General features: G+C 42.4%; 2 protein-coding genes across 14 annotated transcripts in view; one reads left to right on the top strand and one right to left on the bottom strand.

Annotated features, from left to right (window-relative positions):
- DLGAP1 (DLG associated protein 1) overlaps positions 1-3863 on the top strand; it is an 882341-nt gene extending 878478 nt beyond the window's left edge. For 10 of the 12 annotated variants that reach the window (XM_075993630.1, XM_012745939.3, XM_075993623.1 and 7 more), the window contains one exon: positions 1-3863. This exon is cut by the window's left edge and continues 2634 nt beyond it. The gene's annotated coding sequence lies outside the window, so the exon portion shown is untranslated. The other 2 variants (XM_012745940.3, XM_012745943.3) reach the window with 1 other exon arrangement.
- Positions 3864-30016: 26153 nt separating this feature from the next.
- TGIF1 (TGFB induced factor homeobox 1) lies at positions 30017-38551 on the bottom strand. Of its 2 annotated transcripts, none has more exons than XM_075993621.1 (3): positions 38531-38551; positions 31847-32073; positions 30017-31064 (listed from the first exon to the last, which is right to left on the bottom strand). In XM_075993621.1, exons 2-3 carry the CDS (start codon positions 32027-32029, stop codon positions 30489-30491), a joined length of 759 nt encoding a protein of 252 aa, XP_075849736.1. In that variant the 5' UTR covers positions 32030-32073; positions 38531-38551; the 3' UTR covers positions 30017-30488. The 2 variants fall into 2 exon arrangements, with proteins under 2 accessions (XP_075849736.1, XP_012601722.1); XM_012746268.2 differs by lacking the exon at positions 38531-38551 and adding an exon at positions 37493-37854.
- Positions 38552-72089: the final 33538 nt, after the last annotated feature.

The raw sequence follows: 72089 nt of genomic DNA, 5'->3' as shown, positions 1-72089 counted from the left end.
ATGAGCATAACCTTTGTTACATTGTTCTTTTTGATGTAATTTGTAGAAATGTTTTTTAGTTCATAATGGAAAATGTATGTACCCTGAAAAATTACTTATTTTGTTTAACTTTGGTATAAAGGTGTTGGGCATTTTCTTGGGGAGGGAGGGATAACAAAAGAAGTTTGTCTCCCACATCAAAAAACATTCAAAGAAATTAAGTATTTATTATATTTTTTGCAGATGTTTCCATACAATTCACATAACCTTTTTGTAAAGAGAGATGAAGAAATGGATTAAAGATTTTTAATATTTGAAATGGTAAATAGAACTAATTTATTTGTAATATATTTCTGTTATTTATAGATGTTTCCTTAATGTTTGACTGTGCATTACCACTTTAATTTAAGCCTTATCCTTGTGAATTTACCATTTCTTTTTTAAAACATGTCTAGATGCATATTTTAAATAACTGGAATGTAAATCACTAGCATATCCGAGTTCCCAAATGTAATTTTTAAAAATTATTTTGGTTTGGAAAATAAAAACGATTCATTTGAAAGCCTTCAGATGGAGGGGTGGGGAACATTTTTATGGCTTTATGAATTGGAATTTCATAGGCTTATTTACCTAGATTGTGTGTGGACAAAAAAAAAAATTGTAAATAGATGAATGTTTCCCATAATGTAAAAAGAAGAAATTAATAAAATAATTAATGCACTGCTTTCAGGTCTGTGTGTTTTTACTACAGAGTCCTGCTTCTTCCAAAATATACGTAATTGTTTACGAAATAAACGTATTAGGTAGGGGAAGAGCCAAGCGATTCAGAAGTGTGTCATTCTCACTTTCACTGTAACAACGTGTGCTATTCACTGCTCAGCAGGTAGGGAGAGTTTGCTTCCTATTTAAGGGATTTCAATATGAAGACCTAACAAGTCCTTTTATTCTGATACTCACACAAATATGAAGTTTCTGGTCAAGAGCTGGATTTCAGTGAGAATCGGGCATATTTTCTGAAGGAAGTTGTCAGCCTTTCAAATGTGCAAATCTGTGTATATTTCACCCACTTTGATTTCTTTGCCTACATTTCATCCATTTTGTTTCCTCCACAGTTGTCAAGGGGAGGGAAAATCAGAGTACTGCTTGGTGGTTTTCATTCAGTCCTCACAGTAATATACAAACCATGCTCATTGAGGTTTAATGACTTGCCCAGGGTGACACAATTATTAAGGGACAGATTTGAGTCCAGGATCCACGTCTTTATTCTGCTCTGATCTGTTACTTGAAAGTGCCACAACTCAGAAACCGTGTCCCCATTGCTTCCTCCCAATCCTCCCAAGTTCTTGGGCAAACCCGTCCACCTACATACATGCAACAAACTTGGGGACTGGTAAACACACAAGCCACTTTTTCTAATTTTTGCACATAAGTAAGACCTGTGTCCGTCACCAAAATAACACCGTGTACTTTTGAAACTGCTTTGAAAGAAGAATGATTAAGTGACTGAATCCCTGTGAGGTTACAAAGATCTCATTACTTTGGTTCATAAACTGACTATTCGTGTAGTCTAAACTGTGATTATACTTTTTGCCTTTTCACAAATTAATTCTTATATTTCATCCAGCTTCTTTAAATATTTCCACTAATCCCAAAACAAAATGAGGTAGCTTTTTGTATGTAGAAATCTGATTTTCAGTAAAGCAATTTCCCATGTTACAGGGTCTGCCCTCCAAAACAAAAAATAATGTAATTTAGTTTTTTTAATAGAAATCAAGCAAAATTGTTTGCTCTGGACATGACTTTATATCTTTGAGATCCATCCCTTGAGAATATAAATGGATTTTGCTTTAAATAAATGACATATCAAAAAATCAGAGCGTCTGAATGTGTTCATTCTCCAATGCCATTAATACTAAAGGGTGCTGAAAATCTCACTCGGGTTTGCTCAGTAGGCTGTTTGACTTTCAGCTGCTAAGCCAAGATCGAATCAACTGCTTTTGCAAACAGAAACTCTTGGCCCTTTCTGAATACACTCTCTCCGTTCTAACTCATTTACTCCTACAAGTTTATAAAATAGGTCTTAAGTTCCTCTGTAAGTCACTCATCAACTATCATGAAGCAGAGAGAGGACAAATAATGTGCTACTTCCCGTCCTGCACTCTGCTCTGGGCTTCCTGCTGGCCCAGGAAGGAAGCAGCAGAAATTCACAGGAAAGTGAAGGCTGATTCCTGATGCCTGTCTCTTGGTTTAGACAGCCAAGGAAGTATTTGCATAGGTCTTCTTTGTCAACCAGCACAAGCCTGATCTTACAGAAAACGGCTGAAAGCGAGCAAACTGCCCTAAATGCCAAAAGTCAAGCTCTGCCATGTAGCTGAGCGCTCTGCTGCTACTCAGAACACAAATGTTTTTGCTAGTACTGCGATTGCCACTCTTCCCCTTTTTGTCTGTCTGTTTGAAGAAGTAGATGCTAATTTCATCTGGAAATTTGATAGGTGAATCAGTGTTACTAGGGAGCTTCTATTGAGATCTCAAGGAAGAGATTCAATAGAAAAACTCTCTCTTTCACTTTGGAAAAGGGGGAAGTGAAAGCAAATAGAGCCTGAGTGTTTTCTGTTCCATGGGGGAACGTATTCTCCTGGTTGACTCCACAGGAAGACAATAAACAACAATTATAGATCTCTGTAGTCTTAAATCTGATGCCTTTACTGCCTTTGAAGACCAATGCTTTGCAAACTGAAAATATTCCCACATAGCTAGCCCTCTGAGATTTGCACATATAGCCATTAGTTGATGATCAATTCCTTCTCTTTGGGGATTTTGTATCGAATGCCTACCAGCAGTTTCCCTTATGAAAGGTGAGGAGAAACATCTAAGAAGTTAGAAGACACTATAGATGGCCTTATCAAGTATAGTCAAAAGAAACATCTCCCCAGATTAAAATGAAAATATTCTACTAACTAAAAAAGGAGGGTCCATTTTAGAGGGCTTTTTTCTTTTTTTTTTGTCTTGGGGAATAAGCTCTTGCTATGTCATACCTCTGTATGTGACATTTTTAAAAATACCAGATTTCTCACATCATTTCCTTTCTAGAATAAAACCTAATGTACTTGACAACTTTAGCCAATATGATATTTGTTAGTAATTTTCAAGTGCGAGAAGAAGCAAATTGCAAGGGAAGACCTTGAACAAAAGAGAAAAGGGGATAGTTTCAGTAAGTTACCCCGAGATTCCTTTGCTATTTGATTTAATTTAACACATTTTGGGAGCAGCCTCCCCTCCTAACGTGCTCGGGGAAAGAGCCCTGGTGCCTTTGCTGACACTGGCAGCACTTGACCTTTTCTCTCCTATGCAGCCTGGCCCCCTGGCCCCCTGGCCCCCTGGCCGGAGCAGTACCTGGGAGGTCTTGCTGAGCCTGGCACATCCACGCTGAGCTTGGCAAACACGAAAGAGCAACTCAAGGGCCCTGAATTGCTTCTTAACATTAGTCAAGCTAGGTAATGAGTCTGTCTGTCGTGAGTGAAGGGGGAGCCTTTCCCAGGAGCTGGTGCCTGGCGTCGAGTTTTGAGTCGATGCACCAGGGATCCCTTGACTGCCAGGTTGTTTAGAACGAAATTTTACAGAGGGAGTGAAAACTCGATCAATAGTTTGTAACAGTGGGGAGATGTTGGCACAGGAAAATGGGGCTTTCCAAAAACGGAAAGAGAATGCATGTTAAGCAATTTGTAAACAGTGGTGAAGTGGGGAATTATTCAGATAATTCTGGGTAATTCTAGAGGCAAAGATAGAAAGTAAGACATTTTACTAAAGAGGACCTAAGGCGTTTGGGCCTCCGCCTGTTCAGGAGCTGTCGGTGGCCGAATTCCTCATGTTCTCAGGGGCACTTCATTTGAAGATAGGCCCAGGACCAGCTACTCTTTTAGCAAAGGTAACACATTAGAATTGGGTTAAATATTCCACTGAGAAAACTGGGGTTAAATATTTTTTTTATTTTGAGACAGAGTCTCACTCTGTTGCCCAGGCTAGAGTGAGTGCCGTGGCGTCAGCCTAGCTCACAGCAACCTCAAACTCCTGGGCTCAAGCAATCCTCCTGCCTCAGCCTCCCGAGTAGCTGGGACTACAGGCATGTGCCACCAAGACTGGCTAATCTTTTCTATATATATTAGTTGGCCAATTAATTTCTTTTTATTTATAGTAGAGACGGGGGTCTTGCTCTTGCTCAGGCTGGTTTCAAACTCCTGACCTCGAGCAATCTGTCTGCCTCGGCCTCCCAGAGTGCTAGGATTACAGGCGTGAGCCACCGCGCCCGGCCATATTTTTAAAAAATGCTTCCCTAAAGAAAATAGCAAGTCTCCGCAGCCCTGAGAAACTTGACACACCACCTGACAGAAGTCACTCTGACAGAGCTGTGACATCCCCATGATCCTCATTAAAGACACCAGGGCAATTAGGATTTAAATTTGTCCATTAGACGGTAGATACAGAAAGACAGGTCTCCCTACCTTAATCCCTGCTGGCTTCAGCTCAAAGTCGCCATCACCCAGCAGGGTTTCTGCCAGTGGCTCCAAGTTCACTAAGACAAAGGGAAACAGCCGGGCCATTTTGATGACAATATTCTGACTTGGGATGGGGGCAGGAAAGCATTGCCATAAGCTCGTACGACATTTACACATATTCCCAGCATTTCTCTTGGATGTTGGAGAAAAACTCCCAAGATTTTTTTTTTTTAGAGACTTGACTCACTTCTCACCAGCCTCAAAATTGTGCAGAGCAGGGGCAGGGCCATTCTGTGAGTGAGTGAGAGCCCAGATTTGAAGCCAGACTACCTGGTTTGAATCCCAGCTCTACCCCTTATTAGCTGTGTCTTTTTGGGCAAGTTATTTGACCTCTCTGTGCCTCAGTTTCCCTGTCTGTACAGCTAGGATGAAAATATTACCTGCTTCATGGGGTTGTTATAAGATTGAATGAATGAATATGTGTAAAGCCTCATGACAGTGCCAGCCACATGGTCAACACTAAATAAATGTTCAATATTATCATTAATATTATTATTACACATTTTACATTTACTGAAAAAACTACATGTGCCCTGGCTGGAGTGTTTTATGTGCATTCTATAACTCCATCCTCATGGGACCCTATGAGGTAGTCGTTGCAAGTGAGTTACAGAGAGATTAACCAGTATCCCAAGGTCACTGGTCAGTGACAGAGCTAGTACTTAAATCCAGTCCGATGCTAGGTCCTTTGTTCGTATGTGTGTGAGACGTGCAAGACAAAGCAATTTATCTGTTGTGGGTCTTTTCTTCTAGTGAAAAAAAGTACATATATGAAAAATTCGGATGTACATATATGAAAAATCCAAAATGCCAGTAGTCCTACATTTCACTCTTTTCTGCAATATTGAACATCTTTGAACAGTGTATTGTATGTCTATCCTCCCCAAATTGACCTATGAATATTCGATATGTCTATAAATATTTTCCCCACAAAATGGAAGCACACTTTACACATTCCTTTACTGTCTGCCTTTTCCATTTTGTAATATATTGGTCCACACAGCACATTATGACCCACCTATTCTCTTTAATGGCTCCATAGCATTCCGTGTTATGGGTGAGCCATACATTGTCTAGTCCTCCTAGTGATAGACATTTAGGCTGTTTCCATCACTTGCTATGATCAAAAAAATATGAAGTGAAAATCGTTTTACAATGTATCTTCAGTACATGTGGAAGTGTATATCTATAGATTCTATTCCTAGAAAAATGAACATGCCTTTTTGTTTTAAATATTATCGGATGGCTTTCCAAAAAGATTACATTGATTTCCACTTCACCAAACATACATGAGTTTTAGCACCTATCTTTGTTTCATTTTTCTTTCTTTCTTTCTTTCTTTCTTTTTTTTAGAGACAGGGTCTCACTATGCTGCCCAGGCTGGTCTCGAACTAATGGTGTCAAGTGATCCTTCTGCCTCAGCCTCCCTAGCAGCTACAATTCTAGGCACAGGCCATTTTTAGTGCCTCCCTTTCAAACAGTGAAACAAAGCATTTATAAAGTAAATTCAGAGACATGCTAAATATATATATATATATATATATCAGGCATCTTCTAGTTGGCTTTCATCAAGGATGGGAGGGTCTCTAGAAATATGGAGAGGGTTTTAATGCAATCTTTTCTGTTACTCCTAGAATAAAGCTGCTAGAATTAAAGGAAGGAATAAACATAACTTTAGCCCTGTTGTATGAACCCATCGGAAAATTGGATCTATTGGCACACACCTTACATGCAGGCATAAGAACCCCCTACCACACAGGGCAGATGCTCAGCAAGGGGTACCAACTGGGTGTGGGAGTACAATGGAAGCACTCTGGGTTAAGTCTATACCATAGGACACTAATTCGAGTGCTTGGTAGTTCCTCTTTTTCCTAATTAGTTTTTTTTCTTTTTTTTAAATGAAACTCCATTTCTAAAAAAGCTTTAAGATGACTTACAGAATTAAAGCATAAAACACCAAAAAATGTTTAAATAAAAACACAAAAACAAAAAGAAAGATAAAGAAAATTGGAAAATAACTTCAGCTAACTCCCAGGTCACCAAGGTCCCTGAGTTGTGGCAAATGCATATGAAATTTATCTCTAGGCTTCCCGGTAGCCAGGGCAAAGTCAGCATTTTGAAAAGTTAGTCTTATCCAGTTTGGAGACACCAAAAATTGAAAAGCTTCTTCTGTGCTCAGAAAGCTACCAAAATGGTTTTGTATATGTTGCAAACCTAATGTGTGCGCTCACAGCTGCACAACTACCTTGCTACTCACGACATTGACAAACGACCACACAGAGTGAAGTACAGCTCTAGTGTATCTTTAAAATCAACTCTTTTATTTAACTGGTTTAAGTGACTTTTGGTTCTTGGCAAACAAATGGTCCCAGAATAAGGTGGAGTTAGTTCTGATATCCGCGTTACGTTCAACATCCTTTGGAGTTCAATCCAAGAATGTGTCCTTCTCTCTAGGAAGTAAGCAATATTTCGGCGAGTATTTTTTTTTTTCTTCTCTTTTCTTCTAAAGCAGACCTCCCGACAGACGAGAAGTCCTGGTCTTCCTGTTCGGACAGGGGCCACCTCAGAGCCCGTGGCTGTCGAGACCTATAGGCCTGTGAGCAGGAACTCTTCATTTCCCAGACGCATCCCTTTGTCACGCTACAAGGTGCCACCCTTCCGCCTGCAGCCTCAGCCACTGGGTCCTCACTGGCCGGAAGACACTTCTCCGAGTCCCTCCCGCTGCTACCACCTAACCCCCGGGTCTGTCGCTCAGCTGCATTTAGGCAAACAGCCTTGTGCCCTTTGACACACACTAAGGCGACTTTTCTTCAGAGTGGAAAAGCACACAGAGGACTTCACACAGCAGCTGCGACTTTCTAAGGTCTGGTTAATATTTCAGGCCCAGACCTGGAAAGACTATGCTTTGACATTGGATGTAAACAACCATTTCTTTTCTTTTTTTTTTTTTGAGAGAGAAAGTCTCACTCTGTCACCTGGGCTAGAGTGCCGTGGCGTCAGCCTAACTCACAGCAACCTCAAACTCCTGGGCTCAAGCGATCCTCCTGCCTCAGCCTCCTGAGTAGCTGGGACTACAGGCACACGCCACCATGCCTGGCTAATTTTTTCTATATGTTTTTAGTTGGCCAATTATTTTCTTTCTATTTTTAGTAGAGACAGGGTCTGGCTCTTGCTCAGGCTGGTTTCAAACTCCTGACCTTGAGCCATCCTCCCACCTCAGCTTCCTAGAGTGCTAGGATTATAGGCGTGAGCCACTGCGCCCAGCAGACCATTTCTTTATAAAACGTAAAACACTGGTCTGAGCTGTCCTACCCTCTGGGAGCCACAGTCTACTGTCTAAAAGGTGAGAAACAAGGAAGAAGAAGGATGCACACTGCAAATGCACCAGAAGCAAACCAAACAAACACTAAAAAATGGCCAACACTGGCTGGGCGCGGTGACTCACGCCTGTAATCCTAGCACACTGGGAGGCTGAGGCAGACAGATTGTTCAAGGTCAGGAGTTCAAAACCAGCCTGAGCAAGAGCAAGACCCCATCTCTACTATAAATAGAAAGAAATTAATTGGCCAACTAATATATATAGAAAAAATGAGCCGGACAGGGTGGCGCATGCCTGTAGTCCCAACTACTCGGGAGGCTGAGGCAGCAGGATTGCTTGAGCCCAGAAGTTTGAGGTTGCTGTGAGCTAGGCTGATGCCACGGCACTCACTCTAGCCTGGGCAACAAAGTGAGACTCTGTCTCAAAAAAAAAAAAATGGCCAACACATTTTGTCTTTTTATTAATACAAAATGCTCTCATAGATACAGAAAAATTGGAGTGGAGATAGGCAACAATTTATGGACAAGGTGGGGTGTGACTCGCAGGCTCCTGACAGCCCTCAGAACAAGGGTTCTCAAATGTCGGTGTTCCTGAGAACTGCCTGCCTCATGGGGTAGATCTGCTTGCAGAGTCCATTGGCATTTTGAACAAAGTCACCCAGTTGAGGCTAATGGTAGAGTTCAAGGGCCACCCGCCGAGAAACTGCTGTCTAGCAGTGGTTTTCAACCTGGGAAGCTTTAAGAAACCCACACAGCAGACCAATTACATCACATGGCCGGGAGGTAGGGCAGGGAAACACACCCGTGCTTTGGGATGTTTTTGTGCAGCTGAGGTCGAGAACCTCCACTGTGGAGGCATTTGAAGCAAGAGCAATAGGTTGAGCAAAGGCCTACAGGAGGGCGGGAACGGTGACTGAGGTCTTGGTCACCAGTAAATAAGCACGGTTAGAATGATCGGCTCATCATAGAGGTTGTATTTTACATCATAGGGGTGTATTTCCATACACCAGGGTATGGAAAAGTAAGAACTAATGTACTGAGTACAAGAAAAAAAAAATCCTTACCTAAGGCTAAATTACTAGGAAGTATTTGCGAGTGGAACAAAAACAATTTATCAATTTGTATCTAAGGAGCGTTTGTCATAAATGAGTATGCCAGTCCAGTGTGAGCTTTCCCATTGAGGTTAAACATCTCCGTCAGCTGGATTCTCTGGCAGTCATTGGAACAGAGAAGGCAGAATGTTCAACATCGTATATCGCATTCTTATATAGGGACTAGCTGGTATTTTATTTTCCAACATATACTTTGCAATAAAATATGAATCAGTTATTATGTGATGAGATTTTTCTGCATAGGCACCTAGCACAGAGAATCAGTATCTTATTAGGAATCACCTAAAATAAGAGTTTTTTCATCTACCACTTTCCTGCTTTTGTATTACCCCAAAATCCAGAGACTAATTGGCCATGTGTAGTCAATTTTCTACAAATTAGCCAGTACTATTACTTCACTGTTACTTCTCTGGAAGTGGCTTAAAGTCTGAGAGGCCAAATCCTCTACAATAAAATGACAGTGACAGTTGGTGTCACTAAAAGATCGTCAAGCCTTCTGGTCTGTAAATGGACACCTTATTGCAATCAACTGTCGCTACAAAAAATTTCCCCTGCAGCTGGGTTTGAGATTCCTCTCTAGATATGTAATATTTTATTTTATTTTATTTATTTTTTAAGAGACAGGGTCACTGTCTGTCGCCCAGGCTGGAGTGCAGTGGGGTGATCATAGCTCACTGCAGCCTTGAACTCCTGGGCTCAAGTGATCTTCCTGATACCAGCGCTGACTACGACCCCACCTTGGGAGAGAGTTCTTGCCCTCCACACAGGAAGGAATTCAAGCCCGGGGCCAGTGTGAGAGCAAAGAGTTCGGGCAGGAGATAATGAGCAAAAGCAGGGAGGCTTATTGAAAGCAGAGTGCGCTCTTAAGGAAAGGCAAAGGAGTGGACTGGTCTGAGAAGGAACAGAGCCACCCCAGGGTTAGGGTCTGTTCTTTTATACTAAATCTTAATGGTATGCTAAACTAGGGGTGGAATATTCATGAGTTTTCCAGGAATGGGGTGGAGAGTTCCTAGAACTGGGAACATTCCCCTTTCTTGACCTTAGAGAGTAACTTCCAAGAGCTGCCATGGTACAGGTAAACTGTCATGGCACTGGTGGGTATGATTTTTAGCACGTTAAAGAGGGTAGTTCATTTAGGGACACTGTTGCCTCAACTGCATGCATTCCCCAGCTAAAGGAATTCTCCCTTTTACCTTAAATAAAGATGTTATGGCTAAAGCAAAATAACTAAAGGGTCCCTATTGGTTACATTTATCTTGGCTGAGCATAGCTGCATGCTTGTGACTTTCTTATCCTGTTGGCCTTCTCCTCCTGACTCCTGGCCTCACTGCCTGCAGGGCGTCTGACTCCTGCCTCTACCTCCCCTGGGCTTGAGCCACCAGGTCTGGATAATTTATATAAGAATGAAACTTGAACAGTAAGAAAGAAAACCACAGATCCTGAATTTTCCAGGACAATTTAGATGTTATAGTTTTTGTCTGTAGATGTTGATATCAGTAGGTATACAAACCAGAAAGAAAAGTCCTTTGTCAGACCAAGCATTCTCCTCTCTTGCTTGGAAATCTGTGCAGATTTTCCTACAGATTATAATTTCCAAATCGAACTGGCCTCCAGAGTCATCTTCCCTGCTCTAAAATAGCTCTCCAGCCAGTTGGTCATATTTACATATGTACACGTGGACTTATTGTATATACATATCACAGGTTACATGGGCTTTCTGGGACCCTAGAGGTAAAATTATTTTGATCTACCCATTCCATTCTCCCTTTTCCCTCCTGCAACTCCTTATATGTGGAAATCCGAAGTCTCTGCCTCAGGTTACTATTAATTCTGCCTAGGGACTTAAAGTCTGTGGTTGTTTTAGCCTCTGGGTTCCTGCTTCCAGATACAATGTCTATATTCTGTAGCATGCTGAACCACCCCACGCCCAGTCCCCTCCTCCATTCACACACACATACACACATACATACACACACACACACACACATACACACATGAAATCCAAATGTCTGGGTACGTTCAGGTTGTGGGGTACAAAGAGAAGAGTGAATGTCAAAAGCACAAAAAAGCAGGCAGCAAGAAATGGTTCTTAAAGTGTAGCAGCATTCTTTTTTTTTTTTTTTTTTTTTTTTCTTTTTGAGACAGAGTCTTGCTCTGTCACCCTGGCTAGAATGCTGTGGCATCCTCATAGCTCACAGCAACCTCAAAGTCCTGGCCTCAAGCCATCCTCCTGCCTCAGCCTCCCAAGTAGCTGGGACTACAGGCACACACCACCACACCTGGCTAATTTTTCTGTGTTTAGTACAGACAGGGTCTCGCTCTTGCTCAGATTGGTCTCTGAACTCCTGACCTCTAGCGATCCTCTGCCCTCGGCCTCCCAGAGTGCTAGGATTACAGGCATGAGCCGCCTCGCCTGGCCTATAGCAGCATTCTTAACATGTCCTTCAGCCATGGAGAGCCCACAGACCAAATTCGCTGCACCTACTTGCAGCAACTCCCCATCTTGCCCATCTCTCTCTCCTCCCCTCCTTTCTCTTCCTTCACTCTTGCCAAACATTCGTCCACTCTCCTTTTTTTTTTTTTGAGACAGGGTCTCACTATATTGCCTAGGCTGGTCTTGAACTCTTGGGCTCAAGTGATCCTCCCGCCTCAGCCTCCTGAGTAGCTGGGGTTATAGGTGTGAACCACCATGCTCAGTTCTCTTCCACTTTCCATTCTGGAAAAAAAAAAAGTAAAATCCTCTATTTCATGCAGAACAATTTTGCTCTCCTCTGAAAGTCTCATCTTCTCACCCAAGCACGCCTCAGGGGGTCAACTCCACAAAGAGGTTTTCCACGATTAATTCTAGTGCTAATGTTAAGCTTTAAAAAGAAAGAAATTAAGGCCTAGTGTGGTGGCCAGGACTTAATACAATAGAATATTATTCTGCCTTAAAAAGGAAAAAATTCTTCTTTTGTTTTTAAAGAAACCCTGGTATAGGAGAGTGGGAAAAATTCTGACACGTGTTATGATGTGGATAAACCTTGAGAACATCATGTGAAATGAAATAAGCTAGTCACCAAGACAAACGCTGCGTCATTCCACTTATATGAGGGATCTAGAACAGTCAGATTCACAGAGACAGAAGAATAGTGGTTTTGCTTTCCCTGGGGAAAAGAGGGGTCATGGAGAGTTAGTGTTTAATGTGTACAAGGTTTTAGTTCTACAAGATAAAGACTTTGGGAGATGGATGGTGGTGATGGTTATATAACAAGGCAAACATACTTAATTCCACCAAATGGTACACTTAAAAATGGTTACAATGGGAAATTTTTTTTTTCCAATTTGTAGTACTTTATTATGGCAGCTCTAGGAAACTAATACATCAATATAGAAACACATACACACAATGTATTTTTCTGAAAATAACAATTGTTAGCTTTCTTTTCTAAACTATCGTCTTCTCTCAATGTTTGCAGTTATGTTTCAGTTGTTAGTAGTACGGTTGCATAGATTTTTATAGATTTTTGGGATCATTAACTATTGCTTTTAATAACAATAAGGTTGATATCAGTTTCCCTTCTCTCTACTGATTTCTTTATACTATATCAGTCATATATGTGGGCAATTTTTTCTTCCCAGCTTTTGATGTGCTCTTTCATGCACCGTGTTCCCCCAAATAGGTTGTTTGTAAATTTTAATAGATTTGTATGGCTAAGAAATAATGATTTCTGCATAAAAATATTTGACTAATGTATTAGGGACATAGATTATCAGCCTCCAGGCTCCTTAGGGTTGGGGAGCACTCCCCCCTTTGGAAGCCACAGGGCGCTCTGGAGCACAGCTACTGCCTAAGGGTGGGTCCAGGATTCGTCTCTACTCCATGGTTTTCCAGGTGTTGTTTACTCTCTGTGTCCCTTTCTTTTTCTCTGGAGATCATTATGGCTGACTCAAGTGGATACTGCAGGGATTTGATGTAAACAGACAGCATCACTTTATTGTTAAAAGAAACAGGGATCCTGGTGGGGACAAATACACAGAAAACTGGCCCTCTGGATGGATGAGACTCAGCCCTATGAGGCAGGCTTTGACTTTTTACCTCCAACAAGACCTCACAATGGGAAATTGTAATGTGTATTTTATCATAATTTTTTTAATTTAAAAGTTGTCACATAGTAACTAAGTATTTTAAAATAAGAAAACAAGCATTACACTTTAGTGACTATCGGGTCTTTTAAAAATGCTCTGCCAATCATCCACCACATTTGTAGAATGAATATAGTTGGTGAAGCACATCAACATCCACCACTTTCTTTATCCTCACAACCTCTCCATGACATGGATATGGTAAATGTTATTCCCATTTTACAGGTGAGGAAATTGAGGCTCAGACAAGGTCATGGAACTAGGAAATTGCAGAATCAGAAATTGAAGACTGGTATTCTGTCTCTAAACGTGAAGGTCATTCTACTGCACATGGCTGCTCCTTAATGGTAAGGCATCTCTACATCTCTTGGGGCTTGTGGCACCTTGTGACACAAGTAGCTTTAACTTAGTTGGATCATGAGCTTCATCCGCCCAGTGTTGTTGGCTTGCTTTCTTTTTATTTATTTATTTATTTATTTATTTATTTATTTATTTATTAGACAGAGCCTTGCTTTGTTGCCCAGGCTAGAGTGAGTGCCCTGGCGTCAGCCTAGCTTACAGCAACCTCAAACTCCTGGCCTCAAGCAATCCTTCTGCCTCAGCCTCCCGAGTAGCTGGGACTACAGGCATGCACCAGCATGCCCGGCTAATTTTTTCTATATATATTAGTTGGCCAATTAATTTCTTTCTATTAATAGTAGAGACGGGGTCTCGCTCTTGCTCAGGCTGGTTTCGAACTCCTGACCTTGAGCAATCTGCCCGCCTCGGCCTCCCAGAGTGCTAGGATTACAGACGTGAGCCACCGCGCCCAGCCTGGTTTGCTTTCTATAGCCCAGTTTACTTTATTGCACCTCAAGGTCAAAGACAGTTTTTCTAACCCTGGCCAAACATCTTTCAAATGGGTGTTTGTTTTTAATGACAATGCTACATAGATGAAAAATTTGGATAGATAGTTCCGTACTGCTGCCATCAAACTCAGGTGCTTGCTGTGGAAGCATTAGTGTTAGATGTGGAGTGGGAGCCTGTGTCAGTTAGGATGCAGCCAGTCACAGTTAAGAGGAAAAGTAACTAGGCCTGCTGGAAACAAGAAAATAATTTTATTGGTTCCTCTAAGTACCAACTTTACAAACCACATAAGCCTTAGGTCTGGATTATCTAAACATTCACGGTACGGTCAGAACTACTGGACTTCATTCATTTGCTCTACCCTGTCCCAAGCACTGGCTGCTTCTTTGGCCTGCTTTCTGTCCTGGAGGTGTAATGGACACAGCAGTTCCTGGTCTCACATCTATACATCCATTGTCCAAAGGAGGTGAGATCAGGTTCATCCCAGCATTAAAGGCAAAGCTGTAAGTTTCCCTCAAAATGGACAGGTGGAGTCCATGCTGGAGCCAGCCGCCAAGGCCAGAGCCATGGTTGCACCAACTGACTTAGCCAAAGTCCTGTGTTCACCCTTGGGAGCCAGGGCTAGTATCACCTTTCCCAAAACCACACAGTCCTCCAAATGAAAAACATACGCTGTTGAAAAGGAGAAAGAGGAAATGAAATGGCTACTGGGGAGAGGCCACCAAGTGTCTGCTACTGCAGAGTCTCCCATCCCCGGTACCTGGGCACATGGAGCGACTGGGACATGGCATGCTGAGATCTCAGGAGGCCGTGGGGCTTCACGCAAGCCTGGAGCAGCCAGAGCACCCAGGGGAGTTCTCCAGCCTTGGGCCACCGCACGTGCCATACAAGCGTTGCCCCTTTCTCTGCCTGCCATGGTATGAAAGGGTTGTCAGGTACTGTGCTACTGAGCCATTTGATGTTCTTAAGCCATGAAAATAATTTGTCAACCATATTACCAGTAATAGACTCAGGCAATCTTCTCCGGACTGTACTACTTTGTGAACTAACTTTCCTAACTTAAATTTCCATTTGCAGAAAAGGTTGTGGAAAAACTAGTTTGGATACCACCTAATCTATGTTTGGGTCCCATATAGAGTAAAGTACTTACTACCTTCGATATGGAGAATAGATTGTTTTCCACCAACCTTCCCCCTAAGTGGGTTTAGGATTTATCCAGGTAGATTTGATTGTAAATGATACGGACTTCAGCCCCTCAGCCCCCCAGAGCAGGGTTTCCTATTTTGGGTTCTGAGAGTTGAGCACTCTAACCTCAGCCTAGCTTCTGTCATAGAGTTTTGGCTCCCAAAGACTAAGGCAAAATGAAGAATGGGGAAGAAGGACATATTCCTCACAACACCACACGTGCTGGTCCAACTTTTTCTTTTTTTGAAGTAGGGTCTTGCTCTGTTGCCATGGCTAGACTGCAGTGGTGTCATCCTATCTCACCACAACCTCAAACTCCTGGGCTCAAGCAATACTCCTGCCTCAACCTCCTGAGTAGCTGGGACTATAGGTGCACACCACCATGCCTGGCTAATTTTTTCTATTTTTTGTAGAGACGAGGTCTCACTCTTGCTCAGGCTGGTCTCGAACTCCTCACCTTAAGTGATCCTCCCACCTCGGCCTCTCAAAATGCTAGGAAACAGGCGTAAGCCACCATGCCCCTTGGTCTAACTCTTAAAATTACAAAAATAGAGCGACCTATTCCGAGTTTTCCCGGTGTTGGCCTGCAGCTTAGTTGTGGTGAACTCTTCAACTTACACTGAAAACGAAGACATGCGAGGAAAGGGAAAGAAAGAGCCACCTGGAGTTCATTTCCTTTCAGTTTTTTCACCCAGGCCTTTAGCAACATTGCCTGGGGCCTGGCACCTCGTCACTCCCTCTCACTCTGCCTTCATTCTAGAGAAGCTTGGTGTAAAATCAGGATAACCGACCAGTCCGAAGGGAGATCTGTGTTGAGAAACACTGAGGTGGGGTCAGGGCTGCTCTTGAGCCTGTGCCCTCTGCAGCGGCCCAGGGCGCCCCGGGCAGAGGCCTCGCAGTCAGGGCTCTGCTGCAGACGTCTCACAACAGGCAGCAGCGGAGTGGGCTGCGTCCCTCCACCCTCCTCTCATGAACCATTTCCCTGGGGCACGAGATGCCGTTTGATAGTATTTTGCCCACAGTAGAACTTCTTTCAAAATTCAAGTCTCTCAAGATTCAAGTCTCTCAAGTCTCTCAAGCTCTGCCACTGCTTTATCAACTGAGTTGATGGAATATTCTAGATCCTTTGTTGTCATTTCAACAACGTTCACAGCGTCTTTGCCAGTGGTAGATTCCACCTCAAGAAAGCACTTCCTTTGCTCTCCTCATCCATCCAGATTTTATCATGAAATTGCGTCAATCAGTCACATCTTCAGGCTCCACTTCTTTTTCTTTTAATTTTTTTTTAATTTAATTAAAAAAAATTTTTTTGTGGTGGGTGGGGAGGGCTGTGGGATGGGGAGTGGGCTCCACTTCTAATTCTAGTTCTTTTGCAATTTCCACCACATCCGTGGTTTCTCCTTCCAGTGGAGTCTGAGGCCCTCAAAGTCATCCATGAGGGTTGGAATCAACTTCTTTCAAATTCCTGTTAATGTTGATATTTTGATCTCCTCCCATGAATTATGAATTATGAAAGGAGATCAAAATCATGAATGCTCTTAATGGTCTCTAGAAGAGTGAATCTTTTCTAGGTTTTCAATGGGCTTTGCTCAGATCCATCAGAGGAATCGCTCTCTATGGCAGCTATAACCTTATGAAATGTATTTATTAAATTATAATACTTAAATGTCAAATTACTCCTTGATCCATGGAAAGCAGAATGAATATTAGAAGGCATGAAAACAACATTAATCTTCTTATACGTCTCCATCAGAGCTCTTGGGGGACCAGATGCATGATCAATGAGCAATAATATTAATAATTTGAAAGGAATCTTTTTTTCTGAGCAGTAGGTATCAACAGTAGGCTTAAAATATATTCACTAAACCATACTGTAAACAGATGTGCTCTCATCCAGGTTTTGTTTTTCCAATTATAAAGCACAAGCAGAGTAGATTTAGCATAATTCTTAAGAGCCCTAGGATTTTCAGAATGGGAAATGAGCACTGGCTTCAACTTAAAGTCATCAACTGCATTAGTCCATAACAACAGAGTCAGCCAGTCCTTTGAAGATTTAAAGCCAGGCACTGATTGACTTCTCCTCTCTAGCTATGGAAGGCCTAGATGGCATCTTCTTCCAATGGAAAGCTGTTTTGCCTACCTTGAAAATCTACTGTTGTGGGTAGCCACTTTCATCCATAATCTTAGCTAGATATTCTGGATAACTTCACCATCGGCACCTAATATTTCACCTTAGACTTTTATGTTATGGAGATGTCTTCTTTCCTTAAACTTCATGAATCAACATGTATTAGCTTCCAACTTTCCTTCTGTAGCTTTCTCACCTCTCTCAGCCTTCATGGAATTGAAGAGAGTTAGAGCCTTGCTCTGGATTAGGCTTTGGTTTAAAAAATGTTGTGACTGGTTTGATCTTCTATCCTGACTACTAAAACTTTCCCCATATCGGCAATAAGGGTGTTTCACTGTCTCATTCGTATGTTCACTGGGGTAGCACTTTTAATTTCCCTCAAGATCTTTTCCTTTGTATTCACAACTTGGCTAACTGGCACAAGAAACTTAGTTTTTGGCCTATTTCGGCTTTTGACATACCTTCTTCAATAAGCTTAATCATTTCTGGCTTTTTATTTAAAGTAAGATACATGGGACTCTTTCACTTGAACACTTAGAGGCCATTGCAGGGTTAGTCATTGGCCTAATTTCAATATCATTATGTCTCAGGGAATCAGGAGGCCTAAGCAGAGGGAGAGAGACAGGGAAGGGCTGGTTGGTGGAGCAGTCAGAACACACACATTTACCGATTAAGTTGGTTGTCTTATATGGGTGCGGCTCATGGTGCCCCTAAACAATTACAATAGTAACATCTAAGATCACCGTAACACATATAATAGCAATACAGTTTGAAATATTGCAAGAATTACCAAAATGTAACGCGGAGGCAGGAAGTGAGCACATGCTGTTGGAAAAATGGTGCGCTAGGCTTGCTCCAAGCAGGGTTACCACAAACCTTCAGCTTGTTAAAAAAAAAAAAAAAAAATACAGTATCTGTGAAGTGCAGTAAAGCAAGATATGCCTGCATTAGCCAACCACTCACACTGAAAACAATGACGTAGAAGGAAAGGGAAAGACAAGGGAGCCTGCAGTTCGTTTTCCTTGTTTTCCTTAGAAAACCAAAGATAGTGTTAGCAGGATATGGGCATATGAAGAATTGAAGGAAAAAAAGTTTAATGGCTTTTATGCAATGTTTCTTTCCACTGCTCTAGTAAGAATAAAATGTACCTACATGTAGAAGCGATGAAACAGAAATTGTGTAATTTGGGTGATTCTACATCAAGTTAAATGCTCTTATGTTTCCACTGAGACAATTCTCCTAAGTGAACTGCCTAAAGAATGGAACAACAAACACCACATGTACTTGCTATTAAGTTGGAACTGACCAATGAGCAGACATGAGCACAGAGGGAAGTAAAACTTAGTGGAAATCAAACAGGAGGGAGCAGGGAGGAGGGCCCGGGTGAAAACCTACCTAGTGGGAACCATGAACACTATCTGGGTGATGGGCACACTTAGAACCCTGACTCAAGCATAACAAAAGTGATCCACGTAACCAAAAACATTTGTACCCCCGTGATATTTTGAAATAATAATTAAAAAAGAGATAAAGATGAATGGTAAAAATTCATGCTAATAATTTTAAATTGCAGTTTTTCTCTACCTAAAACATATTAAATAGCAAATAGAAAACACCAAGACAAGTTTACAGTAAGGATAAAGGCATTTGAGTAAGTTTCATGGTATTTTCTTCCTGTTTTTGGATGGAGCCCTACATGTGCACTTCCCCTGGGCCCTGCAAATTCCAGAGCCAGCCCAGGGGGAGCCCAGACATCTGGATTGGAAAGCCACCACCACCACCATCACCCCGTCCCCCCCCCCCCCCCCCCCCCCGCCCCCGCCCCGCCCCCAGGAGATTCAGGTGCTCGGCCAGGGCTGGGGCCTCAGGTCTATTTCAAAGGCTCCCTAGTTCTCACTTCTGACCCGCCTGCTTCACCGCCCACCTGGCCCCTCTCCACCTTTGCCTAAGGCAGTCCTGAACTTCAAGTTAACTGGCTTGCATAGCTGCAGCTCCCTCCCAGTAAAACTTACTCTATCCTTCATGAGTCCTTAACCTTAAAGCATATAGTTGCTCAGCTGCTCTGAAGGGACAGCTCAGTCTCAAAAGCACCACAGCCTGACTGCAGAGACTGCATGTTTTTATTCCTTGTAGCCGTAACAGTCTTTCCTCTCTGGTTTCCAAATGCTCCTCTGACTTCTCACCAAATTTACATTGATAACAGTTACAGTCGGGTTCCTAATCAACTCCTGATCATCTACAGTTTTCTGTCCTTGGAGGTGTTTGAGGTCTTCCCACCTTCTGTCTCCGGGTAAGAACATCACACCTGGTCTTGGCAGGGCTAGCCTGGCATGGTGCACCCTTTCTTCCTGCCTCCAACCTTGTCCCCATCGTTCTGTTTGTCCCTGTCCCCCACTCCCCAGCCCCCGCCCTGCAACCCCTTCATGCTCTGCTGTGTCTCTCCACGCTTCGTCAGGGTGCTTCCTCCTCTCATCAATTCCCGTTACTCCGACCTGAAACAAAACTCTTAGGCTCTCCAATTTAATATTTTAACATAGACTGTTCTTTTTCCTGGACTGAAATGTCATCCCTAAAGTTTCAAATCACCCTTTTGATGATTTTGCCCCAACAAACCTGTCATTTCATTATTTTGAGAACCCTCTATTGAAACTTTTTATTTGCCTCCTGTCATATAGTGAACCTTTCACCTAGGCTTATGGGCAGTTTTGTATGGAACTTTTACTGATTTCAAATAACCTACACTGTTACTAGATCTAGATGTATTATTTATGGCCTTAGAAAGTTAGAGCTTTCAGAGGCCTAAGAGATCATCTAATCCTACCCTTTGCTTTACTGGTGAGAAAACTAGCTGAGAAGTTAGTTTCCTCTTAGCCGCCCAACTAGTATTGTGCTGGCCTGGTATTATACTTAGGTCTTCTGAAGCTAAGCTCAGTGTTCTTCCTTCTGCATCAGGTAGAAGCTTCAGTTATAACATATCAAAATCATGGAAGGCAATCTGAGGCCTCTGCAGAATATTCTACTGAAGTGAGCACAGAGGGAGGAGAAAGCCAACCAGAAGCTCTGGACGGTCAGTCCTTTAGTAATTAAGAGCTGGTGTCATTTTCAACACTGTAGGCATGATGCCAGTGGTTAAAAAAAAATCAAACAGCTTAGTTTCAGAGATGATGATGACTTAGTCAGCAGCGTAGAGCCACCACTGTCTCCAGCCTACAGCACTTTTCTGGAGCCCTCACCAACTTCCTCACGTAACCATAGGAGAGAAGAAGTGGGGAAGCAACAAAGATCAGGGAACTTACCTGCTGCTGTTGTTCAAAGCTGAAGAAGGGGACCCTAGAGGAGAAGGGCCAGGCCGGCCCGGCCAGGCCGCGGGGCAGGACCAGCGAACAGGCAGAAGCTGGGTTAGGGACGTTTCCCCACCAGGCAGCAAGTTTGAACCTCACCCAAATAAGTTCACTCTGTCTAAGATCCAACAATGACATGCATTTGTAAGCCAGTCGGCTTGGCTCGAAAACTTCTGAAGCATTTCCACTCTGTTAGTTACCTCATTCAATCCTCTCAACAACCTGGAGATTTAGGTATTTGTTGGTTTTTTTAGTTTTTTTTTTTTAACCAAATGAAAGATGAAGAAACTCAGGTTTAGAGATGCCAAATAACTTGCTCGAGGCTACACAAGTTCAATTTTCTTTCCCCTGTGTGCCAGTGGTTCTAAAATACCTCCAATGCAATGTAAAAAACAAATGGCTAAAAAAAAAAAATCCAAATATGAGGGCATAAGATTCTGGAGGACAAAACTATCAGCCTTTCAAGAGAAATAAAGCCAAAGGGTGGGCACAGACCTGTACTTGACAGTAAAAGTCCATGCTATCCGGCCTACCACCCTTCACTATAATATGTCTAATAAGGGACATTGCCCTGTGTTTCTAGCTCAGAATTCCCAAGCCATTGCCAGAGTCCCAGTTAGCACCACCCAAACCTGTTATCCGAGTGTCACTGTCGTGGGCAGAGTCCGCTGCACCGAGGAGCTGCATTATGATCCCAAAGTTCCTGCAAACTGCACGGCTTCTTCCTGTTACTTCAGTCATCGTGCCAGCAGGCATTAATTTACATACACATTACACATCACTGCAAGTGAGTCTGAGTCTAGATTCTCCTTTTGCAGAGATTTGATAACCCTCTGGAAGTGAATGCAGGGTTGAATGTCGTGACACCCGGCTTGATCATCTATCAAGCGAGGGAGGACAATGTGGAAAGTGCCCTTCAAGGAAACCAGGCTGCTGTGCTTGAACCCAGTGGGCAGGCAGAGAACAGGAAGGCTGAGATTACAGTCTGCTTTACAGCTCTTTTGATGTTTCCGGAGCCAAGGCTCTGAGAGTTGATCAAAGGTACCTCTGCAGGCTCAAATTAACAGGGAGTTGGCGAATCAGGACAGCACCTGCTTGCAAATAGCAACACATTTCACCAAATCAAGTTAATCTTTTTGTCAAGAAGGGAGGTGACAATCCTTTCATAAAACTTACACAGGCAAAGTTTGCTTCTGTTGTATCTTAGGTCTCTGAAGGCAAGTAATGGGCTACTTAATTTTCTTCTGTTGTATCTTAGGTCTCTGAAGGCAAGTAATGGGCTACTTAATTTTCTTATTTATCTATTTTAATGCTGATCTTTACCCCTATGGTGTATACCAGTGAAGACTTCTGGCTCTAAAAAACATACCTTGTCTTGTTTCAAAAGATGTGGCTGTTTCAGGGTTGGAGGAGAGAAGTGTGGGAAGGCATAAATCTTCGCTTTCCTTTTAATGAAGGTGAGATTTAAAACTGCAGGTGTTAATTTGTATAAGAGGATTGCCTCAACTCTATTTGGGGAAATACACTTAAGAGCCGTAATTTTTGTACAGTAGACATTGAAAGTTGCAGCACAGAGTAAACCATTGCTGCTAGGATAAATCTAAAGATTCTAACAGAGTCCAAATAAAAACCAGGAATTTATTTTAAAAAAGATAACAGGCCAAGGTTGCAGGCTCAGAAAGTTGATACCTCGAGGGGGAAATGAAATGCACTGAATAATAGATGAAGTGTTAAGTTAATACTTACACAGAGAAGCTACAAAACAGATTTCTTGGCATGGAGGAGTCCTTCATTATTTCAGACACCAGCTAGTCATAAGACTTAGGAAGCCAAGGGGATGTGTCAGATCCTGCAAGTTTCCCCAAGAAGCAGATGTGGTCAAAAGGAAATGGAGGGGGGGAGGGGGAGGAGTAATTTGATAGACAGCAGAAAAATCAGTACCTCAACTTGAAGAATAAAACTTGCATATGATCATCCGCCAAAACAACCCCCAAATCTTTATTGGACGGCATAATAAAAATGGGAATGGTTCCAAGTTGTTTCATTTCAGGCAGAGTGTGTGGAAAGGGTGTGGGCCCCATTACAGCTGGTAACCACGAGATGAGTTGAACTTGGATAAGTCTCAACTTCCTCAGCTACACAATGGGAATAACACCTCCCATCAGGGTTGCGAGGACTAAGTGAGAAAGGAATATATAAGGTATTCAATAAATAGTAAATAATAATATAATAAATCCTATAAAAGAAGGTGTTTAGTAAATATCTTTTCTCCCCAAATTAATCTAACAATTTCAGTTCAATACTGAATTTATAGAAGACACTGGAGGATAACATTGCAATAGAAAGGACTGGGATTTTCTTTGTTTGAAGTTTCTTACACTTATTTTTTCAGTTAATGAAAACTGTGTATATTTATGGTATGCAACATGATGTTTTGATATATTCACAGATTGTTAAATGATCAAATCAAGCTAGTCAACACATTGGAGGGACTGTTAATTGGAGAATTTAAAATAAGTGATATTCTAGACTGTAGATTTATTGTACAGGTAGGATGGGGAAAAATGTTGACTAATGTAATACACATTGGCTTTCGCAGAATCATTCAAGTAAACGAAATTTCAAATGAAGATCATTAGAAAAAACTTTAAAGCAACAAAACATTAATGATCACATTGGGTGACAAGTCAAAAGGTAACAGTAATATTTTCAAAGAGGCATATGTAAAAATTTAAATGACTATCTTTTAAATTTTTTTGTTGGATTTTGGAAAATCTTTTGTGTTGGATTTCAACCTATTTATAGCTTATGAAAGCCCTATCTTCCTATTAAAATTTATATGGAGAGAATTTGTGCCTTTAGAGTATTAAAATATATATTAACAATAATTAGAGACAAGATAGAAGAGATGAATTTGTCCTGAGATCCTAAGTTTGAATCAACTGGTCAAATGAGGTGTTCAAGTATCTATAAAGACAATAGTTTGGAATATATTAAACAAAACAAAACAAGCTGACAACACTTCCTAAGGTAATCATTAATCTTCTGAAATCCCTGTATGGTTTCATTTTAATAACCTACATGCTATTAGTTAAATGTCTCTCTATAAATATGTTCTTTTTAAATCTGAGAAAATTTCCATCATGGGATTTGATTCCATTTGTAAATCATCCGCACTGTGCTTCGAAGGTTGCACATTCTATTGGTGTCCATAAAACATTTCATTCAAAAACCCTGTTTCCTTGACATTTGGTTAAATCCCTGTACTTTTTATTCATCGATTTATCATGCTTCCCTTATTTGTCGGTTGTGCTATTGTGACCATCAACCATAGTCACTGCTCTTCTTTCAGCCACAGAGCATTTGTTGCATGTTTTCTCTTTTCAAACTCTGAATCATAAAACTCAGTCCAGAAGGCAGTCTGTTTTTAATTAGGGGTCATGATTTTTAGAGGTCAAGACTAGACACATTCTCCCCTTAATGAGCTTAATAGGACTAAAACTCTGATCTCTAAATATTGCTTTTTGTTCTCTGGCCAGTTTCCAGAGAGAAATTTTACTTTTAGGTTTGATACAAATGAATGTTTACCTTCTACAGTATTTTCGAGTCTATTAGTTAGGGGCTTGGCTTTACATGCAGTATGGACTTTTTGTATACTATAGTATAAGCCCAGCGCCAGATATCAAATTTATGCTCAACTCTAACTGAATAAGTTGACCTGAGTGACAAAATAATTCTACAGCAAATTTACAAAAATTGTCCACTGCTCGAACAAAAAGACTACAAAAACAAATTTTTTTAGATCTAGAAAGAGAATGATCAACTCCCAATCAATGTTCTGCTTAAGAAGAGAAAAAAATGGCTGATCTAAAGAATAATTTAGGGTGGTGGTTTCCATATCTGTCTACGTATTAGAATCACTACGAGATCTTTTAAAAATTCCCAACCCCGGGTCATAGTATTTTTTTAAGCTTTCCACGTGATTCCAATGTGCACATAAGTTTTAAGAATCACTAGTTTAGGTTAGGCACCATGGCTCATGCTGGTAATCCTAGCACTCTGGGAGGCTGAGGCAGGAGGATCGATTGCTCGAGGTCAGGAATTTGAGACCAACCTGAGCAAGAGAGCCCTTGTCTCTACCAAAAACAAGAAAAATTAGCCGGGCATGGCGGTGCATGCCTGTAGTCCCAGCTACTCAGGAGGCTGAGGCAGAAGGATCACTGGAGCCCAGGAGTTTGAGGTTGCTGTGAGCTAGGCTGACGCCACGGCACTCACTCTAGCCTGGGCAGCAGAGTGAGACTCTGTCTCAAAAAAAAAAAAAAAAAAAAGAGAGAAATCACTAGTTAAAAAGTAACTGTAGGCCTGGAGCGGTGGCTCACGCCTGTAATCCTAGCACTCTGGGAGGCCGAGGCGGGCGGATTGCTCGAGGTCAGGAGTTCGAAACCAACCTGGGCAAGAGCCAAGACTCCGTCTCTACCAAAAATAGAAAGAAATTAATTGAGCAACTAAAAATATATACAAAAAGTTAGCCGGGCATGGTGGTGCATGCCTGCAGTCCCAGCTACTCGGGAGGCTGAGGCAGTAGAATCGCTTGAGCCCAGGAGTTTGAGGTTGCTGTGAGCTAGGTTGATGCCACGGCACTCACTCTAGCCTGGGCAACAAAGTGAGACTCTGTCTCAAAAAAAAGGAACTGTAGTGAAATATTAGTTCCTAGTAATGATGAATCTTTTTTTCAGACTAACCCCCTCCAGACCATAATCATTAAGTGTGAACAAAAAGCTAATTGAAGGCCTGGAGAAAAACCACAAACAGGCAGAAACTGGAGGATTGTCCACCCTTCAAAGAAGAGGACTTGGAGATGTACAAGTCTGTGCCTTTGTGGCTGAGGGCAGTCCTCATTCTCAGAAGGCTTGGGGTAGTAGGAAGCTACACCCCTTCGTGGCTTGAGATGTCATGGACAGAGGTGGGGTGAGCCGAGCAGAAGTTAAGAAAGTTAGGAGAGGAATTCCAGAAACAAGTTTGCTACGGAAGAAACAAATCTCAAACTCTGAACATAAATTTTGTTCCAGCCCCTGGTTGACTTGTGCAAGGGAAATCCCAGCCAGAGCTGAAAACTGATCAGGGACCTCAGCTACTATCCGTTACAGCAGGGACAGAGTCTGAAGTTTTAGTCAAGCCAAATGAACTGCCTTAGGACAAAAATGAACTCTTCAGAGGAATGTAGCAGAATCCAGAGTCTTTATAAATAGACCACCCAGAATGTCCACTATATAGTGAAAAAATACTAGACAAGCAAAAAATAAATAAATAAAAAGTGACCCCCCCCACTGAAGTGACATGCAATCAACAGAAACCGATTCTGATAATGACATGTTACTACTAGCAGACAAGTATTTTAAGGCAGCTATTATCAATAGCTTATAAGAATATATGCTCATAATTAATAAACCAATGAGGAATCTCAGCAGAGAAATAGGAGTGATAAAAAAGAACCTGACAGAATTCTCCATGTGAAATATACAATAACTGAAATGAAAATGCGCTGGATGTTTTCAATAGCAGATTGAAGATAGTAGAAGAGTCAGTGAATTGAAAATAAATTATACAAATGATTCATTCTGAAGTAGACAGAAGCAGGATTGAAGAAAAAGAGCTTCAGATAATGTAGACAATGTCAGGTGATCTAATGTTAATTTACTGAAGTTAAAAAATAATGGCCCACACACAGCATGGTGGCTCACGCCTATAATCTCAGCATTTTGGGATGCCAAAGCAGGAGGATCCAGTGAGGCTAGAAGCTCAAGACTGGCTGGGCAACATAGTCAAACCCTGTCTAAAAATTAATCAAGTGTGGTGGTGCATACCTGTAGTCCCAGGACTACAGGAGGCTGAGGTGGGAGGATTACTTGACCCAGGAGTTCAAGGCTGCAGTGAGCTATGATCATGCCACTGCATTCTGGCCTGGGCAACAGTGAGACCTTGTCTCAAAAATAAATAAGTAAAATAATGGCCCAAATTTGGTTAAAAAGAAATAAACAAATAAAAATAAAAACATCAACTTACAGACTCAAGAAGCTCAATGAACCAGGATAAATACAAAGAAAATCATACCTAGGTACATTATAGTCAAAACTGCTGAAATTCAAAACTAAAACAGCCAGAGAAAAAGACATTATTATATATACAAGAGAATAATGATACAAATGACAGCTGATGCCTCATCAGAAACAATGGAGGCCAAAAGACTTTTAAGTGCTAAAAGAAATAAGAGCTATCAACCCAGAGTTCCCCATCAGTGAAATCTATCCTTCAAAGGTGAAAGTGAAATAAAGTCATTTTTAATGAGCAAAACTTAGATTTGTCACCAGCAGGCCTGGAGTACAGTTCTTAAAGAAATCCTTCAAGCTGAAGAAAAGTAACACCAGATGTCACTCAGATCTATAGGAAAGAATGAAGAACACTAGAAATGGTAAATATTTGGCAAATATAAAAGACATATGTAGGCCAGGCATGGTGGCATGTGCTTGTGGTCATAGCTACCCAGGAGGCTGAGGCAGGAGGATTTCTTGAGCCCAGGAGTTTGAGACTGCAGTGAGCTATAATTGCCCCTTGCATCACTGCATTCCAGCCTGGGTAACAGAATGAGACCCTGTTTCAAAAAAAAAAAGACATGTATATTATTTTTTCCCTTAATTATTTAAATGATACGTGCCTGTTTTGTTTTAAGCAAAAATTATAGCACTGTACTGTTGGGTTTAACATGTATTTAGCTGTTATATATGTGAAAAATAAAGGAAGAGAGGTGAAGGTACATGGAACTAGACTGTTGTAAGGTCTTGTATTTTATATAAACTTGTATAATATCAACCCTAAATAGAGTGTAATAAATTAAGGATGTATATTGTAATCTCTAGAACCATTAAAAAATAATAATACAGACAAGGTATAGTTTATAAATTAATAGAAAACTTAAAACAGGCCAGGCACAGTGGTTCACGCCTGTAATCCTACCACTCTGGGAGGCCGAGCTGGGAGGATCGCTTGGGGTGAGGAGTTCAAGACCAGCTTGAGCAAGAGCGAGACTCTGTCTCTACTAAAAATAGAAAAATAGCTGGTCATGGTGGCTCACACCTGTAGTCCCAGCTACTCAGGAGGCTGAGGCAGGAGGATTGCTTGAGCCCAAGAGTTTGAGGTTGCTGTGAGCTAGGCTGACACCACAGCACTTTGGCCTGGGCAACAGAGCAAAACTCTGTCTCAAAAATAAATAAATTAATAAAATGAAAAAATAAAACAAAATCCCCCCAAATATCCAACTAACATGAATGAAGGCAGGAAAAGAGGAATAAAGAAGAAAACCAAACGGTAAACTTAATCCAAATGTATCAATAATTACAGCAAATGTAAATTGGCAAACAAAGTGAAAGTCAGAGATTGTTAGACTAGATAAAAAAGCAATACCTAACTACATGCTATGAGATGAACTTTAACACCAAAACAGGTTAGAAGTGAACAAATGAAAAGAAATAAACTGTACCATGTAAATTATAAGCATAGAAATCGTTTCTATTTGGCTTTGATAATGAATAGCTTTTTACACTTACCTTTTCAATTACATTTACCTGTTTTTAAATAATGGCTTACATTTATTATATATCAGCTATTATCAACGAGGATCTATAACAACTCAACAGGGGAAAAATGAAATAAAGCCTAGGCAATTTAGGGTGACTTCTTTTTTAACCTTTGGGTTTCATTGACCCTTGAGTTTTTTTCTTTTAAATGACCCATACGGCTCCTTTTGTCCCTCTTCTAGTGTTAGTGATGAAACACCTTAACAGGGCAAGTTTTCAGGATTTGCTGGTTTCCCTTGCTTGTACCAAAGCAAAAATCTCAGCCTTTGATCTAGCTAGTGGAGCAAGCAATGATTCTCAATCACCTTTATTTCATTTTTTTTTTCTTTTTTTGAGACACAGTCTTGTTCTGTCACCCAGGCTGCAGTGCAGTGGTGCATCACAGCTCACTGAGCCTCCAACTCCCAGGCTCAAGCAATCCTCCTCAGCCTCCCCAGCAGCTGGGACTACAGGTGCGTATCACCACACTCAGCTAATTTTTCTATTTTTTGGAGAGACAGGGGTCTCACTATGTTGCCCAGGCTGGTCTTGAACTCCTGGCCTCAATCAATCCTCCTACTTCAGCCTCCCAAAATGCTAGGATTACAGGTCTGAGATACCACACTCAGCCTTCATTTTCCATTAATATTTATTTTGCTTTTACTTATTTTATTAGTATTTTTTTTTTGGTTTGTGTTTATTTCTGTGACCCTCACAGCTGGGGCCAGACCATTCTCTGCTACTGCTGAGCCCTTCAAAGCTGTGCCAGACGGGCTAGCACACCACATGTCACCTCTTGGTTGTCACTGTCAGGTTTTCTCTTTCATGTACAAAAAAAATTCTTTATGAGTTTACCTCTTTCTACAGTGGGGATTTTCTAAAATAGGGTTTCAAAATTAGAGGAACTTGGATTTGGAAGAAATTTTTCTACATTCCTGAAGCAATACTAAAGCTCTGATGCTCCCTCAAAGTGAGACAGTTCAAAACTGGGGCAGGCTGGAAAGGACATGACCATAACAACAATGAAACCTCATACTAAGCATGACTACACAGAATGGTTTTGTGGCATGTGACAAATCTGCTCAACCATATAAGCAGAAGGAGCTTCACCAATTCCCTTCTGGCCATCTGGGCTTTATAAGTAATTGTCCCAACAAATTGCACTTACACATAGCACCATTTTTTTCACATACCGTGACCCTGGAATAAATATATTAACCTAATATAAACTAATATAACCTAACAATCCCATTACTGTTTATTTCATCATTTTCGAGTAAGTTTCAAGACGTTTTAAAAGGTGATTTCTCTTTAAATATAATGCTATATTTGAATGTAAAGGCCTTACCTAATTGTACCACTGACCAAGTTCATTTTAAAGGGTAATGTGAAAGAGGGACAATGCTAAGAGACTGCTTGGGTTGTTGTTTATGTCTGAAAACATAAACCATACCAGGGGATTCGAGACTTTTTTTTCCAACATGGCCATGTTTTAAAATATGCAGGGCAGACGACCAAGTACTCAGTGGCTAGCTGAAAAAGATGAAAGGTTTCCAAGAAACACTGATGAAATGATTCATTTCAATTTGCCCTGCAGTTTTAAGTAAAGCTTTAAGGGCCTGCCATGCCTCCTATCAAGAGTAAATATCACACATCCTGTTTACACACACTGGCTTGTTGTCCACAGTTCTTCAAAGAGCTGGTGACAACCCCCTAACTCACACTGCACCCTACCCTCAACTTCCTGCTCATTGGGGTACTACATTCCTACTCATTTAAGAAGCACCTCCCTCAACAAAATACTCTGCATTACAATAACTTTTAAAGAAAATACTTTATTATGTCATGAAAAAAGGCATCAATCAACTAGATTCAAACCTGTTTGGAAAAAAAATTGAAAATTTATTAATTAGACAGTATGTGGGCATCCTGTTCCACATGGGAATGAGAAGATGCTATAGGTTCTCTAAGTATTGCACAGTCTGGAAAAAAAAACACCAACAAAAAAGGGGAGGGAGGGAAAAATCACATGATATTGGGAACCATCTCACATTATGAATAATCTACCAAGAAACATTTAAAAAAGAAAACCCTTTGTTTCTACAGTAGCTTTGAGTTTATAGTTCTTGGAATGACTGTATTCCATTGAAGACACTCAGTAACAGGAAGCTTCATTTTAGCAATCCCATGTGCAAATATTAATAAAAAAATATATAAAATAATGCAATTCATCGCTTGCCATCACCCCGGCAATCATGACATTTCTGAGAACTGTTTCGCTTGACAAAGAGTTAAGCCGTAAGTTTTGCCTGAAGCTCCATCTCCGCAGCGCGTTTGAGTGCAACATCCACTAGAAGCTGAAATCCACTAAAATCCTGGTTGAGGTCCGGTGGAGTAGGGGGAGGAGTGTTGAAAAGACCACTCTGCGTGTTTGTGCTTGGTCCCGATTTACACGTGTCCTCGGGGTACGTGAGAGAGCTGTCTGTCAAGTTGCTGGCTGCGATCTGCTGTATGTCTGTGTTTTGTCCCACGCCAACCGACTGGCAGAGAGAGAAAGGGACATCCTTCAATGCAGTCACAGTGGTATGGCAGATCACTGATGGACGGGCCAGAATGGATCCTGGGGACGCTGGCTTAGGAGACAGTGGCCTCCCGAGGGTTGGGTTTGGCCCAGCTATACAGGAATGAAATGGGGTCTCTTCTAGAGCCGGCATGAAGTTTTTGATGCCCATTACTGACTCCACAGAGCTGGTTTCAGAAATCTTGGCCCCACGGCGGGAAATTGTGAACTGATTTGGATCTTTGCCATCCTTTCTCAGCATGTCAGGGAGGAGCCTGCGGCGGGCGTTGATGAACCAGTTACAGACCTGAAATCACATCGGTATGCTTTAACACTTTCCTCATTCACTCAGCCAACAGGTTCTGGGAACATTCTACGGGGTGCCTAACTGATTGTATTACAGGCATGAAAAGGCTTATCTGGACTTACAACGTTATTTCAAGGTATTTGAGCCTACCAAGAAAGAGAGCGAGTCCTGTCATAAACCTCCTCCTCTTTTAATACAAATTTCCTTTTTTGTCTCGTCATCCTTAACCCTTTTCGGGGGGAGGAAGAAAAAGGTATAAAATGTCAAATACTTGAAAATGATTTTAGGGACGGAGACAAGTTTACCTTTTAACTCTCCCCATTTTAAACCATTACCTACTGCCCCAGCATTAAGTTAATCAACTACAGGAAAACCTTTCCTGTATGAAAAGGGCCACTCCTCTCAGTAACTGATTTTTCTCAGTTCAAATGACTATGTCAACAGACATAACATGAATTACCTCACTGAAGTCTGTCCTTGTTTAAATATCAAACCAGTTTCCTGGGCGATAGAGTAAGGTTTAACCTCCTTTTAATGTCTGTTGCATAAAGGAAGGTTCTTTTGGGCATTAAAGGAAATGCTATTTGACAGATGACTGTCAAGTGTTTCTGTGTTCTCTAAATAGCCAGTTATTAGCTTTTAGCACCATGAAGTTTACCATAAAAAGAATATTCCTTCTGTTTTTGAGTGGAGAGGAGCTTAATGACTTGACACGCAGGAATGCTATAAAATGACTTTGAAATTAAATCTGCAGACATAAACTTCGTGTTCTCTTTCCTTACCTGCAGTGTAGACAGGTGTGTCTGCTGGGACAGCAAAGCTTTTTCTTGCTCTGAGGGGTAGGCATTGTACCGGTGCTCATACAGCCAATCCCGGAGGATCTGAACGGACTCCTTGGGCAGGTTGCCCCTTCTCCTTCTCTTGCCTGAACCAGCTGAGGAAGAAAGGTCCAGGGGGATGTCCATGCTGTCCTCATCCTCGGTCTCACTGCCGGACACTGCAACGACACCTAGGGAAGGACAAAGGCCAGTTGTCAATATATAAGCAGAGCAATTTATAAGCAGAGCAACTACTGCAAAGCAATTTATTCCGATCATTCAGCGTCACTGTGTTTTCTCAACTCTACTGAGTGATGCGGAGGGACGGCCAGTGTTTTCTGTCCCGAATTACCAGGGTACAAGCAAAGTCCTCAAGAGTAACTGGACTAGCATCTCACGGTCGAGTCTCAGCCAATTGTCAGATGTTGTTTCTTAGCCACTTTCCTCTAGGATTGAACTTCTCACATTCCTTTTGAAGGATGCTCAGAAAAGTCTTTTGTCTAATCCACAGGAGGAGACAAACTGCCCCCAAAGTGAATAACTTGCCACATTTGAAACAGGAAGGGTACTGTAGCAGTTGGAATGTGTCTAACAACCTTCTCTTTAAGGTCACTGCTGACTAGGAAAAGCAATCTAACCACTATCCTAATGTACGTTTTAAGAGTTGTTCTTCCTCCACTGAAAGTTTGAAATAAAAGGGAGAATTTGTACTTTTTTTTTTTACTGAAATAAGGAAGGAAAATTACATATTGTACTTAACCCAGTTGCTATTCTAAAGGTAAAATACAAGTTAAAATTTTCTGCTAATTTCATGGCCATTTCTTATTCTTTACTATCTACATTTATTCAAAATTAGATGCCTACTTTTAATTGACAGTCCTAGTCACTTTTTATTAAATACAACCACTGAAGTTTTCAGTTTCATGACACAAATATTTTTCTACTACTACTACTTTTATTTAGTAACATGAAAAAATGCCCAATATTGAATAAATTTAAAATTTTCTGTAAATTTCATCTGCTGTTAAATCTGAGCCTAGAATGCTACATATCAATAAGCAGAGGTAAGTCTTAAATTATTACATGACAAAGAAAACTGAATATGCAACCCCCAGAGGAAGCTCTTTTAACTGTATGTACTTTAATCCTGCCAGAAATTTTAAGAATTCACAAGCCATGGAGAATATTTAAATCACAGACTGGGTTCAATAAAAATTCAGACCTGGCCTTTACAGACATTTAAACGTGATTTGAACTTAAAATTAAATAACAAATGCTTTTAACTCTGCCTTTCAAAGAACAGGCAACTGAATAAACACATGCTCTTTTTTGAAGACAATCTAGAATCTTAAATCCATAAATGAATCACAAACCATACCATGCTTGAAAATACCAGTATTTCTTTATTACAGAAATTAATTAAAACAACAAATTAAAAAATTTAAAGGTATGCATTTTTAGCTTTGTATACTTTTTTCCCTCCGTAGTACATAATTTTGATTGTAAATATGCCTCTACCTTAATTGAGTCAGTTTATCTTGACAGGAAATAAAAACAGTATATTCTTCATAGTGATGAATCAGTCAATGCATTTTTAAGAAATTTTTTTAAAAAACCAAAAACCACCTTTTTAATTGACTGACTTGACTTGGTGACACATTTTTAGCTTTGGACTGCAGGGGGCAGAAGGTGCTGGAGGGCGTGCCAACAGAAAAGGCAGCACTCTCCAAAAACAAAATAAAGCAAGTTCTAACAAAGAGGTGAATGATCTTGCAAATTCACTTTAGCTCCAGGCTTAAACAAAGAGCCACAAATAAACTGCACAAGAATCCTAAGTTTTAACCACCAAGTATTTGAAGTTTCCCTTCTCTGAAGATTTCATTTTTTAAAAAGGGTACGTTTAAAACTGAAACTAATTTCGCTACTGAGAAGATGAGAAACTTTCAAAATCCCTATTGAAATTGGGGTGAAGAATTGGCTTACTAAAAAACACCTTAAGAAATTACAAATGCGTTCCTGTTTCACACAGGCTTGGACAATTAAAGAAATCTAACTTTTCAAATGTGTGAAAGTTAACTGAATGACTAAAGGAAATTTGAATAAAACAATTTGTTCAAACTCTCCAACACCTGAAAAGCCTGACATTCTTCTCAAGGCTATTACCGCTTCCCTTTTTTTTTAATCTAGAAAAAGTGTGAAGATTTGCTCATGAAACAGTGAATTCCCAACTGTAAGTTGGTAATAACAAACAGTTTGAAACAAACAAACAAAAAAACCCCTAAAGCCTGCCCTTTGATCTGCTTGCCTAGTCTGACAAGAAGCTTGATCTTTCAGAATAGGTTAGTGACACACAAAAGCAGGTTTCAGTTAAGCAACACCAAACCTCAGCCCGACTTTACTCTGTTCTCAGTTCATTTAAATAAATGAATGCCAGGCCTCTTAACAAATATTTCCAATATGTGCACAAAAGCTGAAGTAACAGGAAGTTGAGACTTCAGTTCCTTGGCTACGGCCAGCTGATATTTCACTGCAGTAAAAACCACGTTTGCTGCTGTCAGGACTGTTTTCATTAAAACTCTCCCTCCTGACTGTGGCTCAACTTGGAAAAACAAAAAGACTTTTTTCCTCGTTACTCATTTCCTATTGTAACAGAGCTTTTGACTCCCGGTTAAGACTTGTTTCCAAACGTCCTGCTTTGCTTACACTTTAAAAATGTGTAGGGGGGAGGGTGGGGGTCAGATCACAAGCTTCTTTGACTCTATCCTCACAGAAGGAAATACTGTTCAGAAAGCCACAAGATGGCCCGCGGATCCCACAGCACTAAGGAGCAATCTTGCTTCTGCACTTTCTTTTCTGAATAGCTCTGTAACAGCAAGATGGGGGAGGAGGGGACAGAGAGTGAGCGGTGGTGGAGCCGGATTTTTTAAAACTCTAGAAGAGACCAGAACAGAATCTTGAAATGAGGTCTAAGCAAAACTTCGTACACAATTAGGAAAAGGCAAACCTAACTAACGAGCTTCCTGATCAGAGAATCTCCCCAGGAGAGGCAAGCAACAGGAATCGAACTTAACACCCAAGTCACTAACTCTAAGGTGCGCTTGGTGGCCCGTGCAAGAAGCAATCTTAAAGCAAGAATCGGAAACTGGGCGCAAAAGGACTTAGGGGGTTTCCCCATAAAACCTTCTTTCTTATTTTAAACCATTTTGGGAGATCTTTGACATGCTCAGCTTTTTTTTTTCCAGCATATTATGGGGGTACGAATGTTAAGGTGCCTTGCTCCCCACCCCCATGCTCAACTTTTTAAGGGGACACACGGTGCTCACAAGCCAGTCTCCCCAAAGCCCGGGCTGTGTAACTGAGTTGGAAGTGCCGCTGTTTTAAGGAACCCCAGAAAGATTTCCACAGACTTTTATACGACAGACAATAGGCGGGACCGACTCCTTGAGCACTTCCAGAGCTGACTGGGAAGGCTCTCCCCTCCCAGGTAGTTTAGACCGGGGGAGGAGGACGCGGGGAGAGGGAGGAGCCCGAGGAGCAGAGCAAGTGGCTTTTGTTCTTGTGATCCCCCGCCCGGCCGAGCCCAGCCCGCGCCCGGCGCGAGAGAGCGCGGCGCCGGCCCTCCGAGCCCCGCGCACGGGAGCAACGAGCGGCGGCCGGAACGCCACATTCTCGGGGCCCGCCCGCCCCCGGACGACAAAACAGGGAAACCTAAAAAGGGAAAGAAACCCGGGTCACCTCAGCAGTCTCAACTTCCCCCACGCGAGCTTTGAACCAGTCGCAAAGTTTCCCCTCCAACGCGTCACCTTTCATTGTTCCATGAGTCGGCGCTGAGTGGCAGGACCCCGCGCGCCCAGGCCTGGGAACCACAGAGGTTCCCACCGAGGCGACGCGGCCCGAGGTCGCAGCCTCGGTCCTCGCCTGGGGGCCGGGGGTTAGGGCGGAGGGGGGACTGGGGGAGGGGTGACGGGGGGACCCGGGATTTGGGCGGAGGCGCTAGGGAGGGTCATGGGGCGCTGGGGGGAGGGACCCCAAGGAAGTACGGGGGAGGGGCGCCGGGGGTACCCAAGGCGAGGGGTGGACCCGGGAGGTAAATCGGAGCCGCCCCCGCCGGGGCCAGAACAATGGGGGAAGCCCACCCCACCCCCCGGCGGAAGCCCAGCGGTGCCTCCTCACACCAGAACTGCTCCTCACAAACAGAGCCCCCCACTTATGCCGGTGAGCGCCACCGGAACAGAGAGAACGCCTCCCAGGGAGGGTGTAGACCTGTCAATCCTTCCGAGGTCCACACAGCTTTCACGAGGCGCCGCGGACGCTCCCCGCGCGTGTTGTCCCAGACCCAAGTCACACATCCCATGGGGAGGGGTGTGCAGGGAGTTCCACTAACTACTACCAAGTGACCCGGGTTTTCACGTTTAATTTCACTCTCGCTGGGAAGGCCCGGGGGACGGGAAAGAGAGGCTCCGCGCGCCCCCGGGCTCCCCCCACGGATCACCCGGAACGCAGAAGGCCGCGGGGCCCCACGCGAGCCCCCTCGCGGGCGGAGCGCGGCCCGCCGCTCCGAAAGAATGCGGAGTTACAAACTCCGGGACGCCCCGGGCATGCGCAGTCGCACCGCCCGCTTCCCCGAGCGATTAACTTCTGTTTTGAACCACTCCACGTAAATCACAACAGAAAAGCCAACTCCGGCCCACGACGGAACACTCGGGGGACCTCCCAGTCAGGGACTCAGAAATTAACTTCTAAAGGGACTTCACATTCTTTGACCTTTCAGGGTGGTGTGTGTGTGTTTTTCCCCCGCGTGTTATTTTGTTTTTAGACCAGACTGACGGCAAGTTTTAGTTGTAAAGCTTCCAGGACGCTTTGTAGAAACAATGACAGCCTGGCTCTTTGCACTTACAACCAAGCCTGTTTGTCACATTCGGACACATTTTCACTGCATGCCGCTTGATGCTCATTGGCCCTGTGTCCTAACTCTTCATCTCGCCCCAAAATCATCCTGGGAAAAGTTTTAGAGACTGAAAAATTGTTTTTAAAAAGTCTAGCTTTCCAAAGGTGTTTACACCCCAAGGGGATGTGGGGCTCAATCCCGTTCCTTCGGCCGTCAAAGCTCCCCGTCCCAAAAGTGGAGTGCCCGGCCGGGCGGAGCGGGGAGCCCCCGAGCCCAACTTTCAGACAAAGGCGCGGCAGCCCGGCAGCCCCGCTCGCCCGGGGTCCCCGCCCGGAAAAGCGAGGCGCGGGGTTCCCCGGCCCGGACCCCACGCCCACGCCCTCGAGAAGGAGCGAGAAGCCACGCGGCGGCCGGGCGGAGCGTGGGGTGTCGGCAGAGACAATGAAAGTTGGAGGCGCACACGGCGCCGAGCGTGCTCCTTGACAACGTGCCAGCGGCGTGGAGAGCTTGCCTCCCACAACAGCCCCTCGTGTTGTGTCTAGAAGGAAAACAGCCACTGCCGTTTCCGAAGCAGCCTCAACAAAGGGAGCGGCCGCCGCTCCAGCCCGAGAGCCCCCGGCGGAGAAGTGCACGAGCCACTCTCGCCCGCAGCCCCGCGCCGCTCGCCAGCACGCTTCCCGGGGCTGGCGTCCCCCGGTGCGCACCGCCCGCGGCCGCCTTACCTTTCTTGCTTTTCATTCTGGAACTCCCCTCCCAGCGCGAGGCAGGGCTGGGGTCTCAAGGGGCCAGGAGCGGGGACACCGGGGGACAGGCGATCGCCTCCTTCACGGCCGACTCTCCCGTAACTTGTAGGACGTGCTCCAGCCGCTATTGCTAAACAAGGCGCTCAGATCCCAGGCGCCCGCTCCTTGGGAGGAATTCAAGTGACACTCGGGCTTCCTCCCGCCGGGATCTTCTGGCAGCCGGCCGGGGGCTCTCCCTCGCCCAGCTCGCTCCCCTCCCCTCCGCGCTCCTTTGTTCCCCGCTCCTGCTCGGCGCACCTCCGCGCTGTCAGAGTGAGAGAGGCGGGGAGGGAAGGTACAGGAGGTCCTGCCTCCGCCCCCAGCCGCCCGCCCGGCCCCCTCCCGCCCCGCCGCTCCTCCGCCCCTCCCCCGCACCTTCCAGCCCCGGAGAACTGGACCCGGCGCGGCGGCGGCTGTCACCCGTCCCTCGCGGGGGCGGCCGGGCCCAGAAACGCGATCCTCCCTGCCCGCCGCCCGCATCCCTCGCCCCGCGGCGGCGGGGACGCTAGCCGAGCGCCCCGGGGTTCCCCTTCGGGCCTCGCTTCTCGGGGCCGGCGACGGTGCGTTTGGTTAGAAAATTGCAACAGATGGGGGAAGGACGCCCCTCCTTCCCTCCTCCACCCCACGGAGGGAAAGTCTCCCGGCCTCGTGTTTGACAGCTGCCCCAAACTCCGCGGGCCCGCCCGAGCCTCGGGAGGCAGCCGCTCCCGACTGCAGGGGCGGGGCGCGAGAGGAAAAGTATTCGGGACAAGAAGCAACTTCTTCCAGAATGCGCGGCTGCCATTCACACGCGAGCGCGACGCGTCGCACCCTTCCCCTCCCGGGCTCTCCCTCCAACGGCCACGAGGGGAGGGGCGCGCGGGGACGGGTCACAGACTCCGCAGTCTGCTCCCCCGGGCTAAGGCTGCGAGTTCCGGACTGGATTGCAAGGCAGTTTCGAAATCTGACACGTTGCGGACAGACACTTGTCATGCTCACATGCTCTTTAAACGTCTCTGCCTGGGGACAGCCGGGGCGCGCGCCCGCCTGTCTGCGACTCGGCCCGACAGCCTGAGCCCCGGACCCGGGCAGGAAAGGGGCGCCCACGCCGTGACCACTCGTACGTTTCGGTAAACGGGGTCTACTTTCAGAACTTGAGCCCGCTGAGGGAGCCCTGCTACCCTCCGGCATATCAAACAGAAACTAACCACTCGGTAAACACATGCTCCTGTTGGTTTACTTTGGTTGAGGGTTAGGACGAATCCGACAAAAGTCCTTGATGAAATCGCCCTTTTAAAAGACCAGGGGCTGCTTGGCTGGTTGCAAGAAACGCCCGCCCCTCCCTTGGGTCTAGTTTTCGCGTGGGTATGTGCCGTTGTTTTGAAGCAAACGGAACTGTCACATGCCGCAGTAAGACTCTCCCCGTCACTTAAAAAAAAGAGAGAGAGAGAGAAACCCGGAACGTAAATACGCCTAGTGGCGACGTCAGCGCCGGCTCTGCCCCCGCGGGCCCGGCGGAGTCTGAGCTCCGCGGAGTCCCGGCGGGAGGCGCCCGTGGACGCCTAGACCCAGGGGACCGAGGCAGCCAGAGGACGACCGGCTGCACTTCGGAGCCTCTGCTTTAGGGTCACGTTGAAAACTAAAGCCAGCCTGCCACCCCTCCAGCTCCCCCACCCCCCGAAAAAGACACCCCCGCCCCGAGACCAGAGTTTAAAAAGCGTGGGTGGCTTTTCCAGTTACGAGACTCAAACTCAGCGAGGAGAAACGCATCCCTCTAGGAAGGCAGCCACCTTAGGACGCGTTTCTCCTGTGGTTTGCTGGCCGCTCTGCGCACGGGAGAGCACACGTGTGAAAGCGCACGGGGCACACGGGCCGGGGAGAAGCCCGCAGCCCGCACGCCGCCGCGCGCCCGGCGCGGGGCAGATGTGGCGCGGGGAGGGGCCGCGCCGCGCCGCCCGTTGGAGGGCCGCCTCGCCAGCTCGTTTGAAGGGCCGTTTGCTGCAGGGATTGGTGGCTCAGCCCCGCTGGGGGCCGGGGAGGAGGAGCCGGGCCGGCCCACGCCGCGACTCCGCGGTCGCAGCGGCTGGAGCCTCGTCTGCACCCGCGCGGTTACTGGGGAGACGCTTTGTTTGCTAACTTCGAAAGCGGCTTCGGCCGCCTCGGCCGCTCTCGAAGCCGCTCCACAAAGCACGCCTCGGGTCGGCTTAGCCCTCCCCCGCCCGCTCTCGGCAGCCCGAGACTAAATCGTGTCCTCCTCCTCCTCCGCGGTTATCCTCGGCCACGCGGTGGCTCTCCCTGTGTACACAAAGGTAGCTTTTCTGCCGTCCAGGGGAATCTGGCCGACGACTGCGGCTCTCAGGCAACCGGGCTGGAAACTGAGAGTTGGAGCGGGTTTACGGCTCGAAAACAGACTTCACAGGGGCGAGGGGGAGGGGCAGAGAGAATTAAAAGCTCCTTTCAAATTAAGGGGCAGGAAAAAATGGAGATTTAAACTCACCTTGGCTGGAAGTCCGGCTTGATCCAGCCAATGCACACCTTTTGCTCCAGCAAATCATATCGAAGCAGTTGTTAAAGCTGGCGAGATGCTCCAAAGAGAAACATCCATCCAATTCGGTGGTGTAGCCAAAGCCTTATAACCCCTCCCCCACACCCCTTTCACCCCGGTAGATCCCCCTCCCCCCGACCCCACCCCGTCTCCATGGCTGGTCCCAAACTTGTTTGGCGCTTTGGATTGTTGGTGCCTTCTGGGAAGAACGTGCCTGGAGTCTGCACAACATAACAGGAAAACAACTCAAAAAAAAGTGGGCTTCAAATACCAGCAATTGCTTAAGATATTTTTTGTTTATTCGCTTATCTCAAGGTGGAAAAACAAGTTTCAGTTCTGGCTTTGTCAGTCCCTTAATGTCTCAGGGCCTCTCAATAAAACGGATTCGCTGACTTTTAAGATTCTTTCCAGTGCTAAAAAATGTGTATGGATTCACATTTGCTACATATTATTTGCTGAATTCCTATGAATGTTAATTGAATTGGGAGATTGAGGCGTTGCTCGGCGCTTGCAGAGGCTGCTGATAAACGTTTTTCGCCATATTTTTTTTCTCTCCAGGCACCAGAGTTCCATTTGGTGTCTTATCTTCTGCAGCTGCCTCAAGGCCAGGCAGAGAAAGGGAGTTGTTATAAAGTTAAGTTACTTTTCACTGCCTGCAAACTCTTCAAAAGCAAAAACTCAAATAGAAACTTGGAAAGGCAAATAAGAAAAGTGTACCAATAAATGCCATTATTATTGTTGTTTTTTGATAACAGGTCTATCAAGTGACTGGAGAATGTGTTTGTTTTGTTCATCTACTCAACAACAATTGATTAAGCATGATTTTCATCAGGTGCTGTGTCCTAGGTCAAGGAATGATGACTCACACAGTCGTTGAACCCTTTTTGCTTCTAGTCTCTGGTATTTTTATGAAATATGCAGAATGCTGGGCTCTAAACACTGCAAAGAGGTCTATAATCATCTCCATAATCATCTCACATCTCAGGTCAGAGGATCTTGGGCTGCTTAAGGAGGAGGTGACCATTTTCTTTTCAAGGGCCTGGGGCTGGGCTACAGCCATCTTGTGATTTTATCAACCATTGGGATATTTCTCCTCCTCTTTGTTGTATGAATAATGTAACTGGTGCTACTACTTTTGATTTTTAATCACTTCTCCCCTAGCCTAAGCACTTTCCCTCCCGGCCCTTCTTTCTCCTCTGTAGCCAAGTCACTTCTCTTTATCTAGATGGGTTTTGGAATCCAGAGGCACAATGAAAAGATAATTTGTTGAGCACAGCCTTTCCAATCTTTATTCTCAACACCTCATATCTGCATCGTGCTGTATAGTTTATGGAACACTTATTTAACGATCTCACTTAATACCCAAACTAGTCGTGTGAGTTCTTTTTTTCTCAAAGTCAAGATAACTTACCTAACACATCCAAATATAACAGAAAATATAATAGCACACAGCACAAAACCAGGTGCTGAACATGCATTATCTGGTTCTGAATCAGTGGTCTCTAGGAAATCCTGTCATTCCAGAAGGTCAGAGGGGTGGAGAAGTTTGACCTCAGATCATGACACCAGGGACACCAGGGCCTCCTGACCACTGTGAGGGTTGCTCTCTGGTTTTACAAGAGGCTCCTTTCTAACCTCTGCTTTTTTTCTTTTCATTTTTTAATTATAAAAAGTAACTATTCTCAAAAATTCAAATGAGAAAGAATATAATAATTGAGATAAGACAGACTTCCTAATTGCCCCCTTCGGTTCTCTGTCTCCATATGGGCCTTTGTACACTACACACAATAGATACATTTCGCATTGTTATGTGTTGTTTCCAAGTCCCCTCATTCTGGGGTGTTCCTTTACCACTTATGTATGGCAGTGTCTCAGTCAAGGCTTGGCCTAAATGTCACCTTCTTAGGGGAGTCTTCCCTGACCACCTGACCTAAATTAGACACCCCCACTGCCATCATCTAGCTCAGGATTTTCCAACCACAGCCCTATTATTTGGAGCTGGGTAATTCTTCGTGTGGGGACTGTCCTGTGCACTGTAGGATGTTTAGCAGCATTGGTGCCCAATAACCAATATGTGCCAGTAGCACCTTTCCCCAAGTTGTGACAAACACAAGTGTCTCCAGACATTGCCAGATGTCCCTTGGGGGAGGTGGTTAGAAATGGGGGATGGGGGCCTGGCACGGTGGCTCACACCTGTAATCCTAGCACTCTGGGAGGCTGAGGCGAAACCAGCCTGAGCAAGAGCGAGACCCCGTCTCTACTATAAATAGAAACAAATTAATTGGCCGACTAATATATATATATATATAAAAAAAAATTAGCTGGGCATGGTGGCTCATGCCTGTAGTCCCAGCTACTCAAGAGGCTGAGGCAGCAGGATCGCTTGAGCCCAGGAGTTTGAGGTTGCTGTGAGCTAGGCTGATGCCACGGCACTCACTCTAGCCTGGTCAACAAGTGAGACTCTTGTCTCAAAAAAAAAAAAAAAGAAAAAAGAAATGGGGGATGGGGAACACCTCTGATTAAGAACCACAAGCTCAACCCTTTATTTCTTTGATAACACAATTTTAAATTATTTTGCTTATTTAACTGTTAGCTTGGTTTTTTTCCCTCTAATACCCCCTCAACTAAAATGCATGCTCATTATTAAATCTTTATGCACTTAGCACAGTGCCTAACACATCATAAGTACCCAATAAATATTTATTAAGCAAATAATGTATCAAAATGAGACTATAAGAATAATAAGAATACAATCATTTATTTTTACAGCATGCCAGGCAGTGTGCAAATACTTTCCATATTTTATTGTATTTACTCCTAAAAACAACCCTTAGAAATACTCACTATTATTATCTCCATGTTACAGATGAAGAAGTTGAAGTCTGGGAGAGTTAATTAATTTGTTCTGCCAGTATAACCTCTGGACCAATGATCTTCATAATGTTATTCTACAGTTTGATTTTTCATTTATTTAACAATTTTGTTAGTGATGAGCATTTAATTGTTTCCAATTTGTAACTAAGAACAAAAAGATAGTGCAATTATATTTGAAACACTTAACTAGTAGAGTATGGGCACCAGCCAATTGGAAGGAGCGCCTTCTGATTGCATACTGGGGCGAGCCTGCAATGAACCAGCAGGGCCCAGCAGACCCTTTGGGGCTTGAGTGAGCATATTTGTAGGAGCTCGAGGAGGTGGAATGGTTGTGTCAAAGGTACCTGCATTCAAAATTTCCATAGGCCGGGCGTGGTGGCTCACGCCTATAATCCTAGCTCTCTGGGAGGCCAAGGCGGGCGGATCCTTTGAGCTCAGGAGTTCGAAACCAACCTGAGCTAGAGCAAGACTCCATCTCTACTATAAATAGAAAGAAATTAATTGGCCAACTAATATATATATAGAAAAAAATTATCCGGGCATGGTGGCACATGCCTATAGTCCCAGCTACTCAGGAGGCTGAGGCAGGAGGATTGCTTGAGCCCAGGAGTTTGAGGTTGCTGTGAGCCAGGCTGACGCCATGGCACTCACTCTAGCCTGGGCAACAAAGTGAGACTCTGTCTCAAAAAAAAAAAAAAAAAAAAAATTTCGATAGATGTGGCTAAATTTCCCTCCAAACGATCTTACCTATTTAAAATCCTAACAAATGTATGTGATATCTCTTTCCTATTTGTCTATCTCCTAGGTAAATAAATGGCACCACATTTTTTTCATGTTCACATTTCTTTGAGAGGGTGATCCCATTTTTGTGTATTATTGATTATTTTTATTTTTTCTTCTTGTCTATTCATAACTTTTGCCAAATTTTCTATTGTATTGGTTGTTTTTTCTGTTCTTTTTTTTTCTTTTCTTTTTAAAATGATAAGAGCCAGACTGTTTTTGTACTAGCTTAAGGGCTCATGTGACAAAGAGTTAAAAAAGCAGCAAGCTAAAACTATAAATGAAGGGGGCAATGTGTCCTGATTTAAAAATATATATATTGTTTGGATCAAGTACCATATTTATGCAGCAAAGACCTTCAGAATGCCACAGCAGGTTTTTAACTTACTCCGTTCCATCAAAGGGTTAATCTGTTCACATGTTTCCATTTATCACCATTACTTCTTCCCAAAGCTCTAGAGGAGCCATTTATAATAGCAGTAAAATGATGAAATATCTAGGAATAAAATTAACAAGAAATATGTGCAAGTTTTATGAAGAAAACTTTAAAACCCCACTGAGGGACATAAAGGAAGACTTAAGTAAAATAAAAGGCAACTTAGTCTTTCTAGGAAGATTCAATAGTGAAAGTTGTGTAAAGATGTTTAGTCTCCCAAAATCAATCTTTAAATTCAAAGCAATTTCCATAAAAATGCCAACAGGCCTTTTTTTTTTTTTCTTTTTTAATTTATGAAACAATGCCACAGTTCATAGAAATTAAACACAGCCAGGGAAATTCGGAAAGAGAAGAGCTGGGGGGTAGGGGTGGAGGGCCAGGAACACCTCCCAAATATTGTTAAAGTATATTTGAAGTCTGTAATTAAAATGTGAAAGTTTTGTACTGGAGAATAAATAAAGAGGAAACAGGCCAGGCACAGTGGCTCACACCTGTAATCCTAGAACTCTGGAAGGCCAAGGCAGGAGGATCACTTGAGCTCGGGAGTTCAAGATCCTCCTGAACAAGAGCAAGACCCTGTCTCTACTAAAAATAGAAACATTAGCCCTGGCATTCCTGTAGTCCCAGATACTTGGGAGGCTCATGTAAGAAGATGGCTTGAGCCCAGGAGTTAGAGGTTGCAGTGAGCTAAGATGATGCCACTGCACCCTACTCAGGGTGACAGAGTGCGACACTCTCTCAAAAAAGAAAAAAAACAGGAAACAAAGAACAATAAGGCAGATTAGAATATATATGGACATTTAGATTTTGGCAAAGGTGGCTTTTCATTACAAGGATAAATGGAATTGGGATCATTGACTACCTTTAGTTAAAAATAAAGCTTGGATCTCCATCTCATTCTTTTAACAAAAGTACAATTCTTCTGAATCGAGATAGAAATGTAAAAGTAACTAATAATGCAACTATGTGCATTCTAGAACAGTGATTCTCAAAGCAGGGTGTGCTTGGCAATTTTGCCTCCTGGGGAACATTTGATGATGCCTGGAGACATTTTTGGTGCTTGCAGCTGGAGAGGAGAGGATGCTGCTGGCATCTAGTGGATAGAGGCCAGGGATGCTGCTCACATTCTCCCGTGCTCAGGACACCCCTCCACAGCATGAATTCTCCTGTCCAAAGGTCAGCAGTGCCAAGGGTGAGACACCCTGTTCTAGAAGAAGGCATGAGTAAATATATGAGCTTGGAGTGGGGAAGGTCTTTCTAATCAGAACACAAAATCAAGAAATGATAAGAGATATAAAGGTTCATGAGCATTTTGTGTTTTAGAGAGAACTTATGTTTAAGGAAAAATTCTATAAAATTTCAAAAGCCAAGAAACTTGGAAAAATACTTGTAGCACATGTCAGGCATAATACCAATTGACTTAATTTATGAAGAGCTTATACAAACTCTAGGCAAGAAGAACCCTTTGTTTAAAAAAATTGGACGGTCTATAGATTAGTAGTTTGTCAAAAAAAAGGAATCAAAACATGGGGCAAAAAAACATAAAAAATAAAATCAAAAACTTTATTTTGTTGTTATAACAATAAAGTAAATCAGATACAGTTGATATGGAAAGATTAATAATATATATTAGATTGGTTTTATTTAAAAGCAAGATATAGAGAACTCTTTAGTATTTTATTATACCTTTTGTGTAAAATTTTCATATGCTTATATTTTTCTGAAATGATACTCAGGGGTATATTAACAATGGCTACTTTTGGGGGGTGAGGTGAGATTGGAGAAGACATGGGCCCAATCTTAGAGGGGCACAGAGAGCCTACATCATCATTTTTAGTGACTAAATAATAGTCCATTGTAACTATATATATAATTTATATACCAATCCCCAATTACTGGACATTTAGGCTTGGTTCTTATTTACATTAGAGATCTTCACAAATCTTATATAAAAACCTGAGCAGGGATCTAAAACCAGACGAAGTAGTGTTTGAGGCCTTTAAGTCTGACTCTGGAGTCCCAGAGCCACTGGTGGTTAATCATTAGCAAGTGTGAATAACCCCTAATAACACTCTGGGAGCTAATTATTCATTGCCTTTTGCAGAAATAAGAACAAATGCTGCCAAACCATTTATCAAATCGTTTTGGATTTGGGTGACCAAATCTGCAAAATTGGACAGGTTAATCTCAATGCAGGTCATTTTTATAGAAAAATTGGGCCCACATGACAACATGTGAAAAAAGGGCATGATGTTTTCTCCCCAATGTATGAATGCAGTCAGCACATCCATTGAAAGGCATGTAGCAGTTAAGTAAAGGCGTTCTAGTCTAGCGGAGTATTTGTAAATGAGAACAATCTGTTATCTTCCAGGCCGCCACAGAATGTCATGCAAAAGCCAAAACAATTCTTCCATATTACCTTAAAAGGGAGGAAAACTTATTCTCTTCCAAGCCACTTAGACAAACTTTATTTTTAAAACATAGATATAGTTTATTTTATTTTTCCAACCCCTTTTGGAAGCTCTCCTCAGCAACACATTTACGGAGTAGATTAGCAGAGCTCCTCTTCAAGGGTGAAATAAATGTCTAAATCAGCCCGTAGTTTTATCTTTCCTTCCCTCTGTGATTGGCAACAATTCACATACATCTATTAGTCCTGAATGAATTTTATTTTTTAAAAAACCTAAAAACAGCCAGGTAACCTCAGAAACAAGGACTTTATCAAGCCCAGAGTGTTTCTGTGTGTTTTGCTTTCTTTATTTTTTATTATGAAAAATTTTAAACATATTCAATAGTGAGGAGACCCTCGTATAATGAATGCTCCTCGCTCAGCTTCAACAGTTACAACTCACGACCTCTCTCATTTCATCCTTATCTTCTTACACTGCCTTTTCACCTATGTTATTTTGAAGCAAATCCCAGACATCGTGTCATTTCTGGATAAGCTCTCAGAGTTAATGGTCTGGTTTGCCCCATCAGTAATTTCTTACTCCCTGATCTAAATTATTTGTTTATTAATGGGACTAAGGAGTCCCAGAGTGATGCTCTGTTGCCTTTTTCTTTCTAGCTACTTCAGTTCCTATGTTTAAACATTTTCTTTTTGCCAGAGAGAGCAATTATATTTTATCTTTAGATGGTACTTTAATGCTTTTAGTTCTGCTAGCCTTATTTTAGACTAATAGTAGAGGCAAAATTTCTCTTTGGACAGTTCTACTCTCAAATGTTTATTTCCATTTCCCCTGTTTGCACTTGTCAAACTACATGCCCTGACTTATTATTTATTTATTTATTTATTTGGTTCAGGAAACATGTTCACCCAATTAGTATCTCACTTTCAGATCTCTAGGAACATAGTTTTACTTTATTAACTTTAGAGGCAAAATTACCTTTAAAAAAAGTAATGGCTATACATGACTTTAAAGCTAATGATTTGCTTCTCCTGTGTGTATGTGTGTGTGTCTGTGTGTGTATGTGTATGTATGTCTTGTGGGTCCCAACCCCTGGGCCACAGACTGGTACTGGTCCCTGGCCTGTTAGGAACTGGGCCGCACAGCAGGAGGTGAGCAGTGGGTAAGCCAGCAAAGCTTCATCTGTATTTACAGCCGCTCCCCATCATTCATATCAATGCCTGAGTTCCACCTCCTGTCGGATCAGCTGCATTAGGTTCTCATAGGAGCACGAACCCCACTGTAAACTGCACATGCGAGGGATCTGGGTTGCACGCTCCTCATGAGAATCTAATGCCTGATGAGCTGGGGTGGAGCTGAGGCGGTGATGCCAGCGCTGGGGAGCGACTGCAAATACAGATTGTCATTAGCGGAGAGATTTGACTGCACAATAAACGTAATGCGCTTGAGTCACCCTGAAACCTTCCCCACTCCATCTGTGGAAAAATTGTCTTCTATGAAACCGGTGCTTGGTGCCAAAAAAGTTGGGGACCACTGTGTGTGTGAGAGTGTATGTGTAGGTATGTGTGTGAGTGTGTGTATGTGTGTATGTGTGTTATGTGCGTTTAAGTGTATGTGTGTTGTGTGTGTGGGGGTATGTGTGTGTATGTGTATGACAGGGATAGAGAGATGGGGACGTAAAGTCTAGAAGGATTTAATACATCTAGTATGGAGCTATTTTTAGTTAGAATAGCCAGATAGTGACATAAAAACACAAACAGCCTTATTCCAAAGTTTTAAAATATAACATTCAGACCATTAGATTTGAAAAAGTAGGAGATTTTCAGATAATTTATCTGAATGCTCATCCTTTTTCCCTCCCTTCTCTCTCTCTCCCTTTCTATTTTAATTCTTGCACACACCAAGCCTCACTGAAAGTCATAAATCTTGATTTGTCCTAAATATGTTCTGCTTCATGAGAATCTCATTTGGTTTTGTTTGTTTGTTTGTTTTGAGGCAGGGTCTTGCTCTGTTGCTCAGGCTGGAGTGCAGTGGTGTCATCATAGCTCACAGCAACCTCAAACTCCTAGGCTCAAGCAATTCTCCAGCCTCAGCCTCCCAAGTAGCTGGGACTACAGGTATATAACACCACACTCTACTAATTTTTCTATTTTTTTGTAGAGACAGGATATTGCTCTTGCTCAGGCTGGTCTCAAACTCTTGGCCTCAAGCGATCCTCCCGCCTCGGCCTCCCAGAGTGCTAGGATTACAGTAGTGAGCCATTGCTCCCATCCCCCCATTTGTTTTTGTTTTTTCTTTTTGTTTTTTTTCGGCATATTATGGGGGTACAGATTTTAAGGTTTCAATAACCCCCATTTGGTTTTTTGGTTTTTTTTTTTTTGAGACAGAGTCTCGCTTTGTTGTCCAGGCTAGAGTGAGTGCCGTGGCGTCAGCCTGGCTCACAGCAACCTCAAACTCCTGGGCTCGAGTGATCCTTCTGTCTCAGCCTCCCGAGTAGCTGGGACTACAAGCATGCGCCACCATGCCCGGCTAATTTTTTTTTTATATATATATATATCAGTTGGCCAATTAATTTCTTTCTATTTATAGTAGAGACGGGGTCTCGCTCTTGCTCAGGCTGGTTTTGAACTCCTGACCTTGAGCAATCCGCCCGCCTCGGCCTCCCAAGAGCTAGGATTACAGGCGTGAGCCACAGCGCCCGGCCTCCCCATTTGGTTTTAAAACCTAGTCACCTGTCACTTCTTGCCTGATGGCAAAGTGAATTTTCCAAAGGGACCGATGATTCTGTAACCACCATGCTTTGCCCTCTGTCATCATTTTGTTGAGTTCAAGCAGCATTTCTTGAGCCATCCCACTCACCTGAAATACAAACCCTTCTGTGTAGCTTTGAAATCCAATTCACAAATAACCTCTCTGTTTTTTTTTCCTAACAATGTTGTTTAGAAAAAAGTTTTCTCTCTAATATAGCTTGAGCATACACTTTCTCTTCCCATTTCTCCCTCCCTCACTTTCAAAATACATGTCTTACTCTTTTGCAAATAGTAAGCAAACCATTTCTGCATAGAAAATTGCAAATTAATTTTAGTCCAGGAAAAAAAAGATCATACATTTTGTATTTTTGGACTTCCAGATATGTAAAGAAGATTTAACTGATTTACTGTTAGGGAATCCTTATCTGGTAACAGGTGACTAAACTAGAAGAAGGAAAACTTATGCTGGAATGGGAGGTTTACACTCATTCCTCATTGATTACCTGTAGGACAGGAATGCACGTCACCCACATCCACACCTACACGCACAGAGAAGTCATGCCCGCTATCGATTGTTCTTGAGAAATAAAGTTGAGAAGGTTTGGAGGACATGCAAAAAGAGTTTGTACTCTTTCTTCTGGGTTAAGGAAATAGAGGGTTTATTTTATTTAACCTGGGGGCTTCTAGATTTACACTCTAACCTACATCCACTCTAGATGTTATTAGAATGTCCATAGACATTCAAAACAAAATGGAAATAAAATTGTTGGCTTCTCATCTGGGATTCAGCCTCATCTTTTGGATCCAGTTTGACTATTTGTCACCCTAAATGTAAATAGTGCCTGTGCCCAAGCTGTGGGGTTATGACTCCGCTTTCTTTTTTGTCTTTTGCAAGTTTTCTGCAATGAGCTGGTACTGTCTTAGTTTTATCACCACAAAAAGCAATAGGCATCATTTTTTAAGTTTAAAAAAATGCTGCTGAAATAGTGGTATTGTTCACTTGACAAATATTCTTGAGTGCTCAGTATGTGTAAAGTATTAAGCTGGTTGGTGTAAAAATAAAATAAACACAGAAAAATAGATGAATGCATTCAGGCATTCAAGGGAAGAGAAGACTTCAATAATTTAAGGAAGCAGAGTTGACAAAAGTGCTGGGAAAAGAGGCCTTTTGTTCACAGATGGTAAGAAAGCCATACTCACCAATGCTTATCCAAAATCTTGCGAATGGTACAGTCTGTGACCCAGCAAATTACACCTTGTGGATTTATTCTAAAGTTTGGTACAATACTTGGGCAGATACAGAAGGAATAGCGGAAGGTGGACCTCAAAAGGTATATAGAGGTCAAATTGCTAGGTTGAGATGATTTCTTTAGGAAATGATGACTATGCACAACATTGGAGGAAGATGAAGTTTGCAATTTTCTCCAGAATCAATTAAAGGCAGAGTTTGGTTAATAGGGTTTTAAAAGATTAAAGGCCTGAAATTTCATTGTGCCTGTGAAAATGGAAATGAGTTTTTCACTTGGTATTTTAAGTTTCTAAAAATAAGATGAGATTGACGGTGCCTTGGTATTTGCTGCTGTGCAGGCAATTACTACAGACACTTAAAGTATAGAAGGCACTTTACCATCGCTTAGACTGTAAAAAAAGTAATGAGCAACGTCAGTGAGAAAGTGAACCCACTCCAGGCCAGGCCCGCAACAGAATTTAGGCTGCATAAGTCAGCTATTTTTACTTTGCTTGGTTTTTCCTGTTCACACAGCAGAGGTCAAAGAATGTGAAACGGAAGGGCTTGCAAAATGCTTGATTCCTGAGGGTCACCAAGCCTGCTTGGGAAGTGTTACCCTGAAGTCGGCTGATGGCTAATTGCTGCAGTGATTAAGATTACCTCCGGAGCCAGCTCATAATGATGATTTAAATGGCCTGTTTCTCACTTTGATTGGCAAGATGGTACAAGAGCTCCGGCATGGAAGGAGGCTGCTCCTTAAATGTTTTTACAGAATGAAATTATATTTTGTAGTCAGTTTAGGGGCAGAGGGCACTGATATTGTGGGTTAAAGTATAACCGTGGGACTATTAACCCTCAATTACTATTTTTGTATGCGTAGTAAAATATACGTAATATAAGGTATACTGTTTTGACTACTTTTTAAATGTTTTTTAAATTTATTTTTAATTAAGCCGGGCGCGGTGGCTCACGCCTGTAATCCTAGCACTCTGGGAGGCTGAGGCGGGCGGATTGCTCGAGATCAGGAGTTCGAAACCAGCCTGAGCAAGAGCAAGACCCCGTCTCTACTATAAATAGAAAGAAATTAATTGGCCAACTAATATAAATATATATAAAATTAGCCGGGCATGGTGGCGCATGCTGGTAGTCCCAGCTACTCGGGAGGCTGAGGCAGGAGGATTACTTGAGCACAGGAGTTTGAGGTTGCTGTGAGCTAGGCTGACGCCACGGCACTCACTCTAGCCTGGGCAACAAGCGAGACTCTGTCTCAAAAAAAAAAAAATTATTTTTAATTATTATGGATACATAATAGTTGTATATTTTATAGGGTACACGTGATATTTTGATATAGGCATACAGTGTGACATTTTGACTATTTTTAATTGTACATTTCAGTAGCATTAATTACATTCACATCACTGTGCAACCATTACCACGTCCATCTCCAGAATTCTTTTCATCTAACAAAAATGAAACTGTACCCATTAAACACTAACTCCCCATTCTGCCCCCCCCCCGCCCCCCCTCAGCCCCTGGTAACTACTATTCTATATTATATTCCATTCTAAAATGGATTTTTCTATATTAACCGCTATGAATTTGACTATTCTGGGTTTTTTAAAAAATATTTTAATATCTTCTTTCTTTATTTAATTTTTTAAATTTTATTCTTTTTCTATTTATTATTCTTATTACATTTGCCACATCACTGGCATTCATTCCATTGGGTTCTTCATAAAAGTAGAATCATACAATATTTGTCCTTCTAGGTTTGCCTTAGTTCACTAAGCATAATGTCTTCAAAGTTCAGCCTTGTTATAGCATATATCCGAATTTCATCTCTTTTTCATTTACTTTTGTTTTATAATTTTTAGTTGTCCTTTCGGCCTACGGAAAACTGTAAAAATAATACAAAGAAATCCCAGGTACTCTTCACCATCCAGATTACCCCGATTTCGTTTACTATTTTCCATGTATGCACACACACAAACACACACACATGCACACACAGGCACACACTTACGCAGATACATAATCATTTCCCATATATGTATTTTTATCCTGCATCACTTGAGAGGAAATTGCAGACATGTTGCTCTTTGTGTCCTACATACTTCATTGTGTGCTTCCTAAGAACAAGGACATCCTCTTACGTAATACAATTATCAAAATTAGGAAATTAACACTGATATAATGCTATTACCTAATATACTGACCATATTCATATTTTTCTAGTTGTCAAATAATGTCCTTCGTAAGAAAACAAAAGTTCCCAGACTGGGATCCAATCTAGGATCACACGTTGGATTTAATTAGTACATCTCTTTAGTCTCCTTTAATCTGGAACAGTCTGCATTTGTCATTCCTGAGCTTGGCAGTTTTGAAACTGAAGGCCTGTTATTTTATAGCACATCCCTCCTTTTGGCATGATCTGATGTATGCTTATGATTAGATTGAGGCTGTGCGGTTTCAACAGGTGTATCACAAAAGTGGTATTATACCCTTGTCAGTGTATTGTATTAGGTAGCACATGGTTTCAAGTTTGGCTTGTCCCCTTACTGGTAATGTTAGCTTTGATTACTTGGCTGAGGTGGTATCTGCCAGCTTCCCCACTGTAAAGTTATTATTTCTTCCTTTGTAACGGACAAATATTTGAAACAAGGTATTAATAGATGTTTTTCAAACTTCATCCTTCAAACTTTCACCTGCTAATTTTATGATCTATCATTTTTTTCAATATTTATTTGTTAGCATGCCACTATTAGGAAGAGCTGTTCCTTCTGCATTAGTTTGTTTGCTTGTCTATTTATGTCAGTATGGATTTGTGGAGTCCTGTTTTATTCAGTGGGCCATAATCCATAATCCATCACTATCATTATTATTATTATTTTGAGATAGGGTCTCACTATGTTGCCCAGGCTGGCCTCAATCTCCTGGGCTCAAGGGATCCTCCCACCTCAGCCTCCCTAGTAGCTGGAACTACAGGCACCTAGCTATTATTTATTTTGATGCTCAAATTCTCTTGAATTTGGCCAGTGGGAGCTCCTCAGACTGGTTCCCTTATTCTTTTGACTTGCCTCATTTTTTTGAGGGTTTTCTTATTTTTTGGCACAAAAAAATGTTCCAGATTTGTATTGTATTTTCCCTACTCTAGCCCTGGAATAATCACTTCAGATCATACAGACATATGTATATTTCTTTATTATACAATAGGTAGTAATTCTCAAATTTTTAGTCTCAGGATCTCTTCACCTTATTAAAAATTATTGAAGAGGCAAAGAGCTTCTGTTTATGTGGGCTATGTCTATTACATTTATAGCATTAGAAATTGAAACTGAGAAATTATAAAAATATTTAGTAATTCAATTAAAAACAATAACCTCATGACATATAAACATGAATAGCATTTCATGTGTTTATGAGTAAAAATTCCATTTTCTTTTTTAAAAGTTTTAAAAATTTGCCTATAAGGAAATGGAAAACTCCATTTCCTCAAGCAAAAATATAGAAAAGATGGCATTGTTTTACATTTCTGCAAATCTCCTTAATGTCTGGTTTAATAAAAACAGCTGGATTCTAATCTCCTTCTTCAAGTAATCTCTTGAAATATGTTGTTTTGGTAGAAGTATCTAAAGAAAACCTGGTGTCAAACAGTTATGTAGTTGGAAAAGGGGAGAGTGTTTTAAAAGGGGAGAGTCTTTTCAGGTAATTAAGTCTGTTCTTTGACACTATACTAAGACTCAATAGTGATAGTTTCTTAAAAGTTAGTTGCAATGTGAATTCTGAACCCATATCAATAAACTTTTTTGTGTGTTGCATTAAAATCCATTGATCTATCTTATATGTTGATTGTATTTTCTAACCATTCATGATTTTGCAATATCATGCTTTGGTCATTTGGAAAATAATGGTTCACTAAAGCTGTGGTCCCCAACCCTGGGCCAAGGACTGGTACTGGTCCCTGGCCTGTTAGGAACTGGGCTGCACACCAGGAGATGAGCAGTGAGTGAACAAGCGAAGCTTCACCTGTATTTACAGCTGCTCCCCATCGCTTGCATCACCGCCTGAACTCTGCCTCCTGTCAGGTCAGCAGCAGCATTAGATTCTTAGAGGAGCATGAACCCTACTATAAACTGCACATGCGAGGGATCTAAGTTGCACGCTCCTTATGACAGTCTAATGCCTGATGATCTGAGTGGAGCTGAGGTGGTGATGCTAGCGCTGGGAGCGGCTGCAAATATGGATTATCATTGGTAGAGGAGTTTGACTGCACAATAAATTTAATGTGCTTGAATCATCCTGAAACTATTCCTCTTGCCCTGTGGAAAAATTGCCTATCATGAAACCAGTCCCTGGTGCCAAAAAGGTTCTGGACCTCTGCACTGAAGTATCCAGATCTTCCAAATGTTGACACATTTCATTGTAGAGTAATGAAATTACTTTATTTAGTATCATCCCTGACCTCATTGGTATCAGTTGTTTTGCTTCAAGTGTTAAGCCCACTTCACTCAGTTGAGAAAAATAACTGTCAAATACCCATGTCTTAGTAACAGTAGTTTGCCTATCAATTTCAAGTAAAAATGGTGTTCCACGAAAAAGCAGCTAGTTCAGCTTGCAACTCAAACAACTGCAGAAAGACTTTTCCTCGGCATGACCATCATACTCTGTTGCATCAGAAGTGCATGCAAATTTCCAATTTAGTTACGCGGGCTGGTAAAAAGATATGTACTCAGGGTCAAGTTTTGACAAAGTTACTAACTTTTACTGTTTCATCAAGGACATTCTTAAATGAAACTGTCTTCTTCTTCTTCTTCCTCCTTCTCCTCTTCCTCCCCCTCCTCCTCATTACCAAGAGTGTGTGGCCGTGGAGAGTACTTGTAATGGCCTTGATTCAAGGAGGGACCAGTAGTTTCCAAGTTTCACACTCCATCACTGCAAACATCAGCACAATGAGAAAGGCAAATAGTTTTAGTATTATTTAGAAAATAGTTTTGACCTCATGGACCACCTGAAAGTGTCTCAGGGACCCCTGCTGCCATAGATGCTTTTTTACACTTTCTTTTTTTTTTGCTTAATATATTTTGGAAATCACTTTATCAATTTATAGAGATCATCCTCACTAATTTTTTCTTATAGTTGCATAGTACCCTACTGTTTGGATATATCATAGTTTAATTACTTTCTTCCGTTTGGGTATTTTGACTACAATTATAAACAGTGCTGTAATGAACCAATCTCATTCATACATGTTTTCATATTATTGAAGGTGTGTCCTCAGGACAACTTCCTAGAACTGTAATTGCTGCGTGAAAAAATAAACATGTGTGGTTTTCTTTTTTTTTTTTGAGACAGAGTCTCACTTTTGTTGCCCAGGCTAGAGTGAGTGCCGTGGCATCAGCCTGGCTCACAGCAACCTCAAACTCCTGGGCTCAAGCGATCCTCCTGCCTCAGCCTCCTGAGTAGCTGGGACTACAGGCATGCGCCACCATGCCAGGCTAATTTTTTCTATATCTATTATTTGGCCAATTAATTTCTTTCTATTTTATAGTAGAGATGGGGTCTTGCTCTTGCTCAGGCTGGTTTCGAACTCCCGACCTCGAGCAATCCGCCCGCCTCGGCCTCCCAGAGTGCTAGGATTACAGGCGTGAGCCACCGCGCCTGGCCTGGTTTTCTTGATATTGCCAAAAGAGAAGAAGAATTCGCAAGAATTGTGTCCATTTGTATTTCCGCTAGCAATGAATGGAAATTCCTGCTTCTTTCTCCGTAGTCTTAGCAACAACGTATAATACACAAGATAAACATGTAAATTAATCCTGCATTAGACCTATAGGTTATCCACACAGCCAACACCTTTTCTGAGAACTTTCTCTTCCATTATCAGTGTAGGAGTTCACTGAATGAAAAGTGGACCCTAGCCAAAACTGGGCCTGATTTTTTTGCCCTGAAGACTCTGAAATTAAGACTGAGGTCCCAGTTTGTCTCTGGGCACTCAGAGTTGGGGCCTGCTCAGTCACAGTCGGCCATATACCAACAACAGTAGATGTAAGGATGTATATAAAACAAACAAATAATAAAAAATTATCACTCAGTTTCTCCTGCTGTACTGACACAACACAGAACGCTGCTGCAAGTAAGCAATGGATTAGCAGCCAGTTCTCCAGAGGACATCGGCCAGGTGTCCTCTAATTCAATTCGGTTCTGACACAATCTACCTAGAGGTAGAGAACTTGGTCCCACTTCAGATGTCAGTAGGTTGTCACCCATACTTCCGATTGCCTGGCTATATAAATTGGGGTTCCAATGACCCTCCTCCTGAGGTCTGATTAATTTGCTAGAGCTCAGAAACTCAGGGAAAGACTCAGAACTCAGGGAAACACTTACTTATGCTTACTTGTTTATTATAAAGGATATAGATGATCAGCCAGATGGAAGAGATGCGCAGGAGCTTGGAGCTTCTGTGTCCCCTCAGGCCAAGTTCCTCATGTTCAGCAACTGGGAAGCTCTCCAATCCGTGTCTTTTTGGGTTTTCATAGAGGCTTCATTATGTAGGCATGATTGATGACATCATTGGTCACTGGCGATCAACTCAACCTTCAGCTCCTCTGTCCTCCCCAAGAGGTTGAGGGTTGGCTGAGAGTTCTAACCCCTGCTCAAGTGGCGGGCTGCCCTAGAGGCACCACGCTGAAGCTACCCAGGAGCCCTCAGAGGAAGATCAATGCATTAGCATACAAAAAGACATTATCACTGGGGAGATTCCAAGGATTTTAGGACTAAGTATGCCAGGAAACTTGTGGAAAACCAAATATGTATTTCACAATATCACAGCAGAGAAATCTGGTTTGCAGAAGCAGATATGAGAATGACCTCAGTTACTGATGACTTCTCTATTTCCTGTTCCAGATCCTGCAAGGCTTGGCTGAACTTTCAGCTCTTGGATTATAGTAAAGACTGTGGAAAATTAATATAAGTAGGGAATCTACTTGGGCCAAGGTTGAGGATTGCAACCCAGGAGCACAGATTCAAATTGCCCTGAATATACACTCCAATTAGCAGCAGTTACAAGTGGATTTTTAAAGGCACAAAAGGGAGACAGGGAGTAGGGTGATACAAAGTCCTTTGTCAGGTATTCTCACTGGTTTACAGAAATAACATTAATTGGAGACTGCCTATACATTGTTAAACTATAGGGTGAATGTCAAGTGTGGCATTATTAGGTTAATTTATAGCTGCTTGTGGCAATAGCAAGCAGTTTCAAGAGATGAATACCTTGCTCAAAGATTGGAGTAGGGCGGGATTATGGTCTCATTTCAATGCCTCTCTGGGCCTAATAATTTGAAAGGGCTCACATTCCTCAGATGAAAGTTCTTTTCTTTCCTCAAGACTAACTGCATGTCGTTAGTGTAACTAGCCCCATGAACAAATTTCAATGACCCCATGTGTGTTTTTATAATCCTCCCCCTTAACTAACTACTTGACCTTTTGAGTTGTTTCCCAGAAATGCTGGATTTTATGCAAGACAAAGGAGCTGCGATTCTGAAGGCCCCAGGGCAGACTTCCTGAAGCCAAGACTCACCTGCCCTACAACCTACCCCAGTGCACAGCCCCTTGTTAGTTACTGCGACCTGCCCCAAGGCACATGGTCTGTCCTTTAAAAGCTCGTGATGGACTTGAGACATCTCTAACTCGCCCAACAAGACATTGGTCATATTAAAAAATTCCTTTCTTCCTTGGCAGTCCTCGTCTCAATAATTGGATCTTTGTGTGACGAGGAACTGGACCCCCTTGCAGTTTTGTTTTGTTTTGTGACAGAGTCTCACTTTGTTGCCCAGGCTAGAATGGGTGCCATGGCGTCAGCCTAGCTCACAGCAACCTCAAATTCCTGGGCTCAAGCGATCCTGCTGCCTCAGCCTCCCGAGTAGCTGGGACTACAGGCATGTGCCACCACGCCCCGCTAATTTTTTCTATATATATTTTGAGTTGGTCAATTAATTTCTTTCTATTTGTAGTAGAGACGGGGTCTCGCTCTGGCTCAGGCTGGTTTCAAACTCCTGACCTTGAGCAATCCGCCCGCCTCGGCCTCCCAGAGTGCTAGCATTACAGGCGTGAGCCACCTGGCCCAGCCCCCCTTGCAATTTTGACATTAGTCGCTGATATTATTATGATTGCTGACCACTTATAAGAAAAAGAATCACAATTAGAGAAATAGTTATAATACAATGAGATGTGTACTTGATCATAAACATACATTAATTAGGATACGGCTGAGTTGTTCTCACAAAGACACAAATAAACATGAAAGAATTTTATCTCCCTCTGTGTTACAGTCCGAACATAAGCACTCCAGGGCTGACATGGCAGCTCTGCGGCGTTAGGGACTGTGACTCCTATTTTTTGCTCTGGCCTGGCGCTGTGTGGTAATATGAGATGGCTGCTTCAGCGCTCGCCACCTCTCAACCTCTTGGCCACTGGAAAGGGAGAAAGGACCAAGGAGAGGCATGTCTGTTTTTAAAACAGCCCCAAAAATATGTTATACGGTCATGTGACATTCAATGACAAGGAAATGTTTTAAGGAGCATGTTGCTAGGTGACCTAACATGCTTACTCAAACCTAGACGGTAGCGCCTACTGCACAGCTAGGCTATACGGTGTGGCCTACGGCATCTGGGCTACTACCTGCACAGCGTGCTACTGTGCTGAACACTGTAGGGAACTGTAGCACAGTGGTAAGTATTTGTGCAGCTAAATATATCTAAACATCACTTGAGCTCAGGAGTTCAAGGGTGCAAGTGAGCTATGATTATGCCACTGCATTCCAGCACAGGTGACAGACAGAGCAATGCCCTGTCTCTAAAAATAACTAATTAAATAAATAAACATAGGAAAATATGGTTGTGAAAGATTTTTTAAAAAATGGTATACCTGTTGAGGGCGCTTATCATGAACAGAGCTCACAGGACTGGAAGTTGCTCTAGGTGAGTCAGTGAGTGACCAGTGAGTGAAAGGAAAGGCCTAGGACATTACTGTGCACTGCTGTAGACGTTATAAACTCTGTGCACTTAGGCTATGTTAAATTTAGACAAAAATAGTTTTCTTTCTTCAGTGATGAATTAACCTTAGCTTACTGTAATTTTTTTGCTTTATAAACTTTCAAATTTATCTTTACCTTTGTTGACTCTTTAGTAATAATACTTAGCTTAAAACACAAACACATTATACAACCATACAAAAATATTTTCTTTCTTTATAACTTTATTCTATAATCTTTTTTCTATTCTTAAGATTGTTTATTGTTTTTACTTTTTAAACTTTTTTGTTAAAAACTAAGACACACTAGCATTCTGGGAGGCCGAGGCGGGTGGATTGCTCCAGGTCAAGAGTTCGAAACCAGCCTGAGCAAGAGCAAGACCCTGTCTCTACTAAAAATAGAAAGAAATTAATTGGCCAACTAAAAATATATATACAAAAAATTAGCCAGGCATGGTGGCACATGTCTATAGTCCCAGCTACTAGGGAGGCTGAGGCAGGAGGATTGCTTGAGCCCAAAAGTTTGAGGTTGCTGTGAGCTAGGCTGACGCCGCGGCACTCACTCTATCCTGGGCAACAAAAGTGAGACTCTGTCTCAAAAAAAAACAACTAAGACACAAATACACACAGCAGCCTAGGCCCACACGGTGTCAGGGTTGTCATTATCACTGTCTTCCACCTCCACATCCGGAAGGTCTTCAGGGGCAATAACACACGTGGAATTGTCATCTCCTGTAATACCTACGCCTTCTTCTGGAATACCTTCCGAAGGCCCTGCCTCAGGCTGTTTCACGGTGCCTTTTTCTTAATAACTAGGAAGAGTACACTCCAAAGTCATGATAAAAAGTTATAGTATAGTAAATACATAAAACCAGTAAAATACTCGTTTGTGATCAAGTATCATGTATTGTGCATGATTGTATGTGATATACTTTTATAAGACTGGCAGCACAGTAGGTTAGCTCACACCAGCGTCACCACAAACACATGAGTCATGTGCGCCCGGCTTTTCTTTTATTTTTTTATTTATTTTTTATTTTTTTTATTTTTTTTTTGTTTTTTATAGCTGGGACTACAGGCATGTGCCACCATGCCTGGCTAATTTTTTTCTATATATATTTTTAGTTGGGCAATTAATTTCATTCTATTTACAGTATAGATGGGGTCTCACTCTTGCTCAGGCTGGTTTCAAACTCCTGACCTTGAGCGATCCGCCCACCTCGGCCTCCCAGAGTGCTAGGAATACTGGTGTGAGCCACCATGCCCAGCTTTTTTTTAGTTTTAATTGAGCATTTATATGATTCTATTTTTCTTCTTTCTTAGTATATCAATTATACTTTTTTTAGTTGTTGCCCTAAAGTTTGCAATATACATTTATAACTAATATAAGTCCACCTTCAAATAACACTATACCACCTCTTAGGTAATGCAGGTGCTTTATAATACAGTATTGCCAATTTTTTTCCTCTCATCCCTTAAAACATGCATGTCATAGATTTCACTTATCCACAAGATATAATCATCCACTATATTGTTCCTATTATTATTTTGAACAAACTATTTTCTTTCAGATCACTTAAGAATAAGAAAACTATCTTATTTTACCTTAATTTCTCAATGCTTTATTTCTTGAACACGTTTTGTTTATGTAGATGTAAATTTCTGACCTATAACATTTTCCTCCTTTTAACATTTCTTGCAAGACAGGTCTACTGGAGATAAATCTCTGCAATTTTTGTTTGTGTGAGAAAGTGTTTATTTTCCCTTCACTTTGAAAGAATAATTCTCATGAATACATAATTCTAGGTTGCTGGGTTTTTCTTTCAATGCTTTAAATATTTTATTTCACTCTCTTCTTGGTTGCATGATTTCTGAAGAGAAGGCTAATGCAATTCTTATTCTTGTTTCTCAATAGATAAGGTGTTCCCCCATCATACTCTTGGCTTCTTTTAAGATTTTTTTCTCATCTCTGATTTTATGCAGCTTGAATATGCTATGCCCAGGTGTAGTTTTTTGTTGTTTATCCTGCACGATATTCTCTGAACTTACTGGATCTATGGTTTAGTGTCTCTCATTAATTTTGGAAAATTTTTGGCCATTATTACTTCAAATATTTATTTATTTATTTATTTTGGCTTTCTTCTCATTCAGGTGTTCTAATTATACATATATTATACCTTTTGTAATTATCCCACAGTTCCTGGATATTCTGTTCCTTTTTTATTTTATTAATTATTAATGTTCAGGTTTTTTTCTTTTTTTAATAAATCCTTCATTGTACCTTTTTTCTTTTTTCTTTGTTTTTCAGTTTGGAAGGTTCCTATTGACATAATCTTCAGGTTCACTAATTTTTTTTTCAGCATATCCAGTCTACTGATAAGCTCATCAAAGATATTCTTCATTTCTGTCACAGTGGTTTTCATTTTTAGAATTTTAATTCAATTCTTTCTTAGAGTTTCTACCTCTCTGCTTACATTACCCATCTGTTCTTGCGTGTTGTCCACTTTTTTCCTTAGATCTCTTAGCATATTATTCATAGCTATTTTAAATTCCCATTCTGATAATTCCAAAATCCCTACCATGTCTTGTAGCCATATTAAAAAAAGGAAATAGGTAAAATTAATTTTAATAATATATTTTACTTAATCCAATATATCCAAATATTTTACTAACCATGTGATCAATATAAAAATTATTAGATATATTACAAAATTTTGTACTAGGTCTTTGAACTCCAGTGTGTATTTTTAAATCACAGCACATCTCAATTAAGACACTTCAAGTGCTTCACAGCTACACATGGCTGGTGGCTACTGTGTTGGACTGCTCAAGTATAAGGAATCCCTGTCTCTTATACTTGCAATCTGAAAGCACAAACTCTGTGATGAGATTGCTTTAAAAAATTTAATTGTGGTAAAAAAAATATAAAATGTACCATCTTAACTATTTTTAAGTGTATAGTTCAGTAGTGTTAAGTACATTCACATTATTTTGCAACAGATCTCCAGCATTTTTTCATCTTGCAAAATTGAAACTCTCCACCTATTACACAATATCATCTCATTTCTCCCTCCCCACAAACCCCTAGTAACCACCATTTTACTTTCTGTTTCTGTGAATTTAACTATTTTAGATACCTCATATAAGTGAAATTGTATAGTTGTTTGTCTTTTTGTGACTGGCTTATTTCTCTTAGCATAATGCCCTCAAGATTTATCCATATTGTAGCATGTGACAGGATTTCCTTCATTTTGATGGATGAATAATATTCCATTGTATGTATATGCCACATTTTGTTTATCCATTCATTCAGTGATGGACACTTGGTTTGCTTCCACACCTTGGCTATTGTGAATAATGCTGCCATGAATATGGGTATGCAAATATCTTTGAGACCCTGTTATTTATTTTGAAACTGGTTTCCCTCTGTCATCCAGGCTGCAGTGCAGTGGTACAATCATAGCTCACTGCACGCTTGAATTCCTGGGCTCAAGTGATCCTCCCATGTCTGTCTCCCAAGTTGACAGAATTATAGGTGCAGGACACAGGGCCTGGCTTGAGACTCTGCTTTTAATTCTTTTGACTGTATACCTAGAAGTGAAATTGCTAGATTATATGGTAGTTCTATTTTTATTAACTTTTTGAGGAACCATCATACTATTTCCTGTAGTGTCTGTACCATTTTACATTCTGATCAGTAGTGCACAAGAGTTCTAATTTCTTTATATCCTCACCAACACTTGTCATTCTCTCTCTCTTTTTTTCTTCCTTTTGTTTATTTTATTTTATTTTTGATAGCTGTCTTCCTGTTGGGTATGAGGTGATATCTCATGGTGGTTTTGATTTGCCTTTCTCTAATGGTTATTGATGGTGAGTATCTTTTCATATGTTTTTCAGCCATTTGTATTTCATCTTTGGAGAAATGTCTATTCAAGTCCTTCGCTCACCTTTTTTTTTTTTTTTTTTTTGAGACACTTCTAGTACCTCCCAAAGTGCTAGGATTACAGGTGTGAGCCACCACACCCAGCCCTTTGCCCATTTTTAAGTCAGGTTATTTGAGTTTTTTCTTGTTGAGTTGGAGACTAATTTTCATATGGAAAAAATAGAATCAGAGATACACATCTAGGGTGTATATGGCTGGCAGCTGGGAACTACAGATCCCAGCTTGCCTTGTTGATTGGTATGGTCATGTGACCAGGTTCAAGCAAATGCTGAGTGAAAATGAAGTATGCAACTTCCAGGTCATCCCCTTAAAGACAAATCTACTTCTCCTGGCCTCTCCCCACAGGCTGGCGTGTAGATATGGAGGTTAGCCAGCTTCTACCAGGTAGAAAGGACACCAACCTAGATAACTGCAGCACAAGGAAGAAAGAAATCTCCGTCCCTGAATAACTTCATGTAATGTAGCTTCAGGGTAACACTGGATCATTGACCTCCAGACAGTTCAGGGAGAGAGAAAAAAGAAACAACTTCTATCTTATTTAAGCCTTTAGCTAACTAAACAAAAAGCTATTAAGAATAACTCTTTTTCTTTCTTTTTTAAAAATTTTATTTCAGAATAAGAGTTACATTTTTTTCTATCCTAAAAGTAATATATGTCAATTGTAGAAAATTCAGAAAACAGTGAACAAAATGAAGAAATACAACATTTTCTACAGAATTACATTATCAAGAGATAAATATTTGGAAGTATATATTATTGTTTTCTGTTGTCATTTCTATACTGATAGATCTATAACACATAGGTAGGTAGGTCAATTTAGAGTAACATAGTTGTATATAAATAGATATAGCTATATAAAATAAAATTGGGATTATACTTAACATACTGAGTTGTGATATACTTTTTCATCTAATAGTATATATCATGAACTTTTTCTTGTTATGAAATATTTCCTCTGGCTGTAGCATAATTATTTAGCAAATGATACATTGTCAGGCATGTATTATAGAATGTTACAAAATTTTAACCACCATAAAGAATATTGAAATAAACATCTTTGGAGAAATATATTTGTGCTTATCTATGATGATTTACTTAGGATAAATTCCAAGTGAGATTTCTGAGTCAAAGAATATATAAAACTATTTTTTATGTGCATGGTCAAATTGCCCTTTAGAAAGAATATAGAAGTGTAGTGTAGAAGAGTGTCACTTTCTCCTTAGACTTTCTGACATTACATACTGTTGGTTTCTTTCTTTTCTTTCTTTTTTTTTTTTTTTGATACAGAGTCTCACTCTGTTGCCCTGGCTAGAATGCCATGGCATCAGCCTAGCTCACAGCAACCTCCAACTCTTGGGCTCAGAGGGCTCAGGCAATCCTCCTGCCTCAGCCTCCTGAGTAGCTGGGAGTACAGGCATGCCCCACCATGCCCCGCTAATTTTTTCTATATATATTAGTTGGCCAATTAATTTCTTTCTATTTATAGTAGAGACAAGGTCTCGCTCTTGCTCAGGCTGGTTTCGAACTCCTGACCTCGAGCAATAATCCGCCCGCCTCAGCCTCCTAGAGTGCTAGGATTACAGGCGTGAGCCACCGCACCCGGCCTTTAAAGATATTTTAAAGGGATGTTGGAGAGACTTCACTGAGGTCTGTTGGTAAAAGGAAACTGTGGGCCTACTTAGGATGGGGCTCTAAGGTCTAGAAAGGACACAGAGATGGGCCACCTCTTTATTTAATTTCACTAGGTAGCGCCAAAGGGCCATTACTGGCGGTGGGGTAAGGAAGTGCAAGATACGATCCAGAGTCAATAGGATCACTGACCCATCTGGTCTAGACTGAGAGATGAAGTCTGTCTATAAAGCCAGAAAACTGAAGGGAGGTGGTGAAAGAGAAGCAGGTTTGAAACATGTGGATCATGCCAGTGTGGCATGGAATATGCTAGAATAAGCTACAGCAGCTCCTGAATTAGTCACTTTAATGAGAATATTGATTCTAGACATAGACTGCTTGGATGCACAATTAATGTTAAGGATTATTATTATCATTATTGAAGTGGACTACAGCATCATATGCTCATATTCACCGAATGTGCCAAGGTTTAGGAATGTTTAAGAGACAATAATTGTTATTTGACATTTTACTATAATTATGATCAGTTTAGTGCAATGTGAAACAAAAATAGGACGCATAAGCCTTGGAAGGAGGAGACAAAATTGTCATTCTGTATAAATGATATGGTTGTGTATCTAGAAAACCTAAGAGAATTAATTAGTGCTCAGTAATAAACTGTGTGACCTCAGGCAAGTTATTGAATCTCATTGGGCTTCAGTTTTTTCATCCGCACATTAGGATAAAAACTAGAATTAATTTATAGGATTATTGTGAAGATTCATAGGGGAAATACATGTAAAACTCAAAGCATAGTGCCTAGAATTTGCTCAATACTGTAAGATACTACTGTAATTTTTATCATTATTGTGATTATTATGGCAGCAATAGGACACATTTTTAAAAATCAGTATCTTCACTGCATGTTTTTCATAAACAGTTAAACTACAGTGGAGAGAATAGAAATGAAAAGAAGGATTCAGTATCACAAATATCATGTCAGGTTTAACAAAATTTGAATCAAATCTTAATTTTAGGGACAGGAACTTATTAGCTAATGATTCTAAACAAATCTTTAGAGAAATGAGTGGCACAGGAGATAGCCTTTGGGCAGTAATTAGCAAACCTGATTGCACAAGGGCCAGGCCAAGAAGAATAAAATGTTCATAAGCCACACTTTCCTCCTTTAACATGAAAGTCGTTTTATTAGTGTTATGAAAAAAGTCTTTTATTCTACTCTATTAAATAAAAGAATACCAATGAGAGAATTATTAAATAGCATTCCTTTTTAGACACTATGCTATTAATATCTGAGTATATTCGAGAATTACGTATCTTTTATCTCCGGCAAGTCTGAGTCTATCCAGAGACATTCAAAACATTCTCTTAGTTCATACCTGGAAAAACCTTGTGAGGTCAGTTTTATATATTATCAACTCTACTTTATGAAGGGAAAAATTGAAACTCAACTCGAGAAAACTGGACAAGGTCAAACAGTGAGTCTATGGCGAAGGTCAGAATTAGTTCATTCCCAATGTGTTCTCTGAAAATCTTTAATGGGCCAGATCGCGTGCGGGTGCTGAGGGCCACGGCCTTCTCCTACGGGGCCTCTTTCTTTATGACCCGGGGGAGCCTGCGGGAAGGGCACGTAGAGGGGCCACGTGTGGCGTGGGACAGAGTGGCCTGCCTGGACGTTAGCCCCCAGGGCCGTCGGGCTCGCTGCAGCCCTCTGTGAAGGGCCGTCTCTGGTCTCTGCCAGGGCCTGGCCTTTGCCCAGCAAATCACTGTCATCCTGGAGGTTTCTTTCTCCGACAAACAGATACGTTTTTGAAAGATTCCTGTGTTTCCTTAAAGATAAGCTGGTAACTGATTCCCGAGCCCTGCCCACCCTGAGGTGAGGGCAGGAGCCACCCCCACAGGAAGGGGGATGTGATGGAGAGAAGGTTCTTTTAGACACGAAGAGGAGAGGCACAGCCTCTCCACCTAGGGTCAGTGCAGGTAGGAGAACAGAGCGAGGGGAAGGGGCTGGGCGGTTAGACGGTCCCAGCTTCTCTTTAGGGACTGAGTTGAGGTCGCACTCGGTGGCTGGGGCAGAGGAGAATGGAGCACCGTTGCCCAAGCTGCTCTTGGTCCCCAACGGGTGTCACCAGACGCAGAAGCTCCTGCAGGTTTTTTTTTTCTTTCCAAATTAAAAAATAAATATTATCCTAGAATATTTATTTATTTATTTATATATATATTTTGAGACAGAGTCTCACTTTTGTTGCCCAGGCTAGAGTGAGTGCCATGGCCTTGGCCTAGCTCAAAGCAACCTCAAACTCCTGGGCTCAAGTGATCCTCCTGCCTCAGCCTCCCAAGTAGCTGGGACTACAGGCATGCGCCACCATGCCCTAATATTTTTTTCTATATATATTAGTTGGCCAATTAATTTCTTTCTATTTATAGTAGAGATGGGGTCTCGCTCTTGCTCAGGCTGGTTTTGAACTCCTGACCTCAAGCAATCCACCAGCCTCGGCCTCCCAGAGTGCTAGGATTATAGGCGTGAGCCACCGCGCCCGGCCTAGAATATTTATTGATATTGGAAAATGGTCGCAGTGTATTTTGGAGTAAGTACTATGTCCAGTGACATCTTATTTTTTGTTTTTGTTTTTTTCAATGTGATCCTGCAGGTCGTATGGGGTGGGGATGACACAGAGGCGGTTGAATTGTGGATTCCGAGGGGGCCAGGGCCGGAGGACCTGGCGCGTGGGCTGGAGTGGACTCGAGGAGCGCCTGGGTGGAGGGCGCGCCGCAAGTGTGGAGGGAGTGACCGCACTCAAGAGAGCCCGCAGCGCGCTGACCGAGCCATGAGGTACTCTGGCAGTGGACTTCTCCCTCGGCGACAGCTGGGCACACAGCCACCAAGCAGGAAGGGGGCCTTGCTTCTGAGGCTAGGAGGGGCCTGAGACAGTGGACCGTGCAGGGACCCTTTCATCCCGCAGGCATTGCAAGGATGTGGTAAGTCCCGTCCTTTCTCCCAGATCAAGGAAGAGGAAGAGGAAACTAAATTGAAGAGACTGAGTATTTTTTTTTTCTTTTTTTGAGACAGAGTCTCGCTTTGTTACCCAGGCTAGAGTGAGTGCCGTGGCGTCAGCCTAGCTCACAGCAACCTCAAACTCCTGGGCTCAAGCGATCCTTCTGCCTCAGCCTCCCAAGTAGCTGGGACTACAGGCATGCGCCACCATGCCCTGCTACTTTTTTCTATATATATTAGTTGGCCAATTAATTTCTTTCTATTTATAGTAGAGATGGGCTCTTGCTCTTGCTCAGGCTGGTTTCGAATTCCTGACCTCAAGCAATCTGCCCGCCTCAGCCTCCCAGAGTGCTAGGATTACAGGCGTGAGCCACCGCGCCCGGCCGAGACTGAGTGTTTTAAGGAAATTTACTCCACCAGATAAAGGTATTAATCAGCCCTAGTTGGAAGTTGAACTTTGAATGGACCAAATGTTTACATTGTATAAGTGGAAAGAAGTGGAAATATTGTAATGGTGATTAAATCTAACCTTTCCCTGGCTACCCGGAGGTGAAGAGGGGCAGGTGTGCTTGTAAATGAGCAGTCCCAGGGAAGATGGGCTCTACATTCCTTGCACATCTGAGCTGTGGTGTGAGTAATTTTATGACCTTGCCACATCCTGTGTCCTCCGTGTCGTATGAACTGAATAACTGCATTTAAGATTCAGTGGGCCTTTGGGAGCAGGGGTGCACACACAGCCCATTGATTTCAGGACACTTATCACTCGTTAGAGAAATATTGCAGCAAAAAGAACAGCAGGTACCACCAGGGTTACTAGAGGTTTTATTTATGTATGCAGTAATACTCACTGGGAGAAAAGAGTGTTCAAAAAGAAGAAAAAAAAAAGCTACCCCTACACTATGCCAACTGTCCATAGAGTTTCTGGTCAATCTATTAAAAAAAAATGTCTGGGTAGTACTCTATCAACGTGCAACCAAAATAAAATAACTGTTCTGAGACCGTGTTCTTCTCCCTCCTAGTGTTGTCAAAACCAGAAGGGGGTTTTGGTCTAGATCCAGTTGCTCTTTGCACAGATCCAATTGTTGAGACTATGAGGATTGCCAAGGAAGAAAGGAAGTTTTAATTTGCCAGGAGAATGGGAGAGGCTGCCTCAAATCCACCTCTCTGATCAAGGGAGGTCGTGGGCTTTTAAAGAGGGGTCTGTGAGCTGTGGGGCAGGTCGTGGTGTGTCTCACAGGGGACTACCTGCGTGGGGGACCCGTTGTGGGGGACCGCGAATCCCGGCCAGGAAGCCTGTGCTGGGCACTTCAGAATCTCAACTCCTTTGTCTTGCAGAAAATACATTTCAGGCCTGGTGCGGTGGCTCACGCCTATAATCCCAGCACTTTGGGAGGTGGAGGCAGGAGGATCACTTGAGGCCAGGAGTTTGAGTCCATCATTTCTGGGAAACAGCTCAAAGAGTCAAGTAGTTAGTTAAGGGACAGGATTATAAAAACCATATAGGGGTTCGTGGAGCTGGGTACACCAGGTAATAATCCTTTGTATTTTTATAATAATTTAGAATTTATCCTTTTTATCTGGTTCACAAAGTGTGACATAGGTGAAGAAGATACTATGACCTCCACTTTACAAGTGAGGAAACTGAGTCAAAAAAGTAATATGATTTATTCATAGTCATGGCTGTGGAGCCACTAAGGAGATGAAAAAAATAATGATCAAACCCAGAGCGCCTCAGTCCTAGCCCATTGTCTATGTCACAGTCCCGGTGGCTTTCAAGGAGTTATTCCTGGAGCCTTCTCCCCCTGAAACCAACTGTGGAACTGAGCCTGACTCCGTAAGACTGGACGTGGTGAGCTTCTCTGATTCAGGTGAGGTGGGATCCAAGTCCTGGTCACTCCCTGGGGCGCCTCCATCGAAGCTTCTCGGCGGCACCCTGGCTCCACTGGAAACAATCTGGGAACCGCTGCCCTATGCCGGCCACGCGGCTCCCGAACCACTTCAACCTCCCCCGGTTCCAGCCATAATTACTTGGTGTTGAGAGCAGAGAGCCTGACATCAGCTTTGGGCACAGAGCACATCACAGAAATGACAGGATGGTAAGAGGAAACATACCAGCTAAATTTAAAGACACAGATGTGGTTTAATTGATCTTACAACATACTCGACTACCATTACTGCCTGGACATGCGCTTTGGGGCCAGTGATTGCTGAGATATTATGACTCTCCATGATGGGGACATTCTGCTGCCTGATTCGGGTCGCGAGGCTAAGAAGGAGGACTGTCTGGGTGAAAACGTCCAGTACCCATTAAGGCTGTGCGCTTGATGTTGAATGAGAAGGCAGGGTGGTCTGGAGAGGGAATTCTACAGGAGGTGACAGCAGCGAGCCTGCCAACAGACTGCTCTGAGCTGGTTCCAGTTTTCCCAGCGCAGACAGGTCTGGCCGAGGCTCTGCAAACATTCTGTGACGCTCCTGGACAAAGCAGAGCTCTACAGAGAGACTCTCAGAGTGGGAGGACTCTGTCCCCCCTTGTCTGTAGCCTCTCTGAAAGCATGATTTTTAAATGGATCATCATAGCAATACATGCCCTTGGTTTAAAAAAAATTAAGTAGGCCGGGCGAGGTGGCTCACATCTGTAATCCTAGCACTCTGGGAGGCTGAGGCGGAAGGATTGCTCGAGGTCAGGAGTTTGAAACCAGCCTGATTGAGACATCACCCCCCGAGGGCCCCCCCCCCCCGTCTCTACTAAAAATAGAAAGAAATTAATTGGCCAACTAATAGATATAGAAGAAGTTAGCCGGGCATGGTGGCGCATGCCTGTAGTCCCAGCTACTCGGGAGGCTGAGGCAGGAGGATTGTTTGAGCCCAGGAGTTTGAGGTTGCTGTGAGCTAGACTGATGCCACGGCACTCTAGCCCAGGCAACAGAGTGAGACTCTGCCTCAAAAAAAAAAAAAAAATTAAGTAGTTAGTAGGGAAGGACTGATGATGAAAACCAACAGCACTCCTCCCACAGTCCCCAGCCCTAGAGGGAGCATTGTCATTAGCTATTTTAATCATCTCTGTTTTCTATTCTTATGGTGATTACCTCATGTCTTTAAATAATATACTAACATAGCTATTTCTTGATAGAGTATTTTCTGAAATTACCTATCAACTTCCTGCTATGAAGGATGATCTAGCTCACTTCCACCCTGCCCCCCTCCCTATAGAATTATATTCTCATTTCGAGTTCCTCTTTTGGTTGCATTTATAATTTTATTTTATTTTATTTTTTTAATGTTTTTTTTTTTTGAGACAGAGTCTCACTTTGTTGCCCAGGCTAGAGTGAGTGCCGTGGCATCTGCCTAGCTCACAGCAACCTCAATCTCCTGGGCTCAAGTGATCCTACTGCCTCAGCCTCCCAAGTAGCTGGGACTAAAGGCATGCACCACCATGCCCAGCTAATTTTTTTTTTCATATATATATATATTTTAGTTGATCAATTAATTTCTTTCTATTTTTAGTAGAGACAGGGTCTTGCTCAGGCTGGTTTTGAACTCGTGACCTCGAGCAATCTGCCTGCCTTGGCCTCTCAGAGTGCTAAGATTACAGGCATGAGCCACCACACCTGGCCTGTATTTATAATTTTAAATTAGCACCTTCATTTCTTGTGATGTTGACTATTGACATTATCTCTTTTCACCCCATTTGCTTTTACTGCTCCTCTTTTTTATAACTTACTTGTCTATTTTGAGACAAGGTCTTGCTCTGTCACCCAGGCTGGAGTGCAGTGGCATCATCATATCTCACTGGAGCCTCCAATTCCTGGCTCCAGTGATCCTCCTGCCTCCAGAGTGGCTGGGACTACAGGCATGCACTGCTACACCCAGCTGATTTTTTTTATTTTTTGTAGAGACAGGGTCTCACTATTGCCTAGGCTGGCGAACTCCTGGCCTCAAGTCATCCTCC

Source organism: Microcebus murinus, chromosome 17, assembly GCF_040939455.1.
Source record: "Microcebus murinus isolate Inina chromosome 17, M.murinus_Inina_mat1.0, whole genome shotgun sequence".
NCBI classification, from domain to species: Eukaryota; Metazoa; Chordata; class Mammalia; order Primates; family Cheirogaleidae; genus Microcebus; species Microcebus murinus.
Note: the sequence above shows the minus strand (reverse complement) of the source record. Positions and strands in the feature narration are given on the sequence as shown.

Bases quoted from the DNA above. Each gene is read 5' to 3' on its own strand.
- TGIF1 (XM_012746268.2), bottom strand. The intron at 31,065-31,846 runs GTAAGGAAAGAG...ATGTGATTTCAG, and splicing joins CACACCTGTCTACACTGCAG to GTCTGTAACTGGTTCATCAA.